The following is a 72,089-nucleotide window of genomic DNA, read 5'->3' as shown; positions in this document are numbered from 1 at the left end:
CCCCCCTGGAGTCTCCTTTTCCGCTGTCTTTTCAGACTCCCTAAACAAGAAAAGACGCCGAGTTTTTCCTTTGTCAGGCTCGTTAAACACTCGATGACATCGGACATTGTCAACATGACACCTTTCCAAGCATATGCTATCCCCGTCAAGCTTGTCATCCAAAAATAACCGGGGTACCTGCCAGAAATGGTGGGGAAAATGGAACAGTAATAATAGTCGTGTCGGCAGTATGTCGCTCTTGAACATGGCACCGGTCTGCATTCGTGTCGGGTGGGAATTCCTCATTCTGTTTCACAATTGGCCTCCGTGGGTATGGGTTATCCTATTTGACCTCTCATTTGCTCATTGCCTCGTCATCATCCCCTCTGCTCATTTGATGTCAAATACTGCCACGACCACTATCGTGCCGCCGATATGTTCAAGAGAAGTTGACCTCTGCACTCATACAACCTCCTCTGCTATCTCACACAAATCATTCTACCTCTGTCTCGCGTCGATGATGTGGGAAACATTATGGCCCACCTTCGATCAAGGTCACTTCCTGTCGACTCCAACTCATTATCCAGGAAGGTGATCTAGAGACTCCCTTCAGGTGCCTTGGAGCCTGCATGCCTCAATGGCAGGTTCTTCGTGTTCGACGCGAGGTTTACATCATTGGCCTCCGATCGAATGATTCCGTGGGTGTTCGACGCCAGCTCATTGATTCACACGCCGCGGATTGTAACTATAGTACCTTGAGGGCCATTGTCATCATTGGTGGTTCCTCTTGCGTCTGTTAACAGTTCTCATCATTGACTGGTAATCAGACGATGTTCATGCATGTTCGACTTCAACTCATGTATTCACATGTCTGGACTTGTACTTTGTTCAGGTCGAGATGGAGCGTAGACCCTGGATCTCTGTCTGTTCTGGTCCAGGTTGCGATTTGTGGATGATCATTACATGACTCATAGATGGATGGCTGCGCCCATACCTGAGTCTTCATGGATGGCTGCGACCATACCTTATCACTATTATGGTCTTTTTAGCTGGGTGGCTGCGTCCATTCCACGGACCTTTCGCATGTCTTTTCGGATGGCTGCGCCCATGCCTAGACTACATGTACTTGATTATCAGAGATGTTCGGTCCTTCCTGGTGGTGTTCCAGTTCGGCAAGTCTCGTAAAGCATTTCACCCCTCCCACTCTCTCGGTCTTCAAGCTTTAGGGGGCATCTGTTACACAGTAATTTGTCACTGTCATCCAGTCAGTATCCCTAATGTGCCAAGAATTCACAATAACCAAGTCCATGCCTTCTGAACTGGTCAAAAACCCACTTTCTCTAAAGTTTTCCTCATCAGCGCGTCTGTTTCTAAAATATCCGCGCTGACTGGCGCTTTATAACTAGCCACGTGCGCTGCCAGCGCGGAAGCACACGGCTTTTCCGCGCTAACTCATCAGCGCTACCTGTGCTTGTATCAACCCGCGCTGACCGAGGCTTTACTATTGATGCCTCGCGCTGTCAGCGCTCAAGGCCAGTTATGCACCCGCGCTGATCCAGTTTAGGCGAATTTGTTCCAACAGCCAGCCTTCCAGATAACTCCAGGCTTGGTTGTTAGTCTTGTGAATGTCGCCTCCCTTCTATGGCATGTCTGTTCGACCCTTTGCAACCACTCCCCTTGAAGATAAGCTCATCCTTCCACCTTTCTAGGAGACCCCTTCTCCTATATAAGCCTCCACCATTACCATGAGCAGCTAGTGGGAATAGTTGGTATATTATGGAATAGCTTGTATTGTGTGCTCAGTTTGCTGCTGTTGTAGGTAGTTGGTGTGATAGGTGTGGAAGTGATTGATAGCTTAGGGAAGGTTGTGTTGATTTGCTTGTGTGAGAGAGAGAGTCTCTTGTCTTGGGAGAACCATCCTCAAAGGTGAATGCTTGAAGAGCTTGCTGACCGGCCCCTCTTGAGAAGGATATCGATGTCAGAACGCTTGGTTGTACTCTTCTCTATTTTGATTAATAATAGATGACTGCTATTATTGTTCCATTCTCATTTGTCTATGCAATGTATAATGTGAATTACATCTTTTCTGACTGATGTATAGTTGCTTTTACTAGATTTCACGCTTGTGTTTGTCTTCTCTTCGTGTGTGTAGGTATCTATTCGCGGGGATCGCGGAAGGATCGTGACCAGTCAAAGCGAAGGAGTGAAGGTGGCATCTCTTCTCCAAACGACAAGCGTTGGACCCCAAGTAGGTGTTCTTTTCCCATCTTTTAATTGCAACTAGGAACATGCGTAGTAGCTTTGATGATTGTTGCTAGACCCATTCTGGGCTAGTAGGGATCGCCTCTATCCGTAGAGGGGATTTGCCTCTCCAACACCACTTGAAGAATTATTTGATTTCGATGATGTGGCTCAAAATCCCAAAATGCAACCTACTAGAATTGAAGTGGAAGATTGTAACATAGGGACTAAAGACAAAATAAAGATTGTGAAGCTTTCTAAGTCCTTACCTCCGGAAGAGAAGCAGAAGTACATGGATTTGATGAGAGAATACTCTGATGTTTTTGCATGGGGATACGAGGATTTGAAGGCCTATGACAAGAGTATCATTCAACATATTATTCCTATTAAAGAAGGTAAAAAGCATTTCAAGCAAATTCTAAGGAGAGAGAACCTTGTTTTGTTTTCCTTAATTGAGAAATAGGTAAGGAAGCTTTTTGATGCCAAGATTATTGTACCTTTGATATTTTCTAAATGGTTATCAAATCAGTACTAGTGAGAAAGAATACCGGAGAGATAAGGTTATGTGTGGACTTTCAGAACCTCAATAAGGTTTCTCTCAAAGACAATTACCATTTTTTGAAGATGGATCATATATTGCAGTGGGTAGTTGGGTCTAGCATAATTTCATTGCTTGATGGATTCTCAGGGTACAACCATATTTTAGTGCATCCAGATGATCAGGAAAAAACAACCTTCACAACACTGTGGGGGACATTTATGTATGTGAAGATGCCTTTTGGGCTTATGAATGCAGGGGCAACATTTCAGAGGGCTATGGACATTTCTTTTGCAGATGAGAAGGATATATTCATTGTGATATATCTCGATGGCATCACTATGTTTTCTAAGTTTATTGAAGATCATTTGCAGCACTTGAAAATTGTCTTTGAAAAATGCAGAAAATTTGGTATCTCGTTGAACCCAAAGAAGTCTCTCTTTGGTATGGAAGAAGGTAAGCTACTTGGACATATAATTTCCAAATATGGTATTATAATTGGACCAAGTATAATTGAAGCTATCCAAAAGGTTGATATCCCAACAAACAAAAAATAAGTAAAGTCTTTCCTTGGCAGGATTAATTTTCTGAGGAGGTTTATTCTGAATTTGGCTGAAATTTTAAGAGTTTTTACCAATATGTTGAGGAAAGACAGTGAGATCAAGTGGACTGCTGAAGCAAAAATATCTTTCAATGAGGTGAAATCAACTTTAACCCATGCTCCTGTTTTGGCTAGTCCTTACTACACCAAAGATTTCATGATTTTCTCTTTTGCCTCGAAGCACACTATTGCAACAACACTAATGTAGAAAAACCAAGAGAGTCATGAGCAACCCATATCTTTTTTCAGTATGGGGTTGAGATTCTTCTTTGAAATATAATATTATGGAAAAGAAGTCCTTTTCCTTGGTGAAAGCTTTAAAATTTTTCAGAGTGTACATTTAACATTCTCACATCATTGCTTTTGTTCCTAGTGATGTGGTTAAGGATATACTCACTCAGACTGACCCAGAAGGAAAGAGAGGTAAGTGGGTAGTTTTTATTTTGGAGTATGATGTTGAGATTAGGCCCACAAAACTTATTAAAGGTCAGGGATTAGCCAAATTGATGGTTGAATCAAATTTACATGCATTAGATATAAATTTCATTGTTTCTCAAGACAGTGAAGAAGAAGTAGTCCAACATGTATCAGAAAGGTTTATTTCTTCCCCTTGGTATACATATATCATCTATGTTCTGCAACATTTACAAGCTCCACCTATTTTGACTAAAACAAATGAGAGGTTTCTTAAATTAAAGGTTGTTAAATTTTGTATTCTAAATCAGTCTTTGTATTGGAAAGATTAAGGAGGAATATTTCTAAATTGTTTATTAGAGGATGAGGCAGATAAGACAATGTAAGAGTTTCATAAAGGTGATTGTGGAGGCCATCTTTTCTGGAAGACCACAACAAACAAAATCTTAAGAGCTGTTTTTTACTGGCCCACGTTGTTTGTTGATGTGCACAAAAGGGTCTCTAATTGTCATTAATGTCAAGTATTTGAAGGGAAAAAGAAGCTTTTACCTTTTCCTCTAAAGCCTATTTCAGTAGAAGTACCTTTTCAACAATGGGGTTTGGACTTCATCAGGGAGATTCATCCAAGTTCTTCAGCTCAACATAAGTGGATTTTAACAGCTACAGATCACTTCACCAAATGGATAGAAGGAGTTCCAACTAGGCAGGCCACAAACTCAGTAATTATCCAATTCATGGAAGGTAATATTCTTTCTAGGTTTGGTCATTCTCATAATATCAACACTGGTAATGTTGCTGCATTTAAATCTAAAAAGATGATTGATTTTTGCAATAAGTATCATGTAGTGCTTGGACATTATACTGCCTATTATCCACAAGGCAATGGCTTAGTGGAGTCTTCTAACAAGAGTTTAGTCAATATCATTAAAAAGTTGTTATAGGAGAACAAAAAGTCATGGCACAAAAAGTTGATAAATTCTCTATGGGCAGACAGGGTAAGTACTGAAAAATCTATTGGAATGTCACCTTTCCAATTGTTTTATGGAGTGGATTTGTTTTCCTACTTCCCTTGGGATTCTAGTGTTAATATTATTGCAAAAATTAGAAGTAGAAACAAATGATGTGCAAAGAAGGATAAATCAAATGGTGCAATTGCATAAGACCAAAGAATAATTCTATAACAACACTTAGCTAATCCAAGATAAGATCAAAAGGATTCATGATAAGAGGGTGAAAGCTGATGATTTTTAGCTTGATGACCTTGTGTTAAAATGGGACGACATAAATGAGGAGAAGGGAAAACATGGAAAATTTGATATTTGTGGAAGGGGCCTTACAATATTGAATCTTTCCGTGGGACCAATGCATTTCTGTTGAAGGATCTAATAGGAGAACTACTTACAGGAGGGTCTGTTAATGGCGGGTTACTCAAACATTACTTCACCTAAGTTCAGTTGGTTTCAAACATAACACTGTATATATAATTTTATCTTTTCAAGTACTATTGGTGTGGATGGTTGTCATAAAAATTTGAAGCCGAAAGTGAAGGCCCTAAGTTTCTAATGAGTTGCTATCATATGTAATGGAATTTTAGTCAGTCAGGTCAGTTTCAGTTGATTGAGGGTCAAATAAGCACCCAATTGATAAGGCTACTAGTCTACAATGTTCTTGGCACCTCACAGGGAGGATGCCATCCCCATTGGAGCCACTGTTAGGGTCTTATAAATATAGTGATCAAGGTATGATTATCTAGCTATTTATCTTGAGGGATGTTGTAACTTCTTTTTACTTTAGTTGTTTTTTTATCCTTCTGAAAAAAGAAAAAATAGAAAAAGAAAATAAAAGAAAAATAGAAAAATCATAAAAACAGAAAAGAATGAATAAAATGGATAAATAAAATAAAAATAAAAATCCCCAAAAGGGTGAGCTAGTTAAAATTCCTCTTTAGTTTTTTATTATGCTTAATTTTGATTAATTATCAAAAGATTCGATTAAGGTTGCAAATAAAGGGAGATGTGATGTTTTTTCACCTTTTTATAAAATGATGATGTAATTGAACGGACGTGATTTTCCCCAATCGGATCAATGGTGGAGGACGATGTCCCCCCCCCCCCCCTCCCCCCCAAGATTTCAGAACTTAACGAGGGAGGGGGGGTGTCCGAAATATGGTTTTGTGGAAACCGTTTAAACCCACGTGGCGGCTCCATGGAAACTTTGAGACCCTCCTCGTTATTCACCCTCCCTCTCGCTTTAAAAACCTCGCATCACCCTGCATTAGTCCCTTTTTCCATTTCATTTTATCTGTGCAGGTTTGACCTGAAGGTTTTCAAGTGCACCAACACCCTCTACAGTAGCATTCTCCTTATGTCATCAATCAAATATAGTCTGGTAACACCATTCACATAGCCTCCATTACAGTCAAAGAAGTCGTCTCCTAAATGAAAAGTGAAAATTGTTGTTGAAAGTCTTCTATTACCTTCTTTTTATAACTTAGATGAATTTCCCTTGGTCGACACACAGTAAAAAATAGCGGAAACCCAGTGTGAATTCAACTTGTATAAGCTTCATAACTGGGAAAATAAAAAATTCTTAGATAACAGTGATGAGTTGAGTATCTAGGAGTCATTCGTACCTCAATTCATTTTCCCCCAAAATCATGTCTTCCAAGGACTTGTTACATGGTTTCATTTCAGGTATCTCCCTAGCCAGAATGTTGTAATTGCCCAAAATAATGAAACCTTATTCACAATTACACCAGAAGCTATATTCCAAGCTCTTTATATTAATCCTCAAACTCCCTTACATCCATTTTCCACTGATTCACTCATGGAAATATACCAGAAGCTTACTTTCTCTCAATGAGCCCATATTTTTTAGTCTTTTCTACTTGAAAATTTTGAGTTACCCAGAAATAATCCCCCATATTTTGCTTCTATTTTCCCTGAAATGTCAAGGCAAGTGATTTCTGTGGTTACTTGCCTATTAGGTTATCCCACATATCAATGGGTATATGAAGTAGTGTTAGAATTTTTTTGAGCGTTCTCAATTGGTCAGAAGGCATCAATCATTTTCAACTATAGTCAATATCTATTAAATGTTATTCATGATCAGTTTATGAAGTTTACTTCTGAAGGTGCATTCAAACACCAGTCAGTCCTTGTATATTTGATGTTGTTCTATCAAGAAGACAGGTTAAAATTTCAATTGTGGAAGTTGGATGTACAAGGAAGACAACTATCATTCATTCACTAGACCTCCTTGGTGAGAAATAATTCAGAGGAATATTCATTTAGTAATTTTGTAGATCAGTTTTTGCATGTATCCTTATGTCTTCTTAGCAACAATGTTATACCAAGGATTTCACCAGAAATCAAAAGAGTTTTACATCTTACAGAACAATCCAAGGTTGGATACTGGTATCTTTAACATAATTATACATAAATTTGAATCTATGGATGTGAACTCCCTCCCTAGAGGTTTGCCAATTTTTGTACCATTGAGAATTTTTGCCTTGGAATATATCAGGCAAATGTTGAATATGGATGACCTGCATTTTGTGTCAAGAAAGCAGAAGGCATAAGAAGCAGATCAGTTACTAAAGCAGATGAAATTCAAGTTGAGTTTCACATGGTCTTATGATCCATTAGGGATAATTTCAAAATTAAGAGTTGAGAAAAAGACCACGCCTTATTCACATACACCTAGACCAGAAATAGAGCATTATGCCAATCAAGAGGAGTGGATGGAAAACATGCTACAAGAGGATGAAGATCCTATTGTCAGTCAAACATCTCTGCAAACTCCTATTTCAATGGAAAAAGAATTTAAGAGATCAAGGGAAATATGTCTCCTACAGATTCAAGGTCTCAAGTTGTAGACTTTCGTGTTTTCAAGAGAAGAAAGAAGACAAATCCTAAGGCAAATACTAAGACTGATACTAAAAATGATACTCAGATAAATACTCAAGAGGAATCATTAGAAGAAAATGGATCACATGAGCAAGCTACAGTTTTTTTAATAGGTCTTCCCACCACTTTAGTCCCATACATTGAAGAGACAACAGAGTCACGTGTCTTCTACATCCCAGATTGCAACACAACAGAACATTTTTACGAGATATAGAGGGATTAAGAAGAAGAATGAAGAATTGAAGGCTATAACATACTCATAATTTTGGAAGAAGACTACTACTACTCAACATCGATTTATGTCTTCACTTGACACAGAGAAGTGACAGTTCCAATTAGCCTTCTTAGAACCTACAATTCTGTACATGCTTTTGTGGGCTAGTACAACCATCATAAGTCGGAATATTATTGAAAGCATGGTCTGGAGTAGAGAATCTACATACCATGGAAGACTTAACAGTCTTTGAATCTGATAAATGATTACAATGGGCTCCCCACCATCTCGCAGGGGTCGCTTGTAGCACAACATCAAGCAGTGGAAGTTTTTGGTCTAGTACAATCTTGGAATCAACATCCTTATTAAAATTGACAATTGACCCAATACCATAATAAGCGGGATAGTCTCTTAATTCGGTGCTAGTATAGCGAACACATCAAACAGTTGCACAGTGCCTCGAGTGTAGTTCATGATCTCCTTACTGCCACTCATCCAACGTAACCTCTGAACCTACTTCGATGCTCTGAATACTTCATCCGCTAATAGAGCCAGTTATTTTTGGATTAATATAGTCTTCCATCCTTCCAGCAGTAAGTTGATATAATTGATCTAATAGGTTAGACTCTTTAATATCATCCATAGGTTCAGTAAACCTCAGGCCCTCGTATGGATCCAATGGTTGTATAACTCGAACTCCATCAACTTCAAAGGTTATTATTTCTCTTTTCAAGTCAATGATAGCATAGTTTTCAAATGCCCATTCAATACCTAATACAACTGGATACGAATCTTTATCGCCCATGATATCTATTGCTTCAAAATCTGCATAAGTATTAACTCCTACAATGTCAACCTCAACATCTTCCAATATTCTAATAGGTAGGATGCAGTATTGGTTCGCCATTCGCAATTGGATTGGGGAAAAACTAACTTGGGTTTCCCTAAGATTTCTCAAGTTTTCCTTGGAAAAATATTCACATCTGAGCCCAGATATAACATAGAGTCCTTGATTTGATATCCCACAATCTGTGCATCCACCCTGAACTCTCTTCCTATCCTCTTCTTATTTCTCCAAACCCTTTAGAATGTCTCTCTGGAAAATTGGCAGAGATAGTTTCTTCTGAGAATGGATCATCTTTCACGATTTCTTTTAATTTCTTACACATATGTCCAGTTAATTACTCATCATTCACAATATGTAAGAACAACTTAAGCCATTCCAAAATTGTTTGAGATGTACCTTGTAGTAGTTGAGGACTTTGAGGCTTCACTCGATCTTGTGGTTCTGTGTGAGGTTTATGAGAAGAAACCAAATGCCCGAATAGTTATGCTGCATCTTGGTAATATTCTTTCTGCTGATTAGGATCATAGGACTTCTTGGGGGAAACCAATCTTATGATGGTTGCTCTAAAGTTCCTATATCAGCCTTTTTTATTTTCCCTCCTCTGGTCACAATATTGATATTTGGTTGCACAATTGAATTTGGGTCTCGAGGCTCAACATTAATTAAATTATCTCCTTTAGCTTGATTACCATCCTCTCACCGAGCAATAGGTCCTAGAAAATCCTCTGTAGCATGCGTATTAATTTGACAATGTGAACACCAAGGCCTTCTTGATCACAATTGTAACATTGGATCGGGCCTCTTCCTCCTATCCTTCCTCCCCTTGGAGCCCCTCCTCCTCACCCTCAAGGAGTCTAATTAATTCGAAAGGTTGAGCAATCCAGACAATCAACCAATGCGTTTAGAGAGTGACATTAATGGGTATGATGTGTAGGTGACCCACAAAATTCAGAAAACATATTGTTTGTCATATTGGAATAATTCTGTAAAATGGGACATAAACGAGGCGAGTGGCCAAAATTTTGGCAAATTTCAAAGAATTCGTTCATATACATACCTTGATGATTCAGGAAGGCATGATACTGTATATTCCCTTAGAAGGGAATTGCAAAGGAAATTTGCACAATTCCAACACTATGTGGTGATGGCAGAGAAGGTCCCATTGGTGCACTAAACGGTCCAGTCCCCCTTAGTCGCAGTCATTCTATAATATGACGTCCTTCAATTTGACAATGCATACACCAAACATGACATCTTATTGGTCTCATCAAAGCAAGATCCTTGAATTTTTCAGTCAGATTGGAAATCTGGTTTTGGAGACCCATAATAGCAAGATTAGTAGAGGAAGTACCTACTTTATAATCTTGTGGGTATCCCACCATGGCTTCTATCTGCATCTCCTACTCCAAAGCATCTTGTAATGTATCAATCTTCGATTGCGATAGGGGAAACCTAGTCATAGACAACCAGGCCTTAATAAAGAAATCTCTTTGATGATGAGGATCAATCGGGTAGGATAATTTACTAATGGCATCCTTAAATCTATGCATGCACTGTCAACCAGATTAACCCTCCTTGTGGCGAATATCCAACAATTCTGCCAAGCCTTGTTGATTAGATCGGGGTAACTTAAACTCTCGAAGAAATTCTCGTTTGACTACATCCATGGTAACATTAGGATTTACATCAATCCACTTGATAAGCCATCGAAGTGCTCGATCTCTTAAAGTAGTTTGGAACTCAATAGGTTTGGTTGTGTCAAGAGTCTGACGAGCCCCCTATACAACTTCACACAAATACCAATGTTGTTCAATATCTTCACCACCTTTCCCTGAAAACATTGGATACCGGGTAAGTGATCCAGCCATGTTTCCAACCATGATTGGTTGCCCAGGTGGAAGAATTATAAATCCCTTGGAACCCAGTTGAGAACAACTAGTTGAACTTGATTAAACACCACAACTAGAACTACTTCTTCCACTAGAACTCTCAGTACTATATCTAGAATGTACTTGCTGAAATTTGATAATATTATGTAACTTAGAAAAGAAATGATCAGGGTTTTGATAAGTACTAGGGGAAGGTGAGGGAGAGGAGGAGTCGCACCACTACGTTGCGAGCTTCTATGATCAGGGATTGACTCATATTCAAAGAATAGTCGCCTCATTACAAAGTGCATATCATCATCTGTAACCGGTGTATGCTCACCAGACATCATAATCGACTGTACAAATGGCTTAGGTGTATTAAATCCTACTGATTCTTAGTGGGGTCTGTTGGTCCCATCCAATCCTTCTACAATACTTCCATTGGCGCCTCTTATTTCTCCAGAAAGAGATCCATCATTTTCCCCTTTTCCTCGCAACTCGGGACTCTCCATCATCTTTCTCCTCAACGCTGAACTCATTATTGCATCTCCTATCCATTGTAACTCCCTTCTTCTAAGCCTAATTTCTCGCAACTTCCATTCACACCACTTATCGTTTATCTGTTCCGTCCGCAAAACTCTAAAATCTCATGCCTTCTGCAACTCCTCTTGATTCATTATAGCAGCCTCTTCATTTTCTACGACGATAGAACACTCCTCCCCCAAAATCCAACCCCCAACACTAAGGGTTTAAGTGGTCATTCGATCTTATTGGAACGGTAACAAGTTTTCTTCAACCATTAAGATCTTAATCCAAAGCAGGATCTCTTTTAACAATATTCCCTGCAACCGACCTTAAATATCGCTTATGTGCGAGAGAAAGATTGATGGTTTTCAGCTGCAAATTCAATAATATTGCCTTCCAGTGTTGCATTCACCCATAAATCAACCCTTGTTAAATTTGTGTCTAATTGGTGAAGCTCAGTCAGATCAATCGTAGACCAATTTCTACGCAACCCAGGTCGACTTCCAACTTTGTCCTTAACCTACAGCCGCCTCAACCAATTATGTAACTCTTCTGGGAATTTACACCAAAAGGTCCCGTATTGGTTGCAAGCAGGTTTAACATACAAAACTTCTTCTCTAACCCAATCTAGATTCTTTTGTCTCAATTATGCCTGCTGCAAAATAAAGTGATCATTCTTCTCATGCCACCATTCCTGAATACCTCGACCAAAGATTTTAGACGTCATGATCTAGATCCCTTCTGAAGTTTGGGTCCCAACAACAGAACCATTTGTTGGTTGAAAATTTATAATCATGATAGACCTAGGGTTCAACTTGAGTTTTCCAACAAAAAAAGTTGGTGTAGTCTAGCTTATCGATGATATTTTCACTCCCTATTAAGAAGGAGTGCCTCACAAATCTATCCTATTCTTCTCCACAACTAATCTGTGAGTTGGTTTCAAAAATATTTTCAAAAAAATGAAGGACCCAACACACTTTGTGCTCATGCATAGGTTATGAGCAGTGGGCTCGCCTCATGGCGCTTGCATTGGAGATTTTGAAAAACCTTATGGTATGCATTCAGCAGTGGGATTTGTTCGTGGCACTTGGGCTGGAGAGTTTTGTATAAATTAATAAATTATAAAATAGTTTTATTAAATACAAAAATGATTTCTCTCTACAAATTTAAAAGACATGCCAGTGATGCTTTTGGCAATTTGGAAGTCATCTGAATTTGATGCCCTTTGTTGGAAATGATGTCATTTTTGTTCTGTTACTTGAGTTTTGGAACAGCTAAATGTTCGCTGGTGTAAAGAAATAGAGAAGCTAGGAATCAGTGTCATCTTCCAAGACTATGTATTCGCAAATGCAATCAAATATTAAAGTTGGTATGTGTGGAACATCTAATGTTTTTGGAGAGGCTCGATTCATCTAGCTATCCCAAAACCAAGTGGCGTGCAAGAGTAGTGGAGGATAATAAATCCAGGGTTAGGTTTATCCACTATTAAATATACACTACCTGAAGAAAATCCTTGGCATGGGTGAAAACGAAAGTGGTCATCCTCACTAAATTTGTTGTCGCTACACATCTATGACACTTGGATGATTCTTTAGTTCCACTTTGCAATAAGGTTAGCATTATCTGCTAGAGATATATGTAATTCATTGAATCTACTTTATCTCAATACCACTTGGATGATTCTTTAGTCCCACTTTGCAATAAGGTTAGCATTATCTGCTAGAGACAGCTGCTAGAGATATATGTAATTCATTAAATCTACTTTATCTCAATAAAATACATGCCACACCAACTTGCTCAGTCTAATGTAGTAAGTGTAGTGATACATTTTATTTATCCCAATTTTTTTAAAATAATCTTTATATAATATTTATTCTATTAAAAATAAGAGATTTTATATTTAATTTTTTAAGATAATCTTCCAAAATCTATTATTTCTTTATATATACATATATATATCTTTACACCTTTAAAAAAATCACTTATATAATCAATACAATTTAACAACCAAATAATTGTTATAAACCGATTATAATATGGATTAATAAAAACGCTAGGAAAAAAATGCAAAAGAAGAGGAAAAGTGCGCAAGAGAACTCTATCTTCTCCTCCGCTAAATGAGTAGTTTACCAAAGACAACAATTTCTTAAACCTCAACAATTACCACCATGAGTGAAAAATAGTATAAATATAGATTTCTAGTTATCTGGGCATCTAAAGAGATCAGCAACTTGAATTTGAAAACTCTGCAAAAATAAAGGTAGTCTAAGTGCCCCACTCATAGTAACAATAATGATCTATAATCTTGTGAAAATCTTCTGGTCGGCTGCTTTTTCAGAATTATTTTAGTACCGCCTTACTTTAATTTAAAAAGTTGGAAAGTCATGAATTGTATGAAAACTATGAGCCATTTTTAATATGGAATAATGCAGCGTACATTGACTGATTAAGTTTGGACTTACATTGCCGTGAATACAGCTCAGCTCTTTCCTGCGTAAATCTGCAAAACCTGATTCGTCTAATATTAACCCCTCTTCTTCCAACAGTGCGGCGCCCTCCTCTTCTCAACGTACTGGAACATCATTTGCCCTCCCCATTACTTCTCAGGCCACTGCTCATCCTGCTCAAGACGAGATTTCAGAAGTAGGATCCTCGAGACAAGGTTGCAGAAATGAGCAGCCTTCAAAAGCTACTGGCTAATACGACGGCAACGAAAGCCACTAAACAATGTAATGAAGAAAGTGATGTTGCCAATTCAGATGCCATTTTCATGAATGAGGTTACCGATTTTATCAAGGTCTATCCCTATCTTCATTCTTGATGCTCTTTTCTTCCTCCATTTGTGTTTAATCCCAAGTAGATGAAAATCAGAAATTCGTTTAAGCTTTTTAGGCTGAGATAACTGTCAAGAAAATTTTACTTCTGTTTGTCCTTTTCTAAATTCTGATTTAAATTTTTTATTCTGTTCATAGGATTTTGAGATTTAAATATGTAGTAACATCTATTTAATTATACTATCCCAACAATAATAATTAACCCCAGCTGCCGCCTGCTCGGCCTTCGGCCTCCGCCCCAGCGCTTTCCAGTTCGAGCTCGGATCCGTTGACCAGTTCGCTGATCCCCACCCTTGCGCGCTTCCGCGGTTGAACCAGCTGAGGATCCGTCCGCGCTTCCTTTGCGGTTGTGCCTGTTGAGGATCATGGAGCCTTGATCTGCCAATCAGATCTTGGGCCCATGGAGGTGCTGGGCACCCCCCAGACCCCTTCCTCCCCTCCTCCGTCGGCAAGCTCCCCTGCTGAAGCGTTTAGTCGCCTTCTTGAAGGGTTGCCCAAGAAGAAAAATGCAGAAGCAGCGAGATTCGTCAAGAAACTTGACGATATCCCCGAGATTTCATTACCTCCGGAAACCCCGATCCAGGTTGCTCTGTCTCTGTCTGAGAGGTGTAAGAACCCGAATCCTATTATTAGAGCCTTTATTTCGTTATACACTAACATATCTATTTTTCTGTTAATTTATAAATAACAAGGAGCTTGCTGACCTTTTTACATAGCTTTAAACATTTAACATTTAATAATTTTATCATAAGCAACATAAATTAAGGTGAGCATTCCATTGATATAATCTTGGGAGGATCTTCTTAATTAAACCTAAAGACAACTTTGTCCCACTTTTACTTGACTAGGCAGAAATCGTCTCCCACCTTAAGATACAACACGTTTAGCTTGATAATGCAAACTGGAGGGATTCCAAAGTTGTCCAATTTCTTGCCTGAACCACATTGCTTCTTATAACAATAATCAGCGTTGGATTGAGTTACTGTTCACCTTCAATTAAAGAGTAACAGATTGACAGTTATTTATGTTATCTATAACGTTGAAAGTTTTTCTTTGTTGGACTCTTCTATATGTAACTGCAGATCATCTTCTTCCTACATCCATATATACATGAAGTGTGTCTTGAAGGTGCACCCTCTACTATAGTTAGTATCGGCATTTCTGCACAAATGTATATGATGTCTTGAAAAGCTTTTTTTTTTTTTCTTTCGAATTTTGAACTTGCCTGTGAATATTGCTCTCTGTTTTGGAGTTATCAACACAAGGGTTATAATCTACAGGTATATCTCATTGTCTCTTGTATTTGCTTCTCAGCACTTACAATTATCAGAATCTTGTTCATGTTATGTTGTTTCTGCTGGATTAGAAAGACAGTGTTGCATTTCATGCATCTCAATTTTTCATTGACAAAGAGTAAAGTGAACTCACTGTAATTTCCACTACCAGGAAACCTATCAAGTACCAAGCCGAGTACCGAATTAGACTGCAATAAAGTACCCAATAGAATAAACACAATTCAGAAGCAGAGTTCCACATGTTGAAAATTTCTGGAATGGCTACTCAAGCACAAAATAGAATAGAGTATGAACAGAATTTTCCGGACTGGAAATTTCTCATATTCTAGCGCATTGATGACGATATCCTGTGATAATGATATAAGTCTGACTGGTGATATCCTTATAATTGTTCTGTTCCTTGACTTTTTACTCAGAATCAACAATCCCTGTCAAGTATATATATAGCCCAACTATTGCAAGGCTGAATTAATGTTCCTGGATGATTGGATACTTTCCCACCAGCCTGTATATGTCAATGCCTTGCTATATCTATAAACTTGATTATGATAGTCCATGAAGAACTACACCAGGCTGAAAGCTAATGCAATTCACACATCCTACACTGCCTTTTCATTTACCAATATGTTAGACTACACAGACATGCTATAAATGATGAGGCTTCAATGATTTGTACATGGGTGCTAAACTTTTGTTAACATGCTTGAGCTATATCATCTCTTCAAATTGAACTCACTTTTGAGGACCAAATTCCCAAATCAGACGTACTGATGTTACTGATGCCTCAAGAATATGACAGATTTGAATCTAGATCATCCACAAGGATCAATTCTAGTTTGAGATGATTGTTGAAGAAGATGATGTAATTAGATCACTGATAAATACGCAAACTTTCATGACAGTCTTCAACAAGAAATAAAGACTTCAAGCCAGCCTGAAGAATGAGATCGAAACATTTAGCTATAACTGCTTGGTTCTTTATCTAGCATAGGTCGGCTCAATTCCCCTTGATAGACATAGATCTATACTTAGTGAATTGAAATTCTAGACATCACCTAAAGGAGAGTGTTGTGGTTGTAATTTGACCACTGCAATTAAACTCAGAATCTTCGTTGTTATGCAATAAGGCTGAGACATTGCAATGTGGCTCATATTGAAACCTTAAAATCGTGGAGAGAATGGAAATAGTAATCATCATTCCTTGCCATTGTCAAAATTATTGGTCTACAACTTCTGAAGAAACCTAAGGCCGAGAATAGATCTTACTATTACAATTTGTGCTCTTAAATTCAAAAATTATGAGGACATACCTTAATCACAAGGCCGCAATATTTACTATCTTCTTTGCAGGGATAAGACAACCCTTAGATCTCTTTAAGAAAGGGTCAAATGTCCTGAAAATGTTTCTCCTCCACAGGTCTTCAAAACATATAAATAAGGATGTATTATTTTAGAGTATGACGCCCTAATGAGGACCGAGCCCAATTTTCTTTCACCAAAAGGATAATAGTATTTTCATGACCGATGCTAAAGATGCACAAGAGATATCAAAACGGTTTAATACGGCTAACGGCAAGTCCCAAATATGTTAAATGGAAGTCAACCCAAAAGTCTAGTATGCCTAGTTTCGTTCTTGTGTGCTCTGAAAACCAACAATCCACAGTGTAATATTATACAGTTGTCTCGTATGCTAGGTTGAATATAGAGGAATGTTATCCAGGTGGAAATAGCATTATCATACAATGAATTCCAAAATAGTTGCCTGCAATGTCCTATCTATATGTTTTTAATTCACGTTTCCTCCGTGCAAAAGAAATGGCTGCAGCTTTCAATTTATCCACCCTCTGACCACCTTGTAAAGCCTTTTTTAAAATACCCTTTCATTTTTTTGTTTTCGTTTTTTGTTTTTTGTTTTTTTTTTTTTTGTTTTTTAAAAAGTGCAAAACACATGTTTCAGTGTAATTTCAGTTCTTGAGGGTGGGAGTTTTGGGATAACCTAGTGACAAAACATTGCATTGGGTCTTCCGATTTCTCCAGATCCACAGAACCTAGAAAATTTCTGAATCTTTCCTTCCGACTACATTCGTAAGGATCCACCGGTCATTCAGTTCTTTGCAACCAGACTACAGAGCTTCAATATCGCCCAAACACAAAGTTGAGAATAAATACAAATTTCACAAACGTGCAAAAATAACCTCAAATATAGAAATTCCTTAGTAAATAAACATAACTGGAAAATCACAGAACCAGAAAACCAAGTCAAGGAGCCAAAAGACATGACCGACAGGCGAAGGAGCTTAAAAGAGAAACAGAATATACATGCGGAATGTTGGAAGCAGATTATGAAAATTGCTACATCTACATAAAGGAATTGTCATATCGCCATGAGGTTGTCAGGAGGGCATGCTGGGTCGGTGAAATCAGAGTGTTAAAGAAATATTTGGACAAGTTCACTAGTTATGTCAACCGAAGAAATCCTGGCTGTAGACATTTCACCCGGCTAGACAAGAAAGAAATTAAAAGTAGTGGGTGAAAACACGAGGGGATCAGTACAAGCAACTCCAACGAAATTCAAGTGAACAACCAGGAAAGGAAAAATGAAAAATCTGAAATGATGATAAATTTGAGTAAAATAATTACAAAAAGAAAGGCCAAGCAAGAATTTCAAACACGCGCAATCTAAAAAGCAAATGGGATAGAATAGAGAGATATAAGAATAGGCAGATGAAAAAAAAGAGAGTTGAAGGACAACCAAACACAGTGTTTTCAGTTCAAGTGAAAGACAAGTAGCAAAACGTTGCTTCTAAGAAGGAACACAGAATTAAGCAACCAGTCAGTCTAATAAGGCCTGCAGGTTCTGCGTGATCCCACCCAACCTATTCAAGATAGTTCCATTATCCATACATGACTAGAAGATGAAGAGGGCAGGAGCATGGACAAGGCAAGGTTATTTTCATAAAATAGATAACTATCGTTGGGCGCATATATATGCTGGGATGGGGGAAGTGTGGGTGTCAATGAAAATCAGAGACTAAGAGAAGAAAGGGTCAGTAGGAAGGACTATCCACTTTCCTTCATCAACGTATGCCAAGATTGCTTTCAAGATGTTTTGCAGCGGGATACCCAGTATCTATTATTTAGACTTGAAAACTTCTTGATTTCTGAAATTCTATAGTTACTGCCGTTTAAAAAATATGTGGAAGAGACAGTCGTTTAATTTTCAGAAGTTAATTTGATTGTGACTCGGTGGGAGAATTGGCATGGGATGCAGAGTCGCAGACCCAATTGAGGTAAAATTCAATCTTCCTGCTTTCTCAGTCATATATGGTTTAAAAGGCATTACCCACGCCAAAAGGTTTCTCAATCCAGACACTGGCTTCGGGATGCAAGTCCCTATGATGATGTGTCATGTTCAGTGCTATGTTCTACAGGCCGTCTTCGGCTTGCAGTTCGTCGTGGCAAGCTATGACACTACAGGGACATATCCCTGTGTTTGGAATTCGTCCCACATTAATAGTCCCCTCTCCTTCTGAGTGTGTGTTTAAAGTGTGCAGTTGGCTGCCTTGTCAGACAGATTTGAGTTTGGAAAATGCACATTCGACTCGGTTCAAGTTATCAGCGAATTTGAACAAAACCTGAATCTTTAATTAAAAATAACCATGGGACGATGTGATCATTATCTGAAGTAACAATGCAAGTGAGTGAGCGTGGGAAATATAACCTGCGGGGATCTCCTCTATTGAATCCAAGGCTGGAATTAACGATCATTCCAACCCAAAATGCAATGAAAACCAGGAGAAAAATCAAATGGCGGCATTTTCGGTTCTCCTCGATCTTCTGCGACGGAATGTATTCAGCTCTTCCTCCTACAATTGCACCCATTGGCCCGAATTCACTCTCTCGCCCCATTCCTCCACTATATCGGACTGACTTAACCTTCCGATTTGCCTTACTTCGCTATGTATTATGTGTCCTAGCTCCAAAAAAAAACAGATAGATAGACTGTTCCGGAACAGTAAGCTGCCTCATGCACTAATGCAACAATAATCTCAACTCTAAAGAGTTGTCAAGCTTCTAATCTTGTAAGCTCTGATACCATGTGTAAGAACCCGAATCCTATTATTAGAGCCTTTATTTCGTTATACACTAACATATCTATTTTTCTGTTAATTTATAAATAACAAAGGAGCTTGCTGACCTTTTCACATAGCTTTAAACATTTAACATTTAATCATTTTATCATAAGCAACATAAATTAAGGTGAGCATTCCATTGATATCAACTTAACAAGAGTAGTCCATGGAAAAATACCTGTTCCAGCGGTTGATGACGATACCTTTGTCTGATAGCTCCAGCTGAACGCTCCTTCTGGCCGACCCAACCGGATTTACCTCCCAGCCAACTAGGAAATAAATTCCTAGCCCAGGAAACCTCCACAGGTTCCCTAGCCCTCTGTGCCCAAGTCCAACCAGATATAGTGTGTCCTCAAGAAGAATGTGCAAAACTAGATAATGATACTTTCCTCCTCTCAAACCCAAGAAACCTCCACAGGTTTCCAAGGTCTCCCAAAATCATAACAAGGCCAAACAATCACAACCAACCCCCACAATCCTAAGCAAGACTCCCCCCCCCTCTTCTTCCTTCCCCCTTCCCTTTTATACCCTCTTTCCTCAACCACCTCTCATTAATGTCATTAACTCTCACCCATCCTTGGTTGACTTCTCTTCCAAGCTAGAGTACATTTGGAATTGTGATATGAATTTAAAATTGAGAATTTAATGGGGAAGGATCATGTCTTCTCCCAAGTAAATTTGAAAAGTACATTTGGGAATGTGAAGTGTAATTACATGGGGAGGACGATGTCTTCTCCCAATTAAATGTGAGGGTACATTGGGGAATGTGAAATGAATAAATATATATTGATGATAAGATGGAGAGGACTTTGTCTTCTCCTTAGTAAATGTGAGGGTACATTGGGGAATGTGAAATGAATAAATATATATTGATGATAAGATGGAGAGGACTTTGTCTTCTTCTTAGTAAATGTGAGGGTACATTGGGGAATGTGAAATGAATAAAAATATATATATTGATGATAAGATGGAGAGGACTATGTCTTCTCCCAATTAAATGTGAGGGTACATTGGGGAATGTGAAATGAATAAATATATTTTGAATTAATGGAAGGAGACCATATCCTACACAATATTCAAATTGAGAAGGTAAGTGGGGAATTTGAATAATGGAAATCATAAATTTATTTTAGACCAATATTTCTCAATATTTTCAGATAATGTAAATATTAACACAATTTGTAGGATAAGATTTAAGTGGGGCATTACAAGAGGGCCCTCATAGGCCAGTTTACTGGCTTATGGCCTTCTCCCAAGTCGACAGAGAGTTGGGTTAAAAGAAATTGGTTGCCGCTGATCAGCGAAAGTGTGACATCTTATTTCCTGGGTCGAGGATTCTTCCTCTTTGAGTTTACCTCCAAAGAAGATAAGGAGCTGATCTTTCGAAATGGCCCTTACTTTATGGGCCCCCAGGGTCTGTACCTGAACAAATGGACTCCCGACTTTGATCCAGCAGTAGATGTACCCAAAGCTGTTCCGGTTTGGGTAAGGCTCCCCAATCTCCCGGTTCATTGCTGGAACTGGGACTCCCTGATGCATATTGGAAATGCCCTAGGGAAATTCATAGACCGAGCGAACAACAAGGATCAATACGACTGCGCAAGGATCTGCGTAGAGGTGGATCTGGAGGAGGGGCTTCCTGAGGCCATCAAACTCAAAGTAGGGAACTGGACACATGTGCAGAAGTTAGACTATGAACAGCTGCCTTTCAAATGCCGGAAATGCCAGGTCTATGGACACTTCGCCAGAAACTGTCCAACGGCCAATGAAGCAGCTCAAGGGAAGGAGGCCGGTTGGAACCAGGTAAAACGATCCAAAACGGCACCTAAGAACCAGAAGCAGGGAGGAGTTACAGGCAAAGACCTTCCGAAGGACCCTGTCCAACAGACCCAGCAGTCCCAGCCCTCGTTCAATCTAGAGAACAGGTTCGGCCCTCTCAGCTCCCAACCAGAGGACTCTCATGAAGAAGCAGTTCAGATGCCAGAGGCCCCAGACAAAGATCCCCAACCACCCAGCGATAAGGACAAGGGAGCTGCAGAAAGCTCAAAAGGTACCCCTGAAGTAGCCGAGGAGGAGGATCAAGAATCAGAAGAATCAGAGGAGGAAGGGGAAATAGGAGTATCCCAATCCTCGGTAAGGAGATCTACAAGAGGACGTAAAACGGATCGGGAGAAAAGAGAACATGAAACGTACAAAGATAAACTCCAGGGCAGCCAACCAACATTGGAGAAGCTGCTAGCAAAAAAACCGAAGATGATAAGAAACCAGCAACAAGGCTCCAAGGGAGCCCATCCAAACAAAGGTAAATAATGAAGATCATCTCCTGGAATTGTAGGGGTATGGGCAGCAAAATAAAAGAAGAAGCGATAAGAAACTTAATAAGAATAGAGGCCCCGGACATACTCCTTCTCCAGGAGACTAAGATGGAGGAATCTGATTTTCTCCAGGTAAGTAAAAAACTATGGAAAAACAGTAATGCTTCAGCTGTCTCAGCCCGAGGAGCTTCTGGAGGGTTGGGTACTCTTTGGAATGAAAACAGATTTTCGCTGGTGGCGGAGGCATCAAACACCCAAACACATGGGATGAAAGCCTCACCTATGAGAGGATGATCTTGCACATTTTGCACATGTACAACTCGAAGCATCCAAACACATGGGATGAAAGCCTCACCTATGTCCAACACAATTACAATAGAGCTCTCCATAACTCAATTGGCCACAATCCCTTTCAGGTGGGATTGGGATTCCAACCACTATGTCCCATTGATGTAGCCATACCATTTGCAGCTACTCAGGTAGATTCGGCTTATGTCCGGGCCGAAACTGATAGGGCTAACAACATCATTGAGCGCATTCAGCATAGCCGCCAACAGGCATATTGGACAGAGCCAATGCTAAGTACAAAAAACATCATGATCAACATGAGGTGCTACACAGGTTCCAGGTGGGAGACAAAGTTTGGTTACATTTGTAGAAGGAGCATCTCGCTGGGGCCCACCACAAGCTTTGACCGCTTCGATATGGGTCTTACACCATCACTAAGGCTGTAGGAGACAATGCTTTTGAGCTTAGAAATCCCCCATTCCTTGGCTTGCACCCAGTGTTCAATGTGGACCGCTTTTGACCATACTTTCCACCATTACATGACACATCAGACATTGCAGAACAACTCACACCAGCAGAGCTAAACCCAGACTGCATGGAACAAGCCACAACTGATCGAATCATGGACACACAGATTAAGAACACTCGCCAGTAGAAGATCCAATTGTATCATGTTATCAAAGTTGGCCAACTCCTGCACCAAGGCAAGTGGCTCACAAGGGACCAAGTTTAAAAGAAGTTTCCCCATCTCATGGAGGCACTCAACGCAATGGGGACCATTTCTTCCTAAGGAGGGATGACTGATCCAGGTGGATATTGGTGGCCACCCGCTTATTCCACTTGGACCCACACCATTGTTTCTTTTCACTTTCCTTAATTGTAGCACAAGTTATTGTTTTTGGCAGTTTTTTGGGTCCTAGTCTTTCATAGCCATTTTGAGGGTCAAAATATGTTTTTAGGGAAAATAGAGAGTCCTGAAAAGTGCCCAACTAGTTGACTAATTTATGTTTGGCCTCCTTTTTGAGATCTTTGAAATGAGATATTATGATAGCCAAACAAAGATCGTATGCCAAAGTTACGACTTCGGGAAGTTGACGTTCCAACTTACCCCAACTGGGCCAACAAGATTTTGGCGCTTCATCTCCTCGGGTTAGGTTTTTGGATGTTTCGGGGTTTCTCATTGTTTCTCAATGATAAAAAGGCCACTGAGTCTCATTGTAACACAGTTCAGAGGCATGTATCCGCCACATCTCTTCTCAGAGATAAGTTATCATCGCCCAAGCTAGTTTACTTCCATTCTGTATGTAAGCATATTTCAGTGCTTTGATATTAATGAAATGAAGTTTTATTTTTGTTGCATCTTGATGTTTATGTTTGTATCTATATTTTGTTGCATTCTTGTATAAGGCGGGATCAAGCTTTGTCAAGAGGGAAGTTTGAGATCCACACGTGCAGGATAGGGGTGGTTGATAATCCCTTTCTTGCTAAGAGAGAGTGTTAAAAAATGCAGAAAGAAAGTCTCAATTTGACTTTGCCTTGGTCAAATTGAGAAAATTCAAATTTCCACACTAGCAGACAATTGGGATGCAATTAATTGATGTGACATGGCAATTGTCACTCAATTAGCTCAGTATATTCGAGTTAGAGGAGTGAGAGTTCAGTTAAGCATGTGTGATTGCTAATTTATAGCAATCAAGGTCAACTATTTCAAGTTGTTTTCAGTTAAACTAGTTCTAATTGTTGGAGGAACTAGTGGAAGGTCAGTTGTGCAGTGGGACAACAATCTAACTAAGTGATCATCTAGTTAACTGATTAATCAACGCAAAATAACCAGTGCATGTAGAGAATTTGAGTTCCCCAATTTTGGTGGAGATTTCAAGGCAAAGTAACATTAGTTGTAGACTAGTCTTGAGTGTAGAGGTGTTGCATGTAGTTAGATGATTAACTGATGACGGTAACCCCGTCAAACCCAGAATCAAATTCAACTTGGCATATAAAATTGCAGCTCAGTATTTGCCAAATCAAAACCTTAATAATTCATTCAAATGTTCACATAAATCAACCCCAACAAACATCATACCAAACTGTCTCTTCATTTACAATCCATATTTACAAGCTTTTAGATCCAATATCAACATTCATTTTAGCATCGATCCAAATAAAAAAACTCATCGAAATTCTCCATCAAAGCTCAACTCAGAAGTTCCAATAAGATCTGCGCCCCTGTCTTTTACTAAATGTTTCCACGCATTGAATATACAGCTCTCATGCTGCATATATTCTACATACACAACCTTGACTTTAAACTCAACCTGCACACTGAACTTCTCATAGCTTTTCCTTTTCAATAAAAGAATACTCCCATAGATTAAAAACTCATCAAATATCCGTTGATCTCTTGCAATGTTTGCGTCTTCATGAATTTAACTTCCCACGCTATCAGTTTGACCGCTCCATTCTTCATACAAAACGAATACATCTCCAAAATGGATTACAACAATCAACAAATGGAATCTCAACTCTTAACAGTTAAAAAAAATTCCTGTTCTCTTACTTTTAAGAAGCTCAGATTCGATATATTCAATTAACCATCAAAACAACGTTAAAACGCTTTTCAGAACTCAGTTCCAGGCATATCTATGTTGCATTGGCCGCAATTAACATATAACACCAACCATTTTCAGATTGATCCAAGTCCGATGCGATATATTCACAATTGGCAAATTAACACAGATTGCAAGATATATATATATATATATATCTATTAACTGATGTTTCGATGCAATATGTCTGCACTCAATACGATCGACGGTCACCACATTTGAATAACATATATATATGTGTTCAACACAAACTTCCGGCGCGATTCCACAACAAACAATCGAACTGATTTGAATGCCGAGCTGTTAATGGTTGCAGCTCCGATCCGATTTATCGGAATTCATCAATCGGCCTTTTTAGAAGTGTTCTCCTCTCAAGCGCTCCAAACTTCCGATCCGATTTATTGGAATCGGAGATTTCCAACTGAGTGTTAATAACTCTATCACCGAATCATATACTGCCGCTCCGAAGCATTCGGATCCGATGTAATTCAAAAAAAAGTGAATTATGAATTAACTTAATTCCGCCCAAAGAGAATTGTCAGTCTTTTAGACTGTTTTTCTGTGTTAAAACACTGCCTTCTGCGCTAATTTTAACACGCCCAGTTTGCCCCAATCACTGATATTCTTATAATTCAAATTTAAACACGCCCATACTATCACAATTTCAAGCAGATTCACATGTAGCATAACTCAGACTCCATGCGCATCACACAAAGAGATAAACGAATTTTATTTATAATATAAAAAAAAAGAACAGAGTTTGCTCTCGGCCAGTTTCACAAGGAGGAAACCTCTGTTACTAATAACACAGTCCTCTCCACAAATCTCTGTTTCTTTTACACACAAAAACCACACTCTGTTGCAAATCTGAGCTTTCTCTCTACCAAATCACACACTATCAAAAAAATCCCCTTCTACGAAGAAATCACTTCGTTTATTACAATTTCTCTATATTTTTTCCTAATTCCTCTAACAAATAGATAATAAATCTTCTATTTTTAAAACTCTTAACAGATAAGATCTCCTATCATTTAACTCCCGTGCACACCTATTTAACAACCTTATCACTAAATCTAAACTAGCATTTGCACCTAATGTTGCAAAGAAAACGCCGTAAGGCATAGTGTGTGGAAGACTATTCAAATGTGAATGGGCTTTTATGGGCTTTTTTGAAAGCAAGGTTCGATGTATTTGAGTTTTAATTTGAGGAAGCCATGTCGAAAAGCGTATTTGGGGGTTGTATTTGGGGTTAAAGTGGCTACGAAAAGGAATGCAAGTAGTCTTAAATGTCCATTGAACTTGTCTAGACCCCTCATATTTGGATTGAAATTGCGTAGTTGAAGGTGAAGGTAAAGGAAGGGGGACAATATGACTTTCTATCTCTACTCTATGTAATGCCACTGCTAAATAGACTTCTTCTTGCTTTTTAGTCATTTCCTCAAGTTCTGTAGTTTTTGTGGTCATTGCAGCCTGAAGACCCTGAAGCTCCATCATCTTTGCATCACCACTTTCCTTGAGCTTTTCAACTTCTTCAGATAATTCATTTAGCTTTTCTATGAGTTTCTTGATACATCCTTCGAGATGCTCCCCATTATTGCAGAATAAAGATAACTCCTGTAGATCTTGATCTTTCAATGTTTCAATAACCATATCCAATAGTCTCTTCATACAGTCTTCTGCAATTAAATTCCTATCAGCAATGCCTGATTCCACAGGGGACTCACTCATAGGTTGATCAACAAGATCATTGCATAAACTCTCTTTCCGGGATGCATCTTGAACTGCTTGCTCGTTTAGAGATTCAAATTTAGAATTAAGCTCCTCGAGGCTTTTCACATATTCCTGTTTTTCATAGTTTACTTTCAAGAGATTTTCCTCCAGGCTTTCTATTCTCCTCTTCGAGTCCTCCACTTCAAAGGCAGATAAGTCAGCAATTCTTTGAGCATTCTCAATTTCATGCTTAAAACAAGCTGCACCTTGTTGGGCCTGCGTTAGTGCTCTGCTGAGCCATTCAATCTGAAATTCTGGATCAGTATTTCGCATAGATGTTGGCATATCAACATTCTCAAGGATTTGTTCCCATCTTTGAATAAGATGGTTCCTTTCCAACAAAGTCTTCTCCAGTATATCTGACTGCTCAACTACACTACGGTATTTATTTTGTAGTTCCTCGTACTCTTCTTTTAGATCTTCAAGATGACTCTTCCCAGTTTTGTCATCATCCACACTTGTTTCAGACAGTGTTATTTACTCCAAGAGATGATTTTGCAAGCCACTCAACTTTATCAATTATTTCTTTGGAGTGGATTGCCTCTGGCAAATTCATCTCCCCAAAGACATTTTCAATTTTCTGAAGAAGTGAGTCCTTGTTAGAAACTGATTCCCGACAAGCACTTGCAGAATTCTGAATATCTTCTAGCTCTAATTCCAGTGCTTTAACACGCTTAGAAGCTTTCATTTCAGTTTCATGCAATGTATCATTTTTCTTCTGCAATTCCTGCAAACATTTTTCTAGCTCATTGGACTTGTCCACTAATGATTGTCTTAGTGTATTGCATTCCTGAACCAATCCTTTTCCTTTAGCGATGGCCAGACTAAGCTTTTCTCTCACTGATGACAATTTGCTTTCTGTCTGCTCAAGCTCAGTTCTCATTTTGCTGTTATCCATGCTCATTTCTTTAAGATTCTCGTCAAATTTACATAAACGGTCCTTCAGTTCCTTAATTTCTTCTTCATGCTGAGTTTTAATTGAATTCATTACGTTTACTTCTTCATTTAACTGGTCTACTTCCTTTTCTTTGTAACTGAAGACTTCTCTGAGGAACACATCCAAAGAAAGTGTCGGTTTTTTTTCCAACAAGTTTCCATTATTAGAAGCAAGCTCAAGTAAGCATTTATGAACCAGGTTCACTTGTGAAAAAGCTACCTTATACTCCTCAATAAGAAAAAGGAGGCTTGTCTCCAGATAAGACATTCTCTCCGAGCAAGGAACAGATGCCAAAGTCTCATCTTGAATGACTTCCTCAATGGCAGCTCTTAACTCCTCTATGGTAGTGTCAAACTGGTGTTTCAAGTCAGAATAAAATTCTGAAGAAGCTTTCATTAATGTTTCCTTTTCTGAAAGAGATTTTCTAAGGGCATCTACCTCCAAATGTAAGGAATCTCTTTCATTTGCATTTTGGGCTGCTTGAAAAGCCATTTCAGTGCATTTTTCATCCAGTACTGTGCACTTACCACTAATCTCTTCAAGTTGGGCACATTTCTGAGATAGCTCAACTAACTTAACATTCATATCTTGAATATCTTGGTCCTTTGAAAACAAAACAGACTCAAGTTCTCTTATAGTGGGTTCAAACTGTGATCTTTCATCCAATGCTTTCTGCAAATGTTTCATGAACTTGCTACAGTCAGCGACCAGGATGTCCAATGCCACAAAAGATTGCATGTTTTCTTCTCCAACTTCACTGGACTCTGCATGCCGCAGACGATCAACTAGCTCTTCACTATGCTCAGTCATCCTCTCTTGCTGCTGGACCAACTTTCTAAGCTGATCATGGATAATAGCAAGTTGTTGTATAGCTGAATCTCTCTCCCCCTGCATCACAGAAACTCCTTAGTTTTTCAAATGAATTCTGCATTTCTGAAATCTCTAAACTATGGAATTCAAATATTACCTGCAAGATTGTACATTTTGCAAGCTGTTTTACTGTAAAACTCACAGCAGTAGCAAGCTGCAAATCAATATTTGAAATTTCTGATTCATTAATAGATTTAGATGGTTGAATGGTTTCCTCAATGTTTTCTGCCTTATGAACTGTTGAATTTTGACAATCAGTTTTCTGAACACCCAATGATGTTTCTTGGTCAGTATACTCTCCATGCAATGGTTCTGTTTGACTCTGCAACAAAGCTGAGTCGCATCTTGCCTCAGGGATAGGTAGAAAGCATTTACCCTCTACCTCTGTTAACATATGTCTATGCTTGCACACATTGCTTGCAAAATTCATATTTTCTGATGTAGCTTTATGAAGCTCAAGTACCATATCTCTCAATTGCTTATCACGTTCTGATTTTTCAGCTTGCCTCCTTGATAAATATTCCTTGCAATCATATAACTCTGCAGAAAGTTTGGCATTCTCCTCAGAGAATCGATTCCTTTCTTCTTCATGTTTTTGGTGGAAATCAGCTTCTTTTTTCATTTGCTCCAGCTCAGCTCTCACTACATGAAGATATTCAGATAGCTCTGCTCTCTCATTTTCTAATTTTTTGACCAAGACCTTGAATTCATCAAGATCATTCATCGCTTTAACCTTTTCAGCCTTTATTTCATGCATTTCATCACTAAGTTGAGATATTTGACCATTAAGTTCATCAGTCAGCTGCCTTGTTCTCATAGCTTCTGTCTCAAGTTGTTCTTTTTCAACCATTGTAGAACATGTCTCCAGCTTATAACATTCAAATCTCTTGTAATCTGTTCTTTAGCTTTAATAGCTTCATCTAGAACAGGTCTCATTTCAGCCAATTCATTTCTTACAAGCTGATTTTCTTGTTCTGCCTTTGCCATATTCTTTGCATGCTCATCAAGCTTCGTTAAAAGATTGTGATTTTCATCGTTGAGACTTTGTTCTTGAGTTCTGAGTTTTTCTAACATTTCAATATAATTTTCTTCTCTGTCCTTGGCTCTCTTGATAAATCTTTCAACTTCAACTTCAAGACAAGCCTTACCTTCTTTGATTTCACCCACTGATTCCACTCGTACATTTTGTTCAGCTTCCTTGATTTTAGAAAAAGCGGCTGCTTTCTCTGCTTCAAGATCCTCTAATTTCTGTCGCAGAGTCTTAAAATCAAGTGGACATTGATTCCCATTCTTTGTCAAATGTTCCCCATCTGTTTGAGATATCTGGGGTTTCTCTTCCAACAAACCAGTTGCTTTTTCCAAGTCTTCAATGTAAGTCACTTTTGTCTCAGAATCACTGGCAACTGCAAGTGTACCTTTCTGTTCAATGGAATCATGAAGATTCTGCTGTGTAATTTCCAGGGTTTTGCTTTGCAGCTGGGATCTCAAGTCATCCGAGGTATTTGCCATTTCTAATTTCTCCTGTTCCAAGTCATGAGCCATCTGTCTCAATTGCTCTTGTTCTACAAGTAGTGAAGCGGGTTTTTCAGCTTCTTCACCGCATGCATAAAGTTTTGATAACTGACCTTCCTTCTCAAGAAAATTACCCTTCAGAAGAAAACTAGACTCTTCCAGACTTGCACTTCTACTTTCCGTCAGATGGTCAAGCGCATCCACAAAGGACTCGTCCATGCTCATATTCCTGTTCTTGTCACCTTTGAAGTGATGTAGGGTATCAACATGAGAAGGCTGTGAACTGCAATTTTTTAAAAACGCAACAGGTATATCCTCACTACACTGTCCAGCTCCCCGTAGCTCTCCATGTTCATCATTTTTCAAGTCCAGAACTGGAGACCTGACTTCCTGCAAAACCCTAACGAAAACAAGGTGAGCTTATAAATGAATAAAGACATCCTTAGTGCCCAATATATAAGAAAATCAAAACAGCAAACGAGTTTATTTCATCCCCTGCAGCAACTTTGTCCTCCAAATGAGCTTTTTGGCTCTCTTAAGAGCCTTCAGAAAAATTTAGATTTACCTGTTCTAATTCATTTGCATTATCAAACTCAAGAATTGCAAGCTCAACATCGGTGCTCTCCAGAGCATGTACTTGCTCTTGCAATTTAGGATCTCTGTATGGCATGCTATCTTCATCTTTTCCCAATTCAGAAAGTGAATTCCCTATACCACTGTGTTCAGGTGCAAGATCTCTAACAGCATAAACACTAATTGATTCCCCTTGTAAGGAAGGAGAGTCCATATCATTGGTGAAGCTTGAAGGAGAACCATGTACGGCTACATAAGCTTCCAATCCCTGCTCTACCAGCACTTCTCTACCTTTGGAACCTTCCTCCTCTTCCCATGAAGCAGACACAATTGAACCATCAGGCCTAGAGGGACAACTGTTATCCCTGGAAAGACCATCAACTACCAAATTAATATTCTCTGCTCCCCCAGACTGATCAACCACCAAATTAATATTCTCTGCACCCCCACGCTGATCAACTACCAAATTAATATTCTGTGCACCCCCAGACTGATCAACTACCAAATTATTATTCTCTGCACCCCCAGACTGCTCTCCCATGGCAATTTCTGTCTGCACAGCACTAGAGGACTTCAAATTATCACTGGTGTCTGATAACATTGGTAATACTATATCACCTGGCTCAGAATTGGGTGTCTTCCCTGGATCTGAAGCATTTTGCCCAGATAACACATCGTCCCCAATTTAATGTCCTGCCGAGGAATGCATAATCCACCGCTTGCAGCGCCGATTATGAATTCCTGCCTGCGTGAAAAGCCCAGCCCAATCTAATATCCTACCAAGGAATGCATAATCCACCGATTCCAGCGAACCCTTTCCTTGAGAATTCATGCCTTCTGCTACAAGTACTCAGACTCAGAGAAAATAATTAACGGAGAAAATTTTTCAAAACACAGTACGCCTCGTATCCGGTACGCCTATCTCAAACCCCTGATATTTCGAGAAGATGAAACTATTCGATGCCAAATGAAACGCCCAAACCGTTTGGGCAACCCTTTTGAATCAACGATCAACGGCTGAAATTGTTGCAATCGTCTAACATATAATCGTGTGGCTTACAAGATGACAGGTAAGCAGAGAGGGGAGTTGATCTCAGAGGGAACGCCTTACGGCGTAATAAAGCAATTTCACTTATTACAATAATAACAAATTATTTATGAAATCGACTTCCACAGTAATACTAAAATTGACCAACAGTAAATGAAATTCACACCATCAAGCCACAACATGTGAACAGATTTTTCACATTGCTGGTTAGTTCCGATGTTCCTGCATCATTAACCTTGGGAATTGCGCAAGCATTTTGGAGGAAATTCCTAAATAATAGGAACCTAAGTTGCATAGGAACTGCGCAAGAAAATAGGGGCTTAAGAAAATGAAGAAATTGATCTCCCAAAACTAACATAAAACTACATTATTAGTTTTTAACTCTATTTACATTATATTAGAAAATTATCTTTTATTCCTATAGATTATATTATAATTTATTATAATAATTTAGTTATATAAAATACTAAAAAAATATTACACTGTTTAAAAAGTAATTTATTATTTTATTTTTTAAAGCTACATTGATTAGTTTTTAACTCTATTTACATTATATTCGAAAGTTATTTTTTATTCTTATAGATTATATTATAATTTATTATTATTATTTTGTTATATAAAATACTAAAAAATATTACACTTTTTAAAAAATAATTTATTATTTTATTTTTTAAAATTGATTTAATTTTTTATAGATTCATTTTTTTTATTGTTCTGTTATATTAAATATTTTATTTTATTTTTACAGAAAGAGAAGAAAAAGAAAAAAACAGAGGAAAAGAAAAAAGGGAAAGAAAAGGAGAATAAGCTGTCAGAGCCAAAGCTTGCTATAGATTCCTGGTTAGGTTCAAAGAACTTACTGGAATTAAAAGAAGTACTCTATGAAGCAATTAATGCAGCCGTAAGTATTAGATGTATTTCAATTTTTCACGATTATTTATCATTACCTACATTTATTCTATTAAAACGTGAAGGTATCTTACATTAGAAATGTTCTTACTCTTCCTTTTATGGTATCCAGAAAGATTTTGCATCCAGCGGCGACGCGAAGAAAATGGTTCGGGGTTTTCTCAAAGACATTGGAGGAGGACACGTGTTTAATATAGTTTTTATTGTAGTGGCAAATGCTTGGGAGCGGTACGAAGACATGTCTGAGAATGAAGGAGCATGTCTGTCCCTACTGGAGGGGATTAATGAAATGGCCCAAATTGTTATAGGGCTTGAATCGAAGAAAAGGGAGGAGAAGGATGTAGTAGTAAAGGACACAATAGCGTGGATGATTAAAAACTGTTTCGCTTTCCGCGCTCGAGAAGAGCGATTGAAATTAGAGAAATTGAAAAGCGAAGTAGAAGAGAAATTGATAGAACAGAATTTGAAATATCCATGCAGGGACTGGAAAGAACATTCATATGCTGTGGGAGAGACACAACTGAAAAGGGTACATCGAGAATGTTCTAAAGACGCAGGTAAATTGTGATAACTGGTGAGAAGGTGTTATTTTAAATATTTATGAAATATTATTTATTAAAATACTCTTATTCATCCTTCTGTGTTTAAATACTGTTACAACAGTTGGAATCGAAGATCCATCGAAAGAAGTTATTGGACTGCTAGAAATGGGAAGTGACAAAAAGGCGCTAGCAGTAGTGGTGCTTGGCCCCTCTGCCACGGGAAAGAGTATCCTTGCCGCTGCTGTGTTTGCAGAACTGTCTGAGAAAAAAACAGAAGGATTCAATTTTTATTTTGTTGAATTGTCCAAGCGCGAGATCCGTAGTTATCTTGGGGGACAAAAACAAATTGGGAAAATGGTAGAGAAAGAGAACACTTTTATTTATGTCGACAATGTTTATACGTGTGAACAAGGCCAATATGCACTCAGACGGCTTCTCCCTGAGAATATGGCAAATGCAAAAAAATTGAGGTTGCTCATAACTACACGTGATAAAGATGCAGCGAGCTGGATGACAATGAGCAAAGGAGTTGAAAAAAAATTCTACCCAATTGAAAGCCTGCCCGAAGCCAAGGCAGTGGAGCTCTTAAAAAAGGAACTGCATGACAATGGAAATCAACTAGATGCTAGGCAAATTGACGGGATAGTCAAGATTTGTGGAGGAGTCCCGGGGCTTTTGAAGGTGTTAGCAGGATTCATAAATGACGGCGAAGGAAACGCAGTGGAAAATTATGAAACATTGATGAAAGAGGCTAAAGAAAAAAACTGGAAAGGTGATATTGGGGAGAGTATAGAGCAATACGTCTTTGCCTACGACAAACTTGAAGAGGATTTGAAAAAGGCATTTCTCTATCTGTGTGCAATTTCTCCAGGCTGGGACTGGAAAACACTTTCAGCTGTTGTGGGTCCCTCAGCACTACAAAGGCTAGAGACAAGGGCGCTTATCACCCGATATGCGAAAAGCAGCACGCGTGTAAGGGTACCCGATTTCATGTTGGAAGTTGGTCTCACAAAACGTCTCACAAAACCAAACAGATTCAAAATGACTGACTCTAATATTTAATAAATATACAGGACCTTCAAAAGATCAAGGGCATATGGGCAAGTGACAACAAAGATCCACTGCGTATACCCGCGTCAAAGCTAGATTTGATGTCTAGATCTTTAAGAGTTCTTAAGCTCGGAAAGAAAAGGCAGTGAAGCTTTTAGAAAATATTGATATTTATGTTTTTTTATAGATGTTTTCCTATGTTAGTTTGGGATAGGTCAATTGAGTCTTCCGTAACCTAAATTCTTGGGTTCAAATTTTGTGGTATTCTTTTGATTGGGGTGAGATTTTGGACATGATGATGATGAAGATATAGTGAGACTTACAATTTTTTTTCCTTATATTAAAGTGTAAGCTTTATTTCTTAACTATATCTTCTTTTTTTCTTTTGAGGTTACATCATTTATGTATTGAAAATATTATATAAATGAATTGAATGTGTTTTTCCTTATAAAAATAGTTTATAAATATGTTTATTTTGGAATAGGATTTTATTTTAATTTAATTAACAATAATTAACAGGTGGATGGTAGGGATTTATGTCATTTTTTATTTCCAATTTAATTAAAAAATATTATAAAATTAAAGTGAAATAAAATATAAATAAGATATTTTGATTGTGAAATGAGTTATGGTTGTTTGGGCATGTGGCATTGATAAACTATGGTATTGGCCCATGGTATTGTAGCAAAAATTATTTACAAATTAAGAACCTCCATAAAAAAAATAAGGGTGAATCTCCAAGGTTAAGAATCTTGTTACACGTTTTTTTAAATGTAACTCATATTCATTCTTTTTATAACTAGTATTTGCACATGTTGCAAAGGAAACACCCTAAGACAATGGCATAAGAAACAATAGCATAGAAGAAAGAAGTCAAAATTTTATGGAATTTTGTTTCTTTACTGGTGTTTCTTTTTTATCATATGTTATGTTTGGAGATTCCAACCAGGATATGTTCAAAGTGAAGGTAATGCACAACACTTCGCTCTAAAGGATTTATGAAAATGCTCTTCATTAAGATTCTGGAACCGTTATAAGTAAATGATTTAAATCAAACATTTCATAACAAAGTAATCTCATATCACCTTAATTCACAATGCAATGGATAATAGCTTTTGTTCATTAGAAATTGGCCTAATTTTATGAGGAAAGCTTAATAGAAAGACTTTAGTAGTAAGGGGAACATTAATAAACTGCCTCATCATTTGTTATATGATGTTGTTAATTTAGTTACTTGTTGCTTCTTATCCTTATTTCACTCGTGTAAAATGTCCAAACTATAGAAGAATGGTATTATTTCTTGTCTCTTTGGACCATTGTATTTTATCTAACTCAATCATTTCCATAGCCTCAACTAGGTTCGTCATTCTCTTTCCATAGTGACTCAATGTCTTCAAATGCATTTCATAAATTTGGTTTAATAAATGTTGGTGGAAAACCAATATATTTCACTTTGTAGAAAGGAGTGTACATTGGTTGGAATAAATTGTATTTCTCTTACCATGTGATGATGTCATCTAAATCTTGAATCTTTCTTGCCACTTATGAAATTCCCCATTCTAATTGTTGTTTGACCATGATGATATTGACATCATAATCCTTTTTCATGGGAATATCATTTAAGAAGTCAATGGTAAGTGGCACAATTGGTTCCTCGCAATTTTGAAATTCCCCATTCTAATTGTTATTTGACCATGGTGATATTGGCATCATAATCCTTGACATGTCAAGAAGTCTTTGAGGTGAAAAGCTTGGATGTGAGACAGGCAAGGAAGTAGAAACAACTATATGCACATCAATGTCAACATTTACAGAGAAGCTAATGGCATCTTCAAGCACAAATCCTTGGTCCAACCACATATAAATTTAGTGCATACATTAATTTATACTAATTCCATAAAGTTTCTTGAATTTGAAAAAAATTATTGTGCAACACTTGCTTAACATGGACAAGATTGTGGAGATGATATAAAAGAAAATAGTGTACTCTAAAGGATTCTTCAATTCATTGTTCAATAAGGAAAAGAGGTCACATGCCTCCCGTCCACATTCACATGATAACCTTCCAAACCTGCACTTAATGTAAGAACAAATAATTTTCCCTCCACAAATGGATATGGCCAATCAATTTATGACGACTTCTTTGCACGCCCCATCAAACGATTCAGCCACCATGTAGCCTTTTCTTCTTTCCTATCATCATTATCAGTAAGCCACTTTTCACATTTGGGAAGTCTGTCAACTGCCAAAAGAACTATGTAGAATGCACTAGCTTCTGTGTATGCAAATATTATGCATAATATTCATATACTTGAGTACTCAAAGAATTGACGCATGGGGTTCACAAAGTTAAAAAATGCTTAAAGATACAAAAATCAGAGGCAAGAAAGCAGTGGAGAACCCTCTTTGGAAACCAGTCGGAGTTTCTCCATAGGTTCGAAGAAAAGAGAGAGCCTGAGTTGCAGGTAAACCTCCTTATTCCATTTTTCTGACCAATCTTAACAGTTGCATCAATGGTGGCCTCTAGGGTTTCGGAAAATTATCGTGAACAGAGTCCACCAAACTCGCTTTAAAGGCCATGGGAGCAAAGTACTTGCGTCCACCCATCACAATTTTCGTCAAGTAACAAGAATCAACCTTGCTCCTGATGATGGACATGTCACCGGGAGGAATGACGAAACCCAGGTCTACCTCGCTCATATAGAGAAACCCTCTGTCCTTCTCATGAATACGTAGTCATGAGCTAACGCGAAAATGAATCCCCCTGCAGAAGCATGCCCGCAGACGACGACAATTGAAGGTAACTTCAATTCCATGAGGTCTGTGACGAGCTGCATGAATTTGAGGCCGAGGATCTCAAATCGATCCTCTCTGTTGCAAGATTTCGGTGTTGTATGATTCAAATGTGTCGCTTATCATTTTCTCCAACCGAGGAAGCTCATTATAACTGTTTCAATCATTTTTTTCAATCTAATGACGGAGGATTCTTTGATCGTCTAACATAATATCCTATGTTATAGATGAGTACACCATGACAACTAGGGGAGTTTTTTTCAAAGGGAAATGCACTACGACGTAATTATAGTGATAGATATGTTTATTTTAGAACATGTTTCTTGAATTTTAGTTGAATTATGAATAATTATTAGGTAGATAGTAGGGATTTAACCTACATGGAATATACATATTTTCATTAGTAATTAGAATAAAAGGTTGAGATTTTATCTTAAAGGTATTTATGCCTTTTTTCTTTTCAATTTAAATAAAATATTGGCAATGATGCAATATGAGATAAGTGTCTTTATACCTACTATGAATTGATGTCTATCCATAATTAACATGTATTTAAATTATATGAGTATACTAATTATAGTTACATTCAACAAGCGAAAGAAAATATTCTTATTATAGTTTATATTTAACAAATAATTTTATATAGAAAATATTGAATGAGATGTACCATAAAATAAGTGTTTTAATACCTACCATGTATATCTATATGCAATTATCATATATATAATTTAATTTATATAGCTATACTAATTATAATTACATTAAACCATTGAAAAAAATATTATTATAAATAAGTTGAACAAAAACATTAAAACTGTGTAGTTGGTTCCTATCAAGATACCAATACATTCAACCAGTGAAAAAGGAGATTTTTATTAATATAACCACATTGAACAAATTATTTATATAGAATATAGCCAAGCCTTGCGGTTATCCCTTCTTTCATTGAACAAAATTCCACATCAAATGTTTCAATTAATAAACTTCATATGTTGAAATCTATTTATATGAATAATTTAATTTAACTGATATTTAATATTTAATATTTATAAATCTGCAATTTAAAATAAATATGGAATTGATCAGCTTTTTAATTAATATGAAAATTATATATTTAAATATGTTTTTAATTAATATGAACAAAATTCCACATCAAATGTTTCAATTAATACACTTCATAGGTTGAAATTTATTTATATGAATAAATTAATACACTTCATATGTTGAAATCTATTTATATGAATAATTTAATTTAATCCTAATCATATACTATTTTTTAATTATAATCCTATCATATTTTATAGTATTCTCAATCTTATAAATATTTAATTATGCTATACATATGTTATACATTTATTAATAATTAATACATATGTACATATAAGTGTGTGGGCTTGTTACCTCGTTTTTTAAAATCGTTGTGTATATTGCAATCTAAAATTTCAATTAAATATTGCCCATGTGTGGTCACAACATTTTCTAGGCTACGTGGATATTGCAATCTAGAATTTCTATTAAATATTCTATTTGTGTATGCTTTTCAAAATTCAATACTTCACTCCCGATCAGGATGAGAGAGGGTGTCAGAGGCGACAGGCTTCGAGGTGACATGGTTAGTACCAGGACGATAATTATCGTCGTCCCCCACATGCTCAAGGCAGGGGGTGCGGTGTCCTTAGCCATGAATACATGGTCAGTGGGCTGGCAAGGTGGCATTGGGAGGAATAAGGCAGGGTGGTGGAGATGGGAATGTCATTCGACGTGCCGGGTAGGAGAAATTTGCAGTGGAGAAGGAAGGCAGCTCAGAGCAGAAGAGAGGCAGAGGCACCTTGTCTGCGGGTTAGCAATGACTCTCTGGTATGAACTTCGGTCTCGTTCTTGTATCATTTCTATGCTCTGGTTGGGTTCTTGCAGCAATTACATGCACTAGTGGGGGTTTCGCTGGGGGGAAGGGAGAGGCAAGAGGTCGTCCCAATGGGGCTTAGCACTGTCAGGGAGAAACAAGGGGAGGAAAGGGAGGGCCATGGCCCGACTCTGCGTTTTGTTTATATTTCTTTTAAGCCAGAGTCTCGGCAATGGCATGGATAATGTTGGGTCGAGCAGAGATACAGGCCCCTACCTAGTTGCTCAGACCAGGGGTATAGGGGATAACAGGCATGTCATGTCTGGGGGGTTGAGTGGTGCTGGAAGAGGTAGGAAAGAGTCACGGGCAGGGGGTCGGGACATTAGCTATGTCAGTAATTTGTTGAGAAAACCCTGGCATTTGCATATGCATGGTAGCAAGGGCGCAGCTAGGGACCCCAGGCGGTATAAGGGACATAGGGGCAAGCATAACCTTGGCAGACAACTACTGGCTGAGAGAGTTGCATGCGGGTATGATAACAATCGTAGAGCTGGGCTCCAGACGGGTCTGAAAGCTTGGCTCCAGCTGCAGTGGGATGACAAGCAGTTGCACCATGGCAAGGGGGAGGGGCACTATGAAGAGCTTGGGGAGCTGCGCTTGAAACCCAATTCCCCTGGCCACTTGTGGGCACTGGGATACCTTAACCTGCAACAAGTGAAGCAGGGCAGAGAGGCAAGGCATGAGAAATTGTATCAGGATGATGCGAATGGACTGATGAAACTAACGTTGTTTGACTGTCCACAGGGCATCACGGAACGGGGTATGGCTCCAGCAAAGAGAGGGCGTGGTCATGGCAATAGGGGCCTGAACCCCCAAGCAGCCAAGAGACCGATCATGATGGAAGGCTGCAGGGGCCGTAAACCTGCTGAGCACCTCATAGCAGAGGCAACTATGACTTACCGAGATGAAATAGATGAAGGTATCCGTAAGCTGATTGACGACTGGGAAGCTGAGATAAAACAAGAAAGGGAACCAAACGAGGAGATAGAAGACTGGAGGACGATGGTCCCTGACCCAGGGAATACATGAGGTAGAATTACGCAATTCAAACACACCTTGTACTTGTACTTCTTGATGAAAATTCTGCTTGGCAAAGCGATGGAACAAATTTCTGTGGGGATGGTAGTCACAATGCAGGGCCTGCCCAATTATAAAAAAGACATGGAGAAAATCCTATTTCAGTTGCACTAACAGGACATCAGGATGGATCATATTGATCGTCACATCCCTTGCATCATGGAGTTGTATGGAATGCTAGAGGCAACTGTTGAAGATCCTGCTCCTGTAGCCTCTAACTCTGATGAGCAAAATGTTAAGAACGACTAGTTTCATTATGCTTAGTTTTTGTTTATGCGGGTAGCTTTTAAATTTTCTGTTTCATATGTCAGTTGTTATAGTTCTATAGTATTTGGACACGAGACTGAGACTTACCTAGCCTTGCTAGAAAGATTGAAGAAATTTTGTTTTTGGATGGCATATAATGCTGACTGGTGGCTAACAAACTCTGTTTCCCCTCGGGGTGAGTTGAGGCCACTCGGTAATACTGGGTGGTCTAAATTTGCCTTATATATATAATATAAAATGGATGGACCTGCCAAGATTATAAAAAAGAAGAAGAAGAAGAAGAAGAAGAAGAAGAAAAACTTCCATTTTTTATATTCATCATCAAATTTTAGTTAAGTTTGCAATTTTAATCTTTTGTATTTAATGTTTTGATATATTATTTGACATGCGGAAAAATGGTTTTGATACCTATATCATCTTTAAAATTATGTGTTTTCTTAGGATGATAATGATATCAGGTTACCTTTTATAAAGTATGGTATTGGTCTACTGAATTTTAATAAAGAAAAATTAATTACTTTGCTTTGGATACATCAAAGAAAAAAATCTTGATATTTAAATATATTTTTAAATTTTAATCCAAAATCATAAAACAATATTAAAAAATTATAATTAAAAATTATTTTGAATTAAATTATACAAAATGCTATACCATTTATGGTTCAAGCTAAAAAAACAACTTTGTTTCATAAGTTCCAGCATTGCACGTGAAATGTTCTATAATATTTATGATATTTTGTTAGTGAAATTGATATGCTTTATTGTTTTCACCTTCTTTCTGGGATTTAAATATTTTGCACATTTGATGAAAAAAAGAGAAAGGAGTCTTTGTACACTGTAAATGAGCAACGCTTGATTGAAAAAAAAAAAAAAAGAATTGTTCAATGGGAATTGTGGCATATTGTGAACCGATTAGGTGGAAGTGGCTGATTCAAAAGAAAAATAAAGGAACCCTTCAGTGAAAATTTGAGATATTGTAAGCCTATCAGGTAGACTTTTCTAAAATTATTACATGGTAAGATAGGAAATAATTCATTGCGTTCAATTCTGTACCATTTTCGCATCCCTTAATCTTAAATAGTGCTACATGCCATTCCTACTTTGCACACTACACATTCCAAGGGATTGCTTTGTGATGTTGCGCTCTTTCACCCAAATTTCCAGGTCATTACTTGTTTCCAAGTCGATGCATTCCTAAGATGAAGAAACTACCATTGTTGCATCGTTGGTGGAGTTGTGGAACATCTCAAAAATTGAATTTATTGTAACAAACTCGTTTCTTTCTGTAACATCCATTATGGGGCTTTCGCCCGCCTCAACAGTAGGCGAAGCCACCTATGCTGGTTTCTTCAGCCCCACGTAAAGAAGAGATTGTCTGCATGAAGGACACGAGGGTTTGGAAATGAGCCATGCATTTATACAATCCGCATGGAAAGTGTGGTGGCATTTTGGTAATACTCACACCCTTTCTCCTTCCCTGAATTCTGCCAAGCAAATAGGGCAATCTAGGGTTCCGATTGGGGATCTTGTACTGTAAACGGATGTCTAAAGTTCTTTTAGATGCATTTTCTTGATACCATCTTTACCTCTTTCGACACTGGCTTCAAGTGGTGGCTCAGACACCACTCGCCATCGTCTACTACAACGTAGAACGACGACTACCCCCAACGTGCATAGGATGCAGAAGAGAAAGGCCACCAGGATGATGGGTAAGCTTGAGTCGAAATCTGTATTGGCTACAGATGGAAACTGCATCAATTCGTCTGGCTTCTCCAAGAAAGGGCCGATAGGAGCCAATGATTGCAACGTGTTCCTATTTGGGAACAATCTCCTTGCATGAACAAACAATGTAGGGGAAACTATTGAATGTACAATGACATTCTTCTTTAGAAAAACAACAGATATGCCTGCACTAGAGAACCGACACTTCCCTATTTCTGGTTGCCTTTAAAATAAGAAAAAGAAATTTCCAAGTATAGGGTAAGAACATACCAAATGTGAGTGTTTAAAAAAGAGAGCAATGCCCAGCGAGGTCCAAAGCAAATATATTCAGTCATGTTCTATGTTTCTATGGTCTTCGCCTTGCAATTCAACACCAAAGCAAAGATCAACCATCAAACTAAGCCTGAGTCAAAACCCGCATGAAGGCATCCATTAACGGAGGAGATCTCTCCTCGGTTGTGATGTATTGTTATCAATGGTGGTATAAATGTCAGGTCTTCATTAGAAAGAACAAACGAAAATAGTCGTCTCTGATTAGTTGGATCAGGCAAAGCCCCTAGAGGCGTAAAGTTATGAATTGTAACTAACTAATACTTATGAATTGTAACTAACTAATACCTATTTTCAATCGTATGGCAGATATTATTTCAATCGTCTAAACACCAAAATTAATGGTCCAAAATGACACAAGTGGCATGGAAGGGGAGTTCTTCTCAGAGGGAAACGCCTTACGACATAATTATTAGTAACAATAATGATTTAAAATAAAGATATAATTTAGTTAATTTCTTGACATTTTTAATTTTGGCAAAGTGAGATGTGTCAAGGTGGATTTGTTGATGGTTATCATGGATCGATGCCTATCAACATTTACCAACCATTTAATTTATATACTTATGCTAATTTTGATTGATTTAATAAAACACAATTCATGCCTTCTTAAATTAGTATTCTTTTAAATTTTGTTTATTTACTTTTCACACACACACATATGAAAAAGTCTCTCACCAATATTAATGGAAAATAAAAAATAAATTAAGCATGATATAATATATTTATATTATATTATTATTATTATTAAACGAGTAGTCTTTAAGTGTGACTTTTTAGAAAGTTTTCCAGTTCATTTGCTGATCTAATTTGTCTAGAATCAGACAAGGATTCATTGAAATCACAAGTTTGACAGGTGAATTCTTCAAAATCGAAGTGCCCAAGGGGTTTTTGAGGGTGTTGAATCCATATATGCAGTCAAAACTAGTTTAAACAACACAAATCAGTATTTGGCCACAAATTTCTTCAAAATTGAATTACCCTAAGGGTTTTTGAGGGTGTTGAATCCATATATGCAGTCAAAACTATTTTAAACAACACAAATCAGGATTTGGCCACAATTTTTTTCATCCGATTATGACAAAAAATCCACTAGAAACTCCAAATGTCTCACTTAAAGATTACTCCTTTTCTTTAAACAAAAAGTACTTTCTATTTTAAGATGAATTGAAAATACAATCTTAGATGTTGATGCAATATATGATTAGTTTTATGTGATTTACAAGCCCACTACTAATATCATTTTCATAACTTGTACCAAAACCTTAAATATCTATTTGAGTTCTATGTGGTCATTAGTGGACATATTACATGTCAAGGGTCAATAAGATCAAAATTTTGAAAGGCTACAAGACCTTGAAGAAACCAAAAGTCCCTTAGTGAATTCATATAAGACAAGAAAACCTCCATCTAAGTGCAAAGTTTCCTTAGATAGTGAATCTATAAAATTGTTAAGTTCTTTATATATAGCACTAAAACTAATAATTTGAAAGAGACAGAGATATCCATAAAATGTAATGTTAGCTATCAAAGACAACTACTATGGACCTAAATTTCATTGTTCATCCATTCAATAATCATAATGGTATTCAAATATGTGTAGTTGCACAATTTTTTTCTCTAAAGTGCACTTCGATAGGAAGAATAATGCTCTCAGTTAACCTTGGTTATTAGACCCATAACCAGGTTTTCCTTATTAGCAAAATATTGATCCTCAATAGTAAATAAAACAAAACTCTGACTATGAAAGTGTTTAAAAATCTCTATTAATGAAGCTTTATGCATAATCCTCATTCATAATCTCCTCCCAAGTCACCTGAATGGTTTTTATCTTTATACTAGGATTATAAGAAGAAAATGGCAAAAAAGCTTCTAATGAAATTGTCAAAGTGAGAGCTTAGAAATGCTCAAAAGCCTGACATTTCTTACCAACCAAATTTCCCAAGTAATCAAGTATGGAAGTGTTCTATACTCCTTCAATTCTCGTCCATTAAAGTGCTCTTTAAAGAAAACTTCTAAGGGCACTTTGTCCCAATGTTGAAGTGAGATCTAATGTTCAACCTCTTTTCATACTATCTTGAGTAAGGGGTGAATGCATGAAGATGGGTTACACATTTGGGCCAAATTTGGCGATGAAATTTCAAATTTTTTCTCGTTTATAGAATTGAAGCCCTCAAAATTCATATATGCATTGTGAATTTTGATTTGGAGTAAAAAGACAATTTGTGGAGAATTATGTTGTTGTCCTAATGATATTTTTTGCAAAAAAAATTAGTGTCGTATAACCTGTCAATTTTCCATTAAATGAAATGCTTGTTCTTACAAATTTTCCCACATCTTAAGAGGTATGCATGTGTTTGTGTAGCATAACTTAGTCCAAAATGTGTAATTTTTAAAACACATCTATATGAACATGATCTACACGGAGAGAATTAAGTTTTTCATTTTTTTTTTAATGAAAAATTATATTATTTATAATTTTTTAAAGTTGGCGAAGTAATATTTCAATTACATTTTGCAGACATATGTGTTCGTGTAAGATTTTTTTCAATTGTTTAAATAAATTGAAAAACCAAGAGTACTCTTTTTAAGAGGGCCCATAAACGAAGATAGTGGTTTTTGAATTTTTTTGTTGTGTATATTTTATGTTATTGATTTTTTATTCATCCCCTTTGAAACTGTCCAAAAAAAATTTCAAGCATTATGTTTAGAAGAAATTAGATGAAAAATATCATATGAATTTGAAAGTGTCAAACTCATATGCCATTGGAGAGAGGATTCTTTCACGAATCCAATATGATCAACTGTGCCACTTAATGACAAATTCTGCCCTAAATCAACCAGGGTACAAAATGGTGTTGTAGAGAAATCTACAGAAGTGGAGCTAAAAATATGTTTTTAGGCCCTCAACAGCTCGATCGAGCACTTGAGATAAAATTTTAAATAACTCAATTGAGGGTTTAAGAAACCCTCAATCGAGCACTTAATGTGGTTAAATAAAATCTTGATCTAGCTTTAAGGCTTGATCGAGCCACTTTCTTTAATTCCACGCCTAGGTTGTATTGGTAGGAAATTTCAAAAACATGGCTCGATCAAGCATATTGCTTTATTGAGCCACTAGCTCGATCGAGCTCCTAGATAACCTCGGGTTACACACGAGCATAGTCGAGGGTTTGTTTTAATGCTCGATTGAGCTATATCTTTAAGCCCTCAAACAACTTGATCGAGGGCTCAAAGATTGCTCGATCGAGCACTTAAAATGGATCGATCAAGTTGTTGTTTTTCACCCAAAACATGCCCTCTCTTGCCAAACAATGTAACGCAACTTCATGCATAGACCCTAAGGGTATTCTTTAAATAAATGCAAGGAAGTTTTTTCATTACTTATAGAGGGGATGAAAATGCTTGGACTTGCTTTATTTCTCTGTTAAAGTATATCAGAATTTAAAACCTTTTGGATGAGAAAAATCCAAAGGATTAGAGTGTACTTTGGAGGTTCTTTAACCTTCCTTAATTTCTTCTACTACTAATAGATCTTTCAAACCTCAAGTGTTTATAAGGTTGTATATCCATGTTTGACAATATAGAAACATCTAATTTTGGCATGGGTGTTTTCACAGTCCATAATTTGATAGATACCAGTTAAGATATTCTTGGAAGTCCACCATCCATTTCTTATCTTCTAAACCCTACTCCTCTAACATAAGGTCTCCCTTCTTAAATCTTGTTCCCCTCTCTTTTCTTCGTCTTTCTCTATTTTCCTATTTCTTCCCTTCAATCTTAGTATCATTATTTAATCAACTTTAATCCTTATTTAATCCTTCACCTTTCTCATTCTTATTCTTATTATTTCCTGTTTATATTCAATATTCCCTCCTTAATCAAATTCTCTTACCCATATCATTCTCATTATCAAATTCTTTAACCCATATCATTCTCATTATCGTTATATTATTATATTCTAATAAAAATTATTAAAAAATTACTATTCCTTATTTATAATCTAATCCTATAATCAAATAAATTGTGATTCGAATAACAATAAAGATATTTTAAAAAAAAAAAAAATATTATTTTTAATTTTTAATTTTAATATTAATCTCTATAAAATATAAATTTGACTTATTCTTTTAAATCAATTTCTTATCTAACTTAATATTTTAGTTTTGATCTTTGAGCTTTTTAAATTTCCCCATCTAGTCTTTTTTTTCATTTTCTAAAGGTTTTAACTCTAATTTATTTAAATTTAATTTATTATTATTATTATTATTATTTAACTTATTCATATTAATTAATATTTTAATTTGAACTGATTAATTTATCATAATTTAATTTGAATTCAACTTTAAACTTAAATTTTTTTTAATAATTAATATTTTAATTTTAATTCAATAATTTATTATTTTTAAATGTGAATTCAATTTTGAAATATTTTTATTAGTAAATATTTTAATTTGAATTCAATAATTTATCATAATTTCATTTAAATTCAATTTTAAATATTTTAGAATTTAATAAATTATTCATTTTGAGTTAATATTAATCATTTGGGCTCATCATTCTCACTTTTCCTAACACTTATATTCATTCCCTAACAATTATGTTCATGCAAATCTTAATCTAACCTTCTTTAATGGTAATATTCATGCCTTCTCTAAGAAACTAGGTCCAACACTCTTCACATCTTCTATCAAAATTCTTGTCCCTAAAGATGGGTGAAGTGTTCACCTGAAACGTCGGTAACATCAACGAATCGAATACACAGTTTTCCAGAAGTTATCAACAACGTCTAATTTTGTTGCAAGCCCAAGAAATTTCATCATCTTCATCCCTATGTCTTACATGTTCTATTTTAAAGTGAAAAACGTTTTCTTCATTTGCTCATGGCATGATATAATAAGTTTTCATAAAGATACTTTGATGTCAAAAATTGATTATTAGAAAAACTCTAACTTCTTAAGATCATGATCAAAACATATCCAGTAACTTTTCTTCTCCTCTTTTTTATCATCTAGCTTTCCAATAATTTTCTAATAAAAAATAATTCATTGTAATAGTCCCAAATTAAGTTATAGCTTAAATTTTTTTATACATACATCTTAAAAACTAGTATATACATGAAAGACCTATATCCTATAGGGACTAACATCAAATAAATGTTTGTCATCGAAATCCATAAATAATATAGTTTTATGTATCATTTGAAGTTCCTCTTTAGATAGTGAGTCAACTTTGTAATTCAACTTCTAGTAAACACACTAAAATGAGATATGATTAAGTAATCTTGAAATTTCCTTCAAATGAATAACCAAATGAAGAAGATTTATGTTGAGTATCCTATATTAATTCCCCATCCACCTTATGACTAGTTGAGAACCACAAAAAAATTGGATAAGTTGAACTTTCGTGCTTATGATCCATTTTAATAATTCTCAAAAGGAAACACACTCAACATAATTATTATATCATTAAACAATCTGAGGCTTCCATAGTTATTCATATTGTTGTTGAATATTTCCGACAAGAACTGTGTAGTGTTTTCGATCCATTCAACGTTTCATATGGTTACTACATCCATCATCAGGGACCAAAGAGCTATGATGGATGGAGTAACCATTTGAAACGTTGGATGAATCGAACACACTACACAGTTCTTGCCGGAAATATTCAAAAACAATATTTTATCATTCTTAATCATGGATTTGAATTGGAATTTAGGTGTTTTTGCAGTCTATCTTTGATTTCATATCTTATTTTTTATGATGCTCCTTTCTCACAAGTTTTCCCAAGTCCATTTTCTTTCCATTAATTGGACGTTTGTTTCTTTTTTCATTTCAAAATGGATTTTTAGTTTGGATTGAAGTAGCTAGTGGATTTATTTCAATAACAATGACTCTTAAGTCTTGACATGTACCATGGCTAATGTTCTTTAAGGGGTAGTTTTTAAACCCCAAGTATTGAACTTCTTTACAACGTGGAAATCGTGATTTTTTTTTTTGTTTTGTAAAGTTAGCTTAAATATTCAATTGTTTTAGTTCAAGTTGTAATTCAATCATCAGGAAAGTTTATTAAGGAAGTAAGGGTTCATCATATTCATGTTGTTTAGGCTTATTTTTCTTTCTTGTAGTTTCATTTTGGTGCTTGGTTTCTCTCTCACATAGTTTAATTAGGGAGATTGTAATGATCATAGGGTGTTTGAATTTTTCAATCCAAACTTATGGGATCACTCACATTAACCACACGCTCACACCCTAAGACAAACAAAATTGGACCACCATTCCAGTCATAGGAGCTTTATTATGCTTTTAAGGTAAACATCCAAATAAACCCCCTTTATCATTTTACATTTGAAATATAGAAGTTGTCCTTGTAGGGGACTTAAATATTCCATCATTAGTGTGCCAAAAGGCCAAGGTAAATGTTGGACACCTAATCCTTTATGGGTTGGTGTGGAATGTGAAGAGCCACCGAAGTCCAAGAGATCTTGGAATATGGAATCCAACGGTCACTCCAATGTACTATAAATGTATATCATGTCAATAATATATGCAACTCAATGTTTATCATTCATATTCTGCCTCTGCCATGTATGTGTTTAACATGGTATCAGAGTGGGCGTTCACCTACCCTGCTTCATTTTGGGACACTCTCTCTGATATTCGAACTTGTTTACAAAATGCAAAAGAAAACATTGAATTTTTGCAGCTTGAATCTCAGCTACAACAAGCAGAATTACAACAATGGAGTCATCATTATGAATCTGTTTCTATTCAGAAAATTGAGACAGACTCCCATCAGCTGCCAAAACTTAATCATATCAATGAGATTAAGATTGATTCATATGCAGTACCCATCTCAAGAGCAGAGTTGAATGTAGAAGTAGAAATTCAACATACGCTTCCCAAGCCCATCATCAGACCTTGGGAAGAGCTTGTCCATAACAAACACATAACAGGTCTTGGATATGATAAGGAGGTTTCCTTTCACATTCCATATCACTCAAAGCCCATCCATTTTCAGAGTGTTGGATTCCTTCATGACAGTTCACCTTCACCTGTTCTAGATTATGCTCCTCCACATTCGCAACCAAAAGTTGTTAAATGCCAACACTATGACTGAGTTGGCCATATGAAAGATCATTATTTTGATCTTCATCTGTGCAAGCATTGTGATCAGCGTACTCATTCTTCACACATATGCTTTAGAAACAAGCCCACTGCAAGAACAAAAATTCATCTTGGATGGATCGCTTCTTGGCAATGGGCTTCAATAGCTAAGAAGATATTTCTCTCATACAACAGGATTTGTTCTCGACTATTGAAAAGTCTTGAAGTTGATTTTTTTCCATATTCTCACCTTGTATCTCACAGGGGGGGAAATGATGGTCATATACAAGCTTCAAAGCCACATAAAGTGAGCCTGAGCCACAACGTGCCATACCAGATTCAAAGTTGTAGCCAGAGACATAAATTCCCTTGAGCATGCCATTGGTTGGTGGTCAGCCTTAAACCATCTATGCGGGGTTAAGACTTCCCTTCAAATAATTGGGGACACTTCCTCTAGCATAAGACTTCATCTTCTTGCCAGTTTTGGAAGAGTTCCAGGAATTGCATTAAGCATTCCAGAGTTGTTGGTCATCCTTAAACCATCACAAGTTGAGACCTCCCTTTTCAGGTTGAGGTTCTCCCTTTTTATGCAGGGTGAGACCTCCCTTTCAAGGTTGAAGGTTTCCCTCTTCAAAACATGAGGAGTACTTCCTCTAGTAGAAGACCTCATCTTCATGTCATATTTGGAAGAGTTCTGGGAACTGCACTAAGCGTTCCAGTGTTGGCGGTCATCCTTAAACCACCCCCCTTATACCAACATTTCAGAGAGCACTTTCAGCCTAGCGTTGCCATGCTTTTTTTCACATTTTGTATTACAGTTCTCTTCTTGGACTCATACATACCCCTTTAGATTAAGGGGGGGAATGTTGGACACCTAATCCTTTATGGGTTGGTGTGGAATTTGAACAGCCACCAGAGTCCAAGAGACCTTTGAATATGGAATCCAACGACCACTCCAATGTACTATAAATGTATATCATGTCAATAATATATGCAACTCAATGTTTATCATTCATATTCTGCCTCCTCCATGTATGTGTTTAACAGTAAAGGGATGATTGTGAAAGGTCAATGGTTAAGATTTGGTTGTTCCTATAGGATATGCTTGAGTCACCCAACTCTTTTGAGGTCCTTAGCATGTGATTACATTGTTGACAACTTATAATCTCTCTACCCACATTAACAAAAGTAGACTAGTGACCAAATCATAGGGAATCTACCTAAGGTGATGATCATGGGATTTGATTGCACCTATAAGTGATTTTTAATGGTTGTTGGGAAATGTAATTAGCCACTCTAAAATGTGCCCCAATATCCCTCATTATAATCCTCCTTTCAAGCTTCACTAATTTGTATTATTGGATTGATTCCCCACTGTTGAAACTTTTGGAAGTTCCATTTACAATTTTAGAGTAAGGACACTAGGTATTTTTCCATCATGCTCATGTTTTCAAATCCTTGGTATCAGTGACAAATTATAAATAGTACACTATTATGTTTCTTTGTTTCAGGTAATTATTTCCTTTGAGTAGTCTATATTTATGAACATATTTTGTAGTCCCCATGACTCTTCACAAATATAACTCAAGTCAAACATGATCAGGGATCCACTAGGACCTTTCCATTCTCAATGCTTACAAGGTTTCCCACCATTATTGGGAGTTGTTTCTGGTCTTGCTAGGTCACTTTCCATATCTCCCCACACTCACCTCTTAGTGCTTATGTTTTAGGATTAATTGTACATGGATAATGCTTATTAGTTAGTCCTATTACGATTACTCGATAGAGTTCCCAATCAAATCCAATTACTGGGAATATCCTAATTCCTAACCCTCAGCCAAATCCCAACCGATAGCTAAATTTCATCGAGAATGCCAATATGTCATTTTTAGCATCCCTTAATCTACCCAATTTGAAAATTTTGACCAATGATCCCATGTTACACAATGTTTCTTAGCATGGCTTAAGTTCAAATATTCCAAAATTTGAATTTAAACTTGATGAAGATCTTGGAAACCATGTCATGTCTTTCCATTTATGCTGTTCATAAAAAAATATTATGAAATATTTCATTTGATTAAGACTTTTTCAGTTAATCTTGACTAGATTAGCAATAAAATAGTACTTTGATGAGACATCAAATACCCATTCCACATTTGCATCACTTGCAAATCTTACCTCAGGTATTTCCAACTCCTAGTGTGTCATGTCTTGGGACTTGAGATCCTTTCAAATTTTTGAAAATCCACATCCATACACATTGTAGACCATATCCACTATTGGTGAGGATAACACAGTATGTGTAAAATCCAAGTCCACAATAAACTACTCCTAAACTATTTTATAAAATATTTATTTTCTTTGATTCCCAAAGATGTGGCTACCACTATGCTGCAGACAGAAAAGGAAGCAATCTCTAAGGCACAATAATTCGATCTAATGTATTCCCATTTATTATATGTATCCATAGTTGTACTTCTTGCTACTCATCCTCAATATTTTGAGTAAAAAAAACTAGGGACCTCTCATATAGTCAATGGCTTGAACATATCTCTAAAACCAACTTAATATAGCTAGTGCCCCTCCAACTTTATATGGTACCAATCCTTATGTTAATCATTATGGACCTCCCCCTTCCCATTATTGTAAAAAGCCTATTCCCTTTTGTACCTTATTGAGGGTTTATGGTACTAAAAATTTCCTTCATCAATACCATTACTAGCTCTGATACCACACTGTAACACCCACACCACACCCGACCTCAAGGGTTTCCATGAGGTGGGGTTATAAATTTTTCATTTTTCTTACTTATCCCAAACCTCATTTTCGATGACACCATCACCTTCAACTCATCAAGATATATTTACTGATATAAATTTTATCAAAATTCGAGCTTGGATCACCAAGATATGGCCATTTGAAGATTTCATACTTGGTGTCATGTCATATTTACTCTATAGCTAACATGTGGCAAATACCCGAGGTCCATGTGTTATCCTAGGATTGGTGTTAGGTTGGAACCATGGCCACTTGGACCTACCATGTCATATGTTGGCCTTAATTAAATTACTTCACACTTAATTATAATATTGGGTTCTTAAATTTAACCTTTAAAAAAATTATATTTATATATTTATAGTAATCTTCCATATATTATAAATACATATATACATCAATTTATTATTATATTATAAACCATGTGACAATTAAACTTATGTGGGAACAAAACCCCCATGCTATATTCGAAAGTGTTGATGATTTCATTAGTCATTGGAGAAATCCAAAATTTTCTGACTATAAAACCTAAAACATTTCCCTAATTCATTGGTCATTAGTGATAAATTTGAAAAACTTATTAAAGTTCTACAAATCAATCTAGGAAAAAATTTCAACAAACTTGAGAGGAATTAAATTCCATGGAAAAAATTATCTAAATCCCATGAAACCAATATTCTACATTAGAGCTCTATAGTTTTAGTGGTGGATAAAATATTTATCCAAAGTGCACAAACTCCATTATTTGCTAACCCTTGCATGTACATTTACATACTGATAAATCATTCATATATATATATATATATATATATATATATATGAAGTGAATACAAGAATTTTCTCTTCTAGAAACACATTACTACAAGAATTTATCATGTTTAAGTTAGTAAATAAAATTTTTACCAATCATTATTATAACCCTAAAAATTATGTAATACTTTTTTTGAATGCATATATATGAATATTACATAATTGTAGTCCCACTTGGGCATTAATTCCAGATGAAAAGCGCAAATTCATGGAAAAGAAAAGTCAACAATTGATATTTGTTAGAAATTATGAGGACATGAAGACCTATAGGCTCTTTGACCCTTCCTCTAAGGAAGTGTTGTTTTGAAGAGATTTCATTTTGATGAGACCAGTAATCTAGGATCGTTTAATCCTTATTCCTCAACTTCTATTGTTGATAATGGTTCTAAGCATTGTGATGGTTTTGTAGATCTAGAAGATGAAGAAATGTTTGCTAAATGTCCTCGGCGAGAAGAAAATAACCACTATTACTATCCAAAATTTAAGTTTCAAATCAGGAACAACGTGTTCAAGACCAAACTTTGAGGAGGAGCCTTCATAATAGAAAGTAACATGATAGATATGGCTGTGAGGCAATTGATTTCAATTATCTTTCCTCAAATCAATCACAATCAAGAGGAATCTCTCTTTTGATTCATTCCATTTCAGAAGATCCACAACAATTTTTTGATGCTATTGGAATACCTAAGTGGGAAGCTACCATGATAGAAAAGTATTCTTCTTTGATGAAGAAACATACTTGGGATATTTCTCCTCTTCTAAAGGTACATATGTTAGTCCGTTGTAAGTGGGTCTCTAGAATGAAATATGTTTTAGATGGATTTGTTGACAACAATAAGGCACTCCTTGTGGCCAATTGATTTTCATAGGTTAAAGGAATTAATTATTCCAAGGATTTTTCCCTTGTTGCCAAGATGGATTCTATACATTTTTTGCTTTCTCTAGCTGCCTCCTAAGGCTTGTAAGTTTATTAGATGGATATCAAAAGTTCTCTTTTGCATGGAAATGTACTTGAAGAGATTTACATAGAGAAACCTCTTGGTTTTTTGCAGGATCCTTCACATCTTTATAGGCTTCAGCATTCCTTGTATGGTATCAAACAAGTTCCCAGAGCTTGGTATGAGAAGATGGATAGTTTTTTAATTACTTTAGGGTTTAATTTTTATCATTATGATCCTACAATTTACACTCAGAGATATGATTTTAGTTCTCCATGTGGATGATTTGATCCTCACAAGGAGTTCATCATCTATGATTCAGAATATTAAGGAAGCATTGATGGGACAATAATCTATGATAGACCTTGGTCTGCTACATTACATTTTTGGACTACAGGTTCATTCACAAGGGATCACCATCTTCTAGAAAAAATATGCCCTTGATTTACTTCAACACTTTAGCATGGCTAGTTTGAAGCCTGTGTTTGCTCCCTTTCAGTGACATATTACTCTTACCACTAGTCGCACCTCACCATAGGTGGATCCTACGTTGTATCAAAAACTGGTTGGCAGTTTGCTCGATTTGACTCACACCCTACATGACATTGCTTATGCAGTAGGGTTGGTTCCTCGATTCTCCCAGGAACCTCATCAAGGTCACTAGAAAGAAACAAAGTGTATTTTTCAGATATATTTAGGGCACTTCGAATTTTGGCTTTCAATATATTGTTGATACTCTTGAGCTTGCAGGTTTCATAAATTCTAACAGGGCTAGATCAATTAATGATTGGAATTCCACCTTTAGCTTATGTCTTGGTTCTGCTTCCATTGCTTGGTATTACAAAAACAATCAGTGATTGCGTTATCTATGGTGGAAGTTGAGTATCAAGCTGCAGTTCTCGCTAGTCAAGGAGTTCTTTGGTTGTGACAATTATTGATTGAGATTGGAATTTGACAGGATAAACCTACTATTATGTGGTGTGATAATAAGAGTGTAATACATATTTCTATAAATATTGTGGAGCATCAAAGAATCAAATATATTGAGATCCATATGCACTTAATTCACCAACTTATCCAAGATAACATTCTTAGCATAGAAAATGTACCTATTGAAGAGAAAGTAGAAAATATTTTCACAAATACCTTGGCATCACCAAGGTTTCTTCAATTACGACTTATGCATGGAGTGAAGGAAGTTTTCCTTGGGGGGCCAAGTTGAGTCCTCCTTCCTTCACCTCCTAATTTCTCTCTTTCTTTCTTTATTTTTTTTATGTACTCTCTTTTGGGGGAGAGGGGGTAGTTTTTTATTATGGTTTTTATCCTTTTCTTGGTTTATGATAGGTTGTACATGGGTACCTAAGCATGGCTTGTTGTTAGGACCCATTATTTATTTCCTCCCTACGTTTCACTTATTGGGGTTTGTTAGAGTTCCAATGAATAAGCTTTAGAACTTGTAATCTTATAGAGCATTCTTATCTACTGTGTTGTAAGAATTATCTTCTAGCTATCCAAGAGGCTTCCATTGCACTTTCAAATTAGATTGTTGTAAACATGTTTTCACACAAGAAATGAAGTGATCTTCAATTTTTCTCTCTTTTTAAAAGTTCTTTTAGGTTTTGCAATCTATTCCTTGGGTGTTTATACACTCCTACACAATCTTGTGTATGTCCCTAGGCAGTGCTCCTTGTTTTACTACATGGTATCATAGTGTTCTTGTTCTTTTTCTTATCCTATAATGTTTTGTGTATGAAGTTCAAGCTTGTGTATGATACTAGTTGGTGCTCCTTTTTTTACTACATGGTCTCAGAGAGTGGGACATAGAGCTTTCTCCTTCACTTAGGTTTTTTCAATTGATTATTACCTTGAACAATATTATAGCCTTGACCCTGTGTTTTCCATCCTCAATCTGGCTCCCCTTGTCATGGTCCTCATTACTATTGTTGAGTTTTTGGTACTTTTCTAGATGGACAGTGTCACGGTGCCATGGTCGTCACTCTAATGTGGCATTGGCAGAGGCTCCAACTTTAGGGTTGTTGTCTGCTTTTTTTCCTACTTTTTTCTTGAGGGTGCATCTCTCTTTTTGATGGGCCTCTCACACCATTGTATTTCCCTTAATTGTTGTGCCCTCTCTTGCAAATCAAGATATTCAACTTCTGTTCCCTAAGAATGCCATCTGTGACAATAATGGCTTCACTAAGTGTTCCCTTTGTGAGGCAAAATTTTGGTAGTTCATGAAACACGATGGTTGATTCAACATAGCCTTCAATGGATTTTATTGCATTGGCAAGAATGGGTTTTCTTATTTTTCTTTGAAGTTTGTTTTTTCTAAGGAGATTGAAGTTTAAAAACTAATTGATCCTGTTGCATAAAGTGGTTCCTAAGTCATATTTTTTCACTAGGATACCACAAATTGGATTAAATGGGTTGATGAGGGATTCAACCCTTCATTAGAGAAATTTTGAGGTCGAAAATGAGCCTCAAAACAAAAATGTACAACTAAAATAAAATTTATAAGAACCAATAGGATTCAAGATGATGATGTTAACCATGGGGGATGATTCACCATTTTTGGAGTAAAAAAGATAAAAAAAAAACTACTTTTTCAACTTGTATTTTCAACTTATCTCCCTATGGTTTTACTCAAATTTCAAGTGGGAGCACCCGTTGGATATGGAATTTAATTCCTCATCCAAGGATTACCCATGTTGGATACTTTCGATGGACCCTGCTACACGAAAAATGAGAAATACATGAAAAAATGTGATTTCTCCTGCTCGAGTAAACTTGTAGGGAGATAAGTTGAAAAATTAGTTTTTTTTTCTTCCTCCAAATTTTGATGATGTAATAAAATATTATTTTATTTTTTCCACTATTATTTTATAATATTCCTTAGGATGCCCATTTTATACCTCAAAATTTCTCTAATGGACCGTTTGTTTTATGACCACTGTTGTTGCTAAAGGAGATCAATATTATCATCCCTTTGAGTTTAGAGAAGGTGTCACAAAATTATGTAGACAAGTACCTTGAATTGGTTACTAATTTTTCCTTTTTATTTTTTGTATTTAGTCATGCGTGGTAACTTGAACTTCTTATGTGGATCTTTGATATGTGGATTTTTTATGACATTGTAATTCAAAGTTATTTGGTGATCTTTAGAGTTTGGTAATATTTCTTTTTTTGAGTTTTCAATATTTTTAGGTTTTATTGTAATTTTATTGGTTGATGGTCTTTGCTTCTTTTTGAAGTCTTTGTTTTGGTTCTTAATCAATTCCAATCTTTTGTGGAACATTTATGTGGTAGTTGTCAATGCTTGTTATCCTTATGTCTCTATAGCCAATCCTCTTTTCTTTCAAAATTCAACTATGTTCTTTGAGGTTATTTGACCCTTTTCTTCAAAGTTTTGGCCATACTTTTTAATTGGATCTTTCAACCTCCACAGGCCTCATGTTGTTACCTTTCGATACATTTTTAAGGATCGTCTTTAGTTTTACCTCCAAGGTGTTTCAACATTGGTGTTGTGTTTTAGAATTGATGTTGCTCCCTTTTAGGATCTCTGATGTCCTTTGCCTTGCCAAAAATCATCCTTTGAACATTTTGTACATGGTATCTATCATGACCTTATGTCGGGACCCATTTTAGAAAATTATCCTTTTTTGTGCTTACCTAAATTTCCCTTAATTTTTTACTTTCATAAATTGGTAGGTGTTAAAGTACATGATTTAAGTTCATTTAGATAAGATATTAATGTTGAGTCACTATATCTACCAATCACCTTATTACAATGTCAAATAGCCATCTTTAATATTGGGCTTCTCCCAATTTAATATATATACAAGTGTTGTAGTTGTAATTACACTGAACATGTCCCCTCTATGGAGTTGGCTAGGAAAACATTGTCCATCCCATCCAATCTGAGCGCCCCATTTTTGACCTCCTTCGTCCACTGAAAATCTAAAATGTGGAAAGGGTTTTGCATGGGTTTCACATGAGCCATTTTTTTATGACACAACTCGATGTAGTATTTACCACATACTTCTTATTGGAGCTTTATAACACAACTCAATGAAATATTTACAACAAACTGCTTATTGGAGCTTTATAATAAAACTCATTTCACTATATACAATACGCGTATGGATAAACATGAACCAAAACACATAAATCAAACTCATCTATTCAACCAACAAATAAAGAAGGATACATATCCTACATCTAATAAACTATCTCCCATGTAGATTCATCGGGCCCAAAGTGCTTCCACTGCACTTTAACTTGCTTGATTACTCAGTTTCGGAGCATGAGTGTTTTCTGCTGCAAAATGCACTAAGTTTCTAGTTGGAATTCTCCCTCTGGTTCCACATGCAATACAAACCAATCAATCACATGATCAACATCCTAGACATATCTCTTAAGCAATGAAACATGGAAAACATCATGGACTTTCATTGTTGGTGGAATTGCAATTAGGTAGGTCACTGGTCCAATCCTCTCAAGGATCAAAAAAGTCCCGCAATACTGATTTTCCAACTTGGCACATGACCTTATCCTCAAGGAGCTCCTCGTGGGTTTGATGTGCAAGTACACATGCTCCCCAACCTAAAACTCCTTGAATGGTCTATGCTAATCTGCATAACTCTTCTACATATCCTATGTTTCCTTTAAATTCCTTCTAATAACCTACATCTCCTATTCCATATCATCTAACATATTCGGTCCAATCAGAACCTTGTTCACTGGATCACTTCAGTTGATAAGAGTATTACAACTTTTCCCATAAAGAGCATCAAATGGACTCATCCTCAAGGATTCCTAATAACTATTATTATATGCAAAATCCACCAGTGGAAGATACTCCTCCCACTTCCGTTGTTGATGCATGACATACATCCTCATCATGTCCTCAAGAATCTTGTTAACCCTCTTTGTTTGTCCATCTGTCTACGGATGATAAGTTGTAATGAAGGCCAACTCTATCCCGAAATCTGCAAATAACCCCTTCCAAAACCTGGAAGTGAACTCAACATGTTTGTCTGGTATGATCTTCTTGGGAACACCATGTAATCTCATTATCTCCCTGATGAAGATATGAGCTACCTCGATAGCTGAATTATTAGACTTCATTGTAATGAAGTGAGCTACCTTACTCAACTTTTCAACCACAACCATGATGGAATCATGTTGTCTCAATGTCCTCAGCAAACCTGTAATGAAATCCATGGAAATTACCTCCCATTTCCATTCTAGAATTGGAATAGGTTGTAATAAACCAACTAGGTGTTGACACTCAACTTTCACTTGCTGATAATCTAGGCATATCGCAACAAACATAACCACTTCTTTCTTCAAGTTAGGCCAATGATAGAACTTCTTAACTCCTATCAGAGTCTTCTAATATCCCAGGTGACCTAAATACAACTTGACATGAAAATCCCTCAAGATAACCTTCTTGAGCTCATTGTTGTTTGACACATACATCCTATTCCTGAATCCCACCAAGTCATCTATCGTGAGGTGATACTCCTCATCCCTATCACCTTCATCCTATTGTTGCAACTTGTGCCTCAGCTATTGATACCTGTCATCATTTTATCCTGCCTGCAAGATACGCTCCTGCAAATGTGCCCCATAAGAACTCACTACTGCAGTGTGATTCACCTACACTCTCCTACTGAGAGCATCTTCAACACTAATCTCCTTACCCATAATGTATCTGATCTCAAAGTCAAACTCAATGAGGGTAGCGAACCATCTAGCTTCCTGACATTCATATTAGTTTGGTCAAACAAGTACCTCAGCCCACTATGATCACTCATCAAAATGAACTTTCTGCCAAGAAGATAATGTCTCCACATTTTCAATGCATGAATGATAGATGCCAACTCAAGATCATGAGTCACATAGTTTTGCTCATGCTCATTTAAATTCCTTGACTCATAGCATATCACATGTCCTTCATGCAACATGACTCCACCAAGTCCTCTCTTGCAAGCATATGTACATACCAAAATCTATTTATTATGGTATGCAATCTTCAAAACTAGAGCATTTGTAAGAAAATTCTTCAACTACTCAAACTAGAGGCACACTCCTCAGTCCATTCAAACTTATTTACTTTTCGCTACAAATATGTAAGAGGATAGGAAATTCGTGAGAATTTCCTAATGAAACTCCTATAATAACCTGTTAGTCCCATGAATGATCAAACCTCATCCACATTCCTAGGATTTGGCCACTCCATGATAGCTCTAATATTTTCTGGGTCCACTACTATACCTTCCTTGGAAATAACATGCCCCAAGTAATGAACTTCAGTATGAAATAAAATGCACTTGCTAAGATTGGAATACAACTGATGTTCTCTCAACAATATCAATATTGTTGCCAGGTGCTCTACATGCTCTTCCTCATTCTTAGAATATATAAATATATTATCAATGAACAATATCACAAACTTGTCCAGATAAGGATGAAACACATTGTTCATCAAACACATGAAAGTAGCTGGAGCATTAGTAAAACCAAAAGGAACCACCACAAACTCATAATACCCATACATGGTACGAAATGTGGTCTTGTAAATATCTTCCTCTTTGATGTGCACTTGATGATATCCTAATCTTAGATCAATCTTCGAAAACAATGTTGCTCCCTTCAACTGATCAAGTAAATGTCAATCCACAACAAAGGATACCTATTCTTTCTAGTCACCTTTTTCAACTTCTTGTAATCAATGCACAACCTAAGAGTACCATCCTTCTTCTTCACAAACAACACCGGTGCACCCCAAGGCAATACACTTGGCCTAATGTAACCCTTATCAAGAATTTCCTTAAGTTGCAACTTCAATTCCACCATCACCGGAGTGCTCATCCTGTAAGGTGCCTTAGATGATAGTGCTACTCTTGGTACCAACTCAATAGATAAATCCACTTACTTATGAGGTTGTAACTCTGAAATATCTACTCAAAACACATCTTGAAATTGTGACAAAATAGGATACCTCTTCAAGACTTCATCATCCTCAACATCCTTCCCTTTGTCACTGGAAATATGGACTACAAACAATACACATCCTTTCTTGCAACTGTGCTTTTCTTGCATAGTTGTAACTATTCTCACTGATGTAGGCTTCTTATTTCCCTGCAAGATTCTTCTTTCCCCATCATCATCCAGACACTCAATAGTCTTGTCATAATAGTCCACTTTAGTCCAATGAATGTACAACCAATCCATGACCAAAAGCATGTTGTATGAACCCAAAGGGAGAACATTTAGATGTGTTGATGTAGGCATAACATTCAACTCAAATGCGCAAGATCGCACCTAATGATCAACTCTTCTCTTGTTCCTTGTAGCCAACTACACCAACCAATATTCTGCATGCACTTCCTTATTCAAGCAACACTTATCCACTAGGTAGGGACTGATATAACTATAATTAGATACAAGATTAATCAAAATACAAATAACTTGATCACAAATATTACCTTCCATCTCAATAAATGATGTATGTTTATCATCCTACCTATTATCCACTACTTCATAAACCCAAGGAATACTCTGCCCAATGTCTCCTCCTAAGCACTATAAATATGAGGTCTGACACCCTAATGTTGTAGAAAATCTCTCCTGCAGTGGTCTCCACCACAACTCCAACACTGTAAAGGCTTCCTACCATCTCCCTTGTTATGTGCCTCAGGCTGAAATCCATGTCTTGTGTCAACTGCATTGAACTTCTTATAAGGTGCTATATTCTCCTTATCACCTACATCCTTAGGTCTTCCCCACTTCTTAATCCACTTTCCTTTAGTCTTATCATTACCTTTCCAATCTTGCTTAGGTTTAGACTTATGCTTAGACTCCTCATAACAATGTTTCAACTTCCCAATAACTTCCTCTAATGATCGAGGCTCATCTTGTTCAATCTAATCCTTAAATGCTAAAGGTAATCCACTAATGAACCTTTGGACCTTTGTCTTCTCATCCTTAAGATATGGCACATACTTCAACAACTCTAGAAACTTCATCTTGTACTCTTCATCTATCATGGAACCCATCTTTAGCTCCTAGAAATCCTTATTGTTTCCATCGTAATATCTCTCGAACAAGTTCTTCTTTTTGAAGAGTCTTTTAAACTCATGCCAACTCAACTCCTTTGTCTTGATGCCTCTGAAATGCTTCACATCTTCCCACCAGATATCCAATTTTCACTTGAGATTGAAGATAGTTATCCTGGATTTCGTATTCTCTGAATAATCATACAATATAATGGGGTATATAAACAATATGCATTTACATATAACCAGTATTACATATAACCAAGTACACTTATTGTGGGTTATATACCGGTTATATGTAATACTAGTTTTATGTTAATAAATCTGAGGAATATTGGATATATGTTGATCAAGGCTTGTAACAATCCTTGGTTTATTTTCCATGTAAATAAAATAAGACCAAGGTCATGGGACATGTATTCCAAGCTAAATGTTGGGAAAACCATTATAGTGGGCATCTCTTGTGATTAATAATGGCTATGGAAATTGGCAAAGGCATTGGCAAAGTAAAAGAGGCAATAATTGGCATTTATTTATGAAAATAAAGGAAAATACAAGAAAAGGAACTTGAAGGGACACAAATCTGAATGCAAGGAAAAATAGAGGGAAAATGAAGGAAAATGAAGAAAATAGAGGCACCAATGATAAAAGGCTTCACAGAAAAAATTGCTAGCTTTTTAACAGTTTTGTGGTGGAGCACTACTTTCATTCACTCTCTCATACACTCTTGCACACTTAGAGTATTATTGGAGCATTCTTGGAGAACTCTAGTGTTCACTTAGATTTAGAGAAAGGAGGAAAATGAAATTAGGGGAGCACAAGGAAACATTTGGATCAACAACTACAACTAGATTGCTTAATAGGTTGCATGTGTGGTTTCCTTGCTAATGTTTGGATGCATGGAATATGCATGTCATTTCCCAGTTATATGTTTTCATTGGCATGGATATTTTCCTGGAGTGATAATAGCTTCAACTTGGCCTTGCCATTTCAAGTTCCTAATGACTATGGGTTAGAACAAACGCTCTGGAATCCCTGGAACAACTTGGTTGAGTTACTAGTTCTTGGAGTCGTAGGTTGGAAAAAATGCTCTAGAGCCATTGTTGGGTTGAGTTACTAGTCCCTGGAGCCACGGTTGGAACAAACACTTTGGAGCCCTGGAAGGTTGTGGGTTGAGTTACTAGTTCCTAGAGCCCTGGATAACTTGGGTAGAGACCAATCTGGTTGATGTTAGTGATTTTCGAACAATAGAGGTGGAATCACTGTGCTTGAGGGTTGAGGTGGTTTGGCCCCTAGAAGCTCTGGTTGGATTTGTCTTGGTTTATTCCATGAGATCCCACATTCGTTCTTTGAATATGGCGAGGGGTGATTGGTTGAAAGAAATATTCAGTTCAGCCCAATCTATGGTCAGGTGGTGCGTGGAAGTCCTTGACTTGGTTGGAATTTTCATATATTAATAAGATATATTTTTCCTATGGTGATTTATGAGTACTTGTACTAGTTATCATGTTGACATTATGTCTAATTTGCCATGGTTTCTATGTTAGTTATTTGTTGGTTATATGATGTAATATATCTATGGCTCATGACTTGTTTGATAACTTATTGATTGGTTAATGAATGCATGGACTAACAAGTGTTATGGAAGCTAGCTAGAGAGGGATTAGAGTCTTCTTGGTGATTCTCAGCTGAAGACTATCCGTTTATGATTAGATATGCATTCATGACATGTAGCATACATGTTTTCCATATGTTTGACGAAATGTTTATTATAGATTAGGAAATCTAGGTCAATTTCTGGATTCAAGTTTGAATGTTTGGCATTGTCATCATGCAATTTATGGTTTTGGAAGGTTATAGGCAGTTTTGGGTAGTGGTTTGGAGGCTATCCTGAAAAAGTGGCTCAAATCTCGGAACTGTTGGTACTAAAATGTAGGATTTAGGCCATAACCACATGGAGTAAGGATTTTCATGCAATTGGGGCCTCATAACCACACTCTTTACTTTTTGTGCGTGCATTTGGGGTGCTATGTCAGAGAAAAAGGGTTCCAACTTAGGGATTGACCACTTGGGGTGGTTTGTAGCCTTTTGAGTGGTTTTTGGTCTCCGAGGGATGTCAATGAAGTTGTTGATTGTCGTCCCCACTTCCATAACTTAAACTTGGAGGTCAGGTCATGTCATAGTGACACTCATCTCATGTTTACCCTAGAGAGCTTGTAAATTTGGGTAAATGTGGGGGGGAGGGGCATGTAGAAATTTCACCTGTAGATCAACTGATATATGCAATGTACTAAAGCACAATACTAGATCTAGTTCTACCATAAACTTTGCAAAAGCTTAATCAAATATGAGCAAGATAAAACAAGAATAGATATAACTGAGAATGAGAAGCAGTCACACATAACACATAAGATATAATCCGGGGAAAGCCTCAGCCTAAAACCCCACTCTCTGTATTATCATACAAGTGGAAAATAGTCACAGAATTACACAAAGCCTTATCTTGGAAGCCAACCATCTCTCAGTATAATCCCTCTGCTACTCATAGATAGTTAAAGGCTTCTCACAAACCTTCTCCTCTACCCTCCAAGCCTCCTATTTCCTTGCGCAACTTTCCCTGGGGTCTAGTGCTTCCACAAGTGTGAATTCCCACCTCACACTGCTCACTTGGCTTGGAAATAACTGCACAAACCTAAAGGAGATAAATCCTTCTCATGGATGAGCTTCCTTTATAGGAAAAATATTCATCCAACTGATAGTACACTGTCCCTTCTCTGATCTCAACTGGGTCTTTCTCAGAATTGACATGCATGAGTTATTTATGAGAGAATATTCAGTTATCTGAATAACAACAGTTATATGCTAGCATGCATTAACTAACTACACTTACTTAATTTAAACAAACTATTTAAATCAAATATAACTGGACTTGACTCAGTTAACTGAGCCAACTAATTACTACTCAATATAGAACTCATCCTTTTCTCTTTAACTGATGGATAAATTCCTAAATTAATAGATAAACTGTTGCATGTCCTCACATAGACTTCATGTTTGATTTTTCACAACTAATTAACTCATGGAGAATTAATTAATTTTAATTCAAATAGCTGTTAAGTTCAAATTCGAATTTTACTTCACTATTTTAGTACAAGGACTAACTAAAATAGGAATCCATCCCAATCTGCTAAAAATAGGAATGCTATTTTTAGCACTTCCATTTTTCATTCCCTGTTGCTCAATCCAACACTGGTACCCAAACTGCTATTTTTAGCATTTCTTTTTGCAATTTTCAACACCCCCTCTCAACAAGAAATGCTTCAACTCGAACCTAATCCCGAACCTTTGGAATGTTTTGCATGCAACACTTCTTCCAAGTGTGGATGCTCCAACAACTCTAGAAACAAAAAAACTCCCAAATGACCTCTCAGATGGGCTAGAAACATACTTTGATGTTGAAGCTCTACCTGTTGCTAACAAGTGCTCCCTCTCTGACCTCTGCACTGCTGCAACATCTCCATGCATCTAACACCGTTGCACACCTCTCTGTGCCATCTTGCACTGGTGAAACCAACTTGTGCCTCTTGCATTGCTACAACTTGCTAGCTCTACGTTGTCTTGTGATTCCTACACTGTAGCTCTCTTTGCTGCTCCATCCACATTTGTCTCTACCCACCTAGCCAGTCCTTCTACTCCCCATCGGGGGTCCTGTAGCTAAGTCGAATCAAAGAGGTTGGGTACCTCAAGGATCTTGCCCCTCTTCCAAACTTCTTGGGATGATCACTCCACATCGCCCCACCTCCCACCTGGAGGTCTCTAGATGAAGGGATGTCTCCACTTGATCTCCTCTCAGCTTCCCTAGTTGTGGTTGCGCCACAACCTCCTGAAGTTGTTGCACCAACTGTGGCTCCTCCAGAATTGTCTAAGACTTCTTCTGGCGCTACATGTTGAGAGGTAGTGTACTTTCCGTCTCAACCACCAAGTCTCCAACAGTTTCCTTGCTCCTCAAGGCTTTGCATGCATCTTGAACCTCAAGAGCATACATGTTCTTGACTCGCACACCAATAAGTTTCATTTCACACTTGATTTTCCGAAGCTTGTTCTGATATAGATCCTTCAATGTTTTCCACATTGAATATGGAGTCTCCTTCCCATGGAGGCTCGAGACAATGTGGTATCGAACTCCCTCCAAGAGGATTCTCCTTGCTCTAGCCACACATTTCTTCCCCACCAATTCTTGGGCACTAGTAGCTGCAGGCTTGGGGACTTCTTAATCAATGAAGTCCTTCAGCCCGTTGTCCTCTATTACTGCTTCCATGCGAGCCTTCCAGGCTATATAGTTTGAGCTGCCATCAAGTGCATACTCAAGCCTCAAACCGTTGAACGCCATTGGTGAAATTGAGATGTGATAAGAACTCGATTTCTATATCTAGGAACTTCAAACTTCTAGCTTCTCCCTTCTTGTATACTGTTCTTCACTTTGATAACCTAGCTCCGATACCATGTAGAAATTTCACTTGTAGATCAATTGATATATGCAATGTACTAAAGCATAATACTAGATCTAGTTCTACCATAAAATTTATGGAAGCTTAATCAAATATGAGCAAGATCAAACAAGAATAGATATAACTGAGAATGAGAAGCAATCACACATAACACATAAGATATAATTTGGGGAAAGCCTCAACCTAAAACCCCACTCTCTGTATTATCATACAAGTGGAAAATAGTCACAGAATTACACAAAGCCTTAGCTTGGAAGCCAACCAACTCTCAGTATAATCCCTTTGCTGCTCATAGACAGTCAAAGGCTTCTCACAAACCTTCTCCTTTTCCCTCCAAGCCTCCTATTTCATTGTGCATTTTTTCCTGGGGTCCAGTGCTTCCACAAGTGTGAATTCCCACCTCACACTGCTCACTTGGCTCAAAAATAACTGCACAAACCTGAAGGAGATAAATCGTTCTCATGGATGAGCTTCCTTTATAGGAAAAATATTCATCCAACTGATAGTACACTATCCCTTCTCTAACCTCAACTAGATCTTTCTCAAAACTGACATGCATGAGTTATTTATGAGAGAATATTCAGTTATCTGAAGAACAACAGTTATATGCTAGCATGCATTAACTAACTAAACTTACTTAATTTAAACAAATTGTTTAAATCAAATATAACTGGACTTGACTTAATGAACTGAGCCAAATAATTACTACTCAATATAGAACTCATCCTTATCTCTTTAACTGATGGATAAATTCCTCAATTAATAGATAAATTGTTGCATGTCCTCACATAGACTTCATGTTTGATTTTTCACAACTAATTAACTCATGGAGAATTAATTAACTTTAATTCAAACAACTATTAAGTTCAAATTCGAATTTTACTTCACTATTTAGTACAGGGACTAACTAAAATAGGAAGCCATCCCGAATAATTAAAAATAGGAATGCTATTTTTAGCACTTCCATTTTTCATTCGTTGTTGCTCAATCCAGCACTGATACCCAAACTTCTATTTTCAGCACTTCTATTTTTAGCATTTCTTGTTGCAATTTTCAACAGGGCAGTTACAGGGTGCTAGGTTAGATAATTGATTAACATAATTTACATCATGCTCTTGTCTTTGTATATTTTGCTTGGTTGTACTTGTCGGTGAAATTGTATGTACATAATAAAGGGAGGAATATGGGAAGGACGGAAGAAAAAAGAAAAGAAACACTCATGCTTATCGATGACTCCTTGAAAATGATGAGTATGATGAAAAGAGGGAACTGTAAGGACCCTGATAGAGACTTCCAGCTGATGAGTTCATTCCTAGAACTCATTAATAATTGAAAGATAAAGAAGAATCTTGTTTCAATATGAATATTAAACATGCAAAGGAATGTTGACTTCAAAGGGAGAAAGTAGGAGATTTTGACATGACACTCTAACTAGAGGATGTTATAATTTGGAAAATTTGATATTGATGATCTGCATGGGATATGACTTGGCTCCTTGGTAATGCATATTGTAAAAGCTTGTGAAGAGGCCGGAAGGAGAGTATGTTTGATGATATTGATCAACATCACATATTGTCCCTTGAAGAAAGAGATAGTTGACAATGACAACTCCAAGGAAGAAGATATTGTTGTTTGTTTATTAGTTCATTTCATGGGCACTTTGATTGAAAAGTGAAAGCATGGAGAAAGTATTTTTGTACAGTACAAATATGGACCATGCAAAAGGATGTTGATCTAAAAGAAAACAAGTAAGCAGAACTTGGCAAGAGGCCATCATGTTTAGGTAATCATAATGTCACTACAATAAAACCCTGTGATTAGCATCCCTTTTTGCTTCCTTTTTTGCATCTAGAGCCTATTTTTTGTGTTATTTGCGTCCATTTATCAAATATGGTGCAAAATTGTTGCAAAAATTTGTTATGAAACCAGCTCACAAAAATATAGAAAAGAGAGATCCACGCCTTAGAATTCAGCCTCTTCGAGGGGGCAACCTCCTTTACATTACATAAATGAACAATTCTTGGATGATACAAATGAAAAACCTCCTTTCTATATATAGGAGTCTAAGGAGTCACAATATAATCCAGCCGACCTAACAATAATATTATAAAGCACAAAAATAACAATAGAGGGATTCTATGGGGCACAATATAACAATATGGGGGTAATAGGGGCACAACAATATAAATAAGGGGTATAACTACAATAGTAATGGGGTAATCACTAGTATTATAGGGACCCAACATGCCCCTCTCCTTCAAAAAAGTGTTGTCCTCAACGCTTGAGTAGTTCTGGATACTTCTGCATAAAATTCTCATCCTCCCATGTGGAATCTTCAGCGGATAAGTTCTTCCACTTGATAAGATACTCTGAAATTGATCGATTTCGTAGCTGTCGAGTTCTTGTTTCTGTGACTGCTTCCGGTTCCAATATAATTTTTCCTTCCTCGTCAAGTTCTGGCAATATTGTTTGAATTGGGAGCTTGTCACCTATAACCTTCTTTAAACATGAAACATGGAAAACTGGGTGCAATCGAGAAGCTGCAGGAAGCTCCAATTTGTATGCCATAGTACCAATCTTTTGCAACACCTTGTACGGACCATAATACTTTGGTGATAATTTATTATCCTTCTTAGCTTGCTTTAGGGACATTTGCTTATATGGTTGTAGCCGTAGGAATACCCAATCACCTACATCAAAACTTCTTTCACTGCGATGTTGATCTGCCTGTTGTTTCATTCTATTTTGTGCCAACACGAGGTTATCCTTTAAGAGTTGGAGGACTTGTTGTTGATGTTCGATGTGATGTTCCACTGCCTGAACCTTAGAATTTTCTCTTAAATATGATGTGATGGATGGTGGTTGATACCCATAAAGTGCCATAAATGGGGTCATTTTTGTTGCTGTATGGAAGGAAGTGTTATACCACCATTCAGCCAGAGGCAACCATTTGACCCATTGTGTCTGTTTATCAGATACAAAGCAACGAAGATATCCTTCCAAACATTTGTTTACTATCTCAGTTTGCCCATCAGATTGAGGATGATAAGATGAGCTATGAGCTAACTGAGTACCAAGACAAGAAAATAATTCTGTCCAAAAATTTCCAGTGAAAATGGGATCTCTGTCACTTACAATAATCTTTGGGTTTCCATGTAGCTTTTGAACTGTTTCCATAAATGCAGTAGAAACTGTACTGGCTTTAAATGGATGTGATAATGCACAAAAGTGTGCATACTTGGTAAGTCTGTCAACTACCACCATGATGACACTCTTTCCCTCAGACTTGGGTAAACCTGTGATAAAATCCATTGAAACCTCCTCCCAACGTTGGCTTGGAATGGATAAAGGTTGTAATAGACCCGGTGTCTTAATTGTTTCAACTTTATTTTGTTGGCAAACCAAACATTCCGCCACAAACTTTTGAATATCTGATTTAAGGCCATCCCAAAAAAATTCCTTCTTAACCCTGTGGTAAGTTTTTAAAAATCCTGAGTGCCCTCCTAAGGGAGAAGTGTGCAATTCCATAAGAATCTTTTGTTTTAGCTGGGAATTCTTACAGAGGTATAAGCGATCTTTGTACCATAACGAATCATTTTTCCAGCTAAATGTATCAGAAGTACTGGAATCTTGTTGTAGCTTTCGAATAAGTGCCCACACTTCTTCGTCATTCTTCCATTCCTCCCTTGCTTCGTTTATCCAATCTGGTTGGATAATAGAAATGGCACACAACAATGCTTCCACATCCTCATCCTTTCTTGAGAGTGCATCTGCCACCACATTTTGCTTCCCTTTTTTGTAGATGATTTCAAAGTCATAACCCAACATCTTTGTGACCCACTTTTGTTGCTCTTCAGAGGATAATCTTTGTTCTAAAAAGTATTTAAGGCTATCATGATCCGTTTTTACCTTGAAGTGTCTTCCCATTAGGTAGGGTCGCCATTTCTTAAGTGCATGGAGTATTGCCAACATTTCCTTCTCATAAATAGCTTTGCTTAAAAACTTTCCCTTGATTGGACGACTTTCAAAAGCAATGGGTCTTTCATCTTGCATTAGAACAGCACCAATTCCATTTCCTGAAGCATCACATTCCACAATAAAGGTTTTTGTGAAGTCCGGTGTAGCTAAGACCGGTGCTTGGCACATTGCCTCTTTAAGATGTTCAAAGGCCTTTGTTGCTTCCGGAGTCCATGAAAATGAATCTTTCTTCAATAATGTTGTTAGAGGTGCTGCTATTCTCCCATAATTCTTAACAAACTTGCGATAATACCCTGTCAACCCAAGAAATCCTCGCAGATGCTTTATGGATGTGGGGATTTTCCATTCCTTAATGGCTTTAATTTTGCTAGGGTCTACCTTAACTCCTTCATGAGATACAATATGACCCAAATATTCCACCTCCTGGACTCCAAAGAAACATTTGGATCTTTTTGCATATAATTGTTTCTCCTCCAATAGTTGTAGCACCCTGTCAACATGTTCAACATGATCCTTCCAAGACTTGCTGTAGATTAGTATATCATCAAAAAATACTAACACAAATTTTCTAAGGAATGGTTTGAAAATTGAATTCATCAAACCTTGAAATGTTGAAGGTGCATTGGTAAGGCCAAAAGGCATGACCAAAAATTCATAATGACCCTCATGAGTTCTAAATGCCGTTTTCGGAATGTCTTCAATCTTCATTCTGATTTGATGATATCCCGAACGAAGATCCAACTTGGTGAAGTAAATTGATCCATGCAATTCATCCAGTAATTCATCAATGACAGGAATGGGGAACTTATCTTTAATAGTGAGCTTGTTGAGCTCCCTATAATCTGGACACATGCGCCATGATCCATCCTTCTTGTGCACCAATACTACTGGAGCTGAGAAAGAACTTTGACTCGGTTGAATTATACCAGCCTCTAGCATTTCTGCAACCATACGTTCAATTTCACTTTTTTGGACATAGGGATATCTGTACGGCCTGATGTTTGGAGGAACACTTCCTGGAATCAGATGAATAGCATGATCATGATCACGCATAGGTGGGAGACCTTTGGGAGTCTCAAATACCTTGGAATGATTGTCCAGGACTTTTTGGAGATCTGGAGAAATAGATGATTCCAATGTGGAAACATCTAGCGAACATAATTGTGCAATTACACCTCTTTGCTCCTTTTTTAGAAGCTTTGTCATACCATTAGAGCTGATTATCTTTCCTGGTTTCCCTGCAATACCCCTTAATTCAACTTCCTTTCCTTCCACAGAAAATTTGATGAAAAGTTCTTGAAAATTAAAAGCTATTGTACCCAAGGATTGTAGCCATTGGACTCCTAGTACAACATCAGCACCTCCCATTGGAATGGAAAGCATTGGGCTAGTCAATACATATTCTCCCATGGATAGCTTGATATTATGGCACTTTCCAGAGCAATTTATTGTTCCTCCATTTGCAATCATCACTTGACACTCTGGTGCTGGATATAGGAAGCAATTCAATTCTTTTGCTACCCTACAATGAATAAAATTGTGGGTGCTTCCTGAATCAATCAACACTATTACCTTTTTCTTCTTGATTTGTCCTTCTATCTTGATGGTTTGAGGAGTGGTAATTCCCGCCAATGCATTACAAGATATGGTCGGATTTATTTGTTCTTCATCTAGGCTTTGTTCCTGGAATATATCCTCTTCTTTTGACCTTTCTTGCTCCTTTTCTTCTTCCTCTTCACAATCTATGTAGAATAATTTCTTCTCAGCACACTTATGACCTTTGTGTATTTGCTATCACAATTGTAACAAAGCCCTTTTGCTCTTTTTTCTTCCAATTGTTGTGGTGTCAACCTTGTAGGTTGTGGAAGACTATGGGCAACAACACTTCCGTCTTTATAGTTGTGAGTGGTATGCTTCCTAGTTGCCATAATTTTGCTTTCCATTTTTCTTGCTAACCTGAATGCCTTCTCTAATGAATCAGGTTCCCAAAGGCGAACATCATGTT

At 37.0% G+C, this 72,089-nt stretch overlaps 2 protein-coding genes and 1 pseudogene across 4 annotated transcripts; 1 reads left to right on the top strand and 2 right to left on the bottom strand.

Annotated features, from left to right (window-relative positions):
* The first annotated feature begins 13,524 nt into the window (after positions 1-13,524).
* Positions 13,525-34,179, top strand: LOC149199190 (uncharacterized). 3 transcript variants are annotated; one of them, XM_089402331.1, is made up of 4 exons: positions 13,525-13,932; positions 32,071-32,214; positions 32,335-32,779; positions 32,886-34,179. In XM_089402331.1, the coding sequence occupies exons 1-4, from the start codon at positions 13,807-13,809 to the stop codon at positions 33,824-33,826; spliced, it is 1,656 nt and encodes a 551-aa protein (XP_089258457.1). In that variant the 5' UTR covers positions 13,525-13,806; the 3' UTR covers positions 33,827-34,179. The 3 variants fall into 3 exon arrangements, with proteins under 3 accessions (XP_089258457.1, XP_089258456.1, XP_089258458.1); XM_089402330.1 differs by having other exon boundaries at positions 13,526-13,932; positions 32,062-32,214; XM_089402332.1 differs by having other exon boundaries at positions 13,802-13,932; positions 32,066-32,214.
* On the bottom strand, positions 28,958-31,248 carry LOC149199191 (uncharacterized). Its single transcript, XM_089402329.1, has 2 exons — positions 30,258-31,248; positions 28,958-30,082 (listed from the first exon to the last, which is right to left on the bottom strand). Exons 1-2 carry the CDS (start codon positions 30,864-30,866, stop codon positions 28,994-28,996), a joined length of 1,698 nt encoding a protein of 565 aa, XP_089258455.1. The 5' UTR covers positions 30,867-31,248; the 3' UTR covers positions 28,958-28,993.
* Positions 34,180-36,189: 2,010 nt separating the features above from the next.
* Positions 36,190-36,847, bottom strand: LOC149199189 (enoyl-CoA delta isomerase 1, peroxisomal pseudogene; annotated as a pseudogene).
* Between the last annotated feature and the right edge of the window lie 35,242 nt (positions 36,848-72,089).

The sequence above is a fragment of the Pinus tabuliformis genome, chromosome 2_1 (genome assembly GCF_031772625.1).
Source record: "Pinus tabuliformis cultivar Carrire ecotype Pingquan chromosome 2_1, CPIR1, whole genome shotgun sequence".
Lineage (NCBI taxonomy): Eukaryota > Viridiplantae > Streptophyta > Pinopsida > Pinales > Pinaceae > Pinus > Pinus tabuliformis.
This window is presented reverse-complemented; position numbering and strand designations above follow the sequence as displayed.

Bases quoted from the DNA above. Each gene is read 5' to 3' on its own strand.
- LOC149199191 (XM_089402329.1), bottom strand. From the start codon at position 30,866: ATGTTATCAGACACCAGTGATAATTTGAAGTCCTCTAGTGCTGTGCAG. The intron at 30,083-30,257 runs GTAAATCTAAAT...AGGGTTTTGCAG, and splicing joins ATGCAAATGAATTAGAACAG to GAAGTCAGGTCTCCAGTTCT.
- LOC149199190 (XM_089402330.1), top strand. From the start codon at position 13,807: ATGAGCAGCCTTCAAAAGCTACTGGCTAATACGACGGCAACGAAAGCC. The intron at 32,215-32,334 runs GTAAGTATTAGA...TATGGTATCCAG, and splicing joins ATGAAGCAATTAATGCAGCC to AAAGATTTTGCATCCAGCGG. The intron at 32,780-32,885 runs GTAAATTGTGAT...CTGTTACAACAG, and splicing joins AGAATGTTCTAAAGACGCAG to TTGGAATCGAAGATCCATCG.